The sequence below is a fragment of the Coregonus clupeaformis genome, chromosome 11 (genome assembly GCF_020615455.1).
Source record: "Coregonus clupeaformis isolate EN_2021a chromosome 11, ASM2061545v1, whole genome shotgun sequence".
NCBI classification, from domain to species: Eukaryota; Metazoa; Chordata; class Actinopteri; order Salmoniformes; family Salmonidae; genus Coregonus; species Coregonus clupeaformis.
Window position 1 is genome coordinate 51,092,112 of NC_059202.1, and position 72,089 is coordinate 51,164,200.

Here is a 72,089-nt window from a genome sequence, read left to right on the forward strand (position 1 = left end):
TGCTCTACCAGCACTTACATAGCCTTTGGTGGAAAAAGGATCTCTTAACGAAGGAAAGAGGGTCACAATTCCAAGAGCATAACGTTCTCTCTGTTGATGAGTGGGAAGCCTCCTGCTCAACAACATTACAGCATACACGCCAAATATGTTTAACCAACGTTTTGTTGATGAAGGTACTATATCTTTCTACAGTCTAAATGATGCCAAATAACATGAATGTATAGTTTGATTGTTTTGATCCATTGTTTGTGGCCAGATTGGCTAATGACAAGCTTACTCTTTCATGTGGCTGACTAAGACTGCAATCATCTCTCTCCTGGTTCTGTGGTCCAATGTTTTGGTTGTCTGGTACTCTAATACGTCTTGCCCACCAGGTCTACTAGTCAGGGCATCTCGGACCATCTATTAAGACAAGAGAAAAGTTCAATAATTTAGGGTTGGTTTATGCTGCCAACACAGAAATGGGATTACAAACATCCAATATCAGTTATCATTATACCTCTTTTGCTGCTGCAGAGTCGATGGCCTCATCTCCTAAGGTTGTGTTGGCCTTTTTAGACGGTCTTTCTGGAGATCTCAGGTCTAAATCGCTTGACGAAAGGGATAATGTGTCTGTGCACGAACTAGGTGTCGAACAGCCTGCAGGAGAAAATTCTGAGCACAAACAATGGAACAAAGTAATCAATCTATACAGTCATGTTATTTGATATGTGAGACTGTAGAAAGATACCTTCATCAAGATCTTTGATTGTGAGGCACAGGTCTAGATTGGCCTCAATCAGGTCCAGCAGGACATCCTCCTCCACCTCAGTTTGGGACTCATCACAAATTTGTATTTGTGCTGCTGAGGGCAGTCCAAACCTTTTTTGGACTACAGAAAGAGAGACTAATCAGAATACAGGGAGATAAGCCACCTAGGGGGCAACAGAATGGGTCTGACCCAAATCAAGCCCAAGGGTTCAATTAAGAAAATACATCAGACCTTGATTTATGAAATCTCTGTTAGAGCACCCAGGCTGCAACTTCATGAACTTCTTGCATTTTTGGTATTGGACCTTCACCAACATGTTACACTGCACTCCTGCAAAACGCAATTACACACAATGTCATATTTAAAATAAATTTGGTTGCAAACATTTTATGGTGTAGCTGTACATACAGAAACAATCACACACAATGCCCCATAATACCCTCTCCCTTTTGTCTTCCCTGCAGTGGATCAACCATTGCCACTTTAATGATGTAACGTGTCTGCCTGCGGATCCCGGATCGGTGGCTTGGCAAGGCAATATTCCAGTGAAATCAACCATACTAACTAGCTATCTAACTAGCTACAAACAGTTACCACCACCACTCAAATCTATAGGAAAGAAACTGGCCAATACATTTCAAGCCATATTGGCTTGAACACAATGTCTGCTCTGTGATTAACAACAAGCACACACCATAGACATGTTAATCTAAATGACCAAGGACAACCCTATCACCTCTGGCCACGTGCTCTAGCTATCTAACCTTAGCGCTAAGTTACAAGATGTTGAGGTCGGTGTCATAGCTAGCTACCTATCTAACCATTTTTGGGCAGACAAACATTCTTAGATATGCATTTCGAAGAACAAATTAGTAGATATTAGCCATGTTGTTACATTAACCTCCTGGCTAGCTACATGCTGCACCAAACGAGGCTCAAATTGATCACACCCCAATTAACACCATGCACCTGCTGCGCCACAAATTTTAGTTGGCCTCCTGAACTCAACACGCACATGTTTGAAATCACCTAGCGGTACAGCCTTTCTCTGATCCTTTTGGATTTTGATTCATTTTCTCAAATCGAATAGTTTGCTAACTTTAGCAAACGCATGAAGTTGAGACAAAGTTCCAGCCAACATGTAGCTAGATAGCTAATTAATCTATCGCTAATGTTAACTAACCACGTTTGCTAGCTAGCAACCTTTAAATCTAAACTTTGCAGATGTAGCTATATCTACAAACAAAGATCTCGACCATTCACTTAGCCGATATAACAAGTTTGGCCACCAGCTAACTTATTAAACAATGAACATATTACTTACCTTTCAATGCTGCACAATTCCAGCTGCCCTTGCACCGTCGGCAATTAGATGAAAAGGAAGTTTCAAGTTAAAACCGGAAGCACAATCAACACTGCTCAGTGCCACCGCCCAACCTCTGTACAGGAACTCTCACCTGGGAGTTATATTAGCACAGAGGGTGTAAAAACAACTTGATTAAACTGGCCAATTTGAAAAGCATGAAAAGCAACACTTGTTAAAACTGGCCAATTTGCTGTGTATAAGGTTGGGAAAGAGCAATACAGTCCTTGGGAAAGACTACTAAATGGCGGGGGCGGGGCTTCAACTTTTCCATATTTAAAATGTCTTATTGTCCCAGAAAAACACATGGACTTATTTCAAACAGTGAAAGACACTAATTGCCCTGCGATGGTGGCGCATACCTAAAGCCTACATTTTATGCAACAGTGATTACTGACATAAACGATATTGGATAGGTAGCACATACCGTTTATGATCGACAGTGAATGTTATATTATCGATGAGACGGTGGACTTTACTTGTGATTCCTCTTTGTGCGTTTCCTCTTTTGGCTGATAAGTAAAGCGTTATAAAGTATGTTGCTTTGAAATGTTTGTTGGCTGTCTAATGCATTCTATCTAGAAAAGTATTTCATGTCTGTCCTGCTGATTTTATATTTGGTAACCAGGTAATCAAATCTGTAAAAATGCGTTTTAGTTGGAGAATATGGATTTCATGTTTAATGCCAATCCATTCTAAACCCATGTTTCTGTTTCTCTCAATTCAGTTCTCTCTCTCTCTCTCTCTCTCTCTCTCTCTCTCTCTCTCTCTCTCTCTCTCTCTCTCTCTCTCTCTCTCTCTCTCTCTCTCTCTCTCTCTCTCTCTCTCTCTCTCTCTCTCTCTCTCTCTCTCTCTCTCTCTCTCTCTCTCTCTCTCTCTCTCTCTCTCCAGCTCCTTCCAGAAGTGGAGAGCCAGAGGCGCTGTGCTGGCAGGACCTGTAACCCTTGCATGGGGAACCTAGCCTTGGGTCGAGGACTACTCACCCAGTCTGTGTGTGGATCTAACTCCACAGAGTCCTACTGCTCCTACCAGCAGACTTCTAGTTCTCCACACAAGGAGTCTTACTGCCCAGCAGCACCCAAATGCAGCAAGTGCAATGCAGCCCTCCCCTACCAGGCCCACCTAGCCACTGCCATGACCAACCCATCCTTTGAATACCCAGATACCTGGTGGCAGTCTGCAGAGGGGGTGGCGACCGAGACCCTCCATCTAGACCTGGAGACAGAGTTCTACTTCACCGACCTGATCCTGGTGTTCCGTTCCCCCCGCCCTGCTGCCATGCTGCTGGTGCTTTCCCAGGACCACGAACAGACCTGGAAGACACTCAGGTACCATCGAGGACCACTTTGGAAATAAGTGTTTTAATTAATGATTTGATGTGCTATCCTCTGGGATCAAATACACATTTTGTTGATGTATGTATTATTTTTAAACCCAGGTACTTTGCCAGGGACTGTGAGGGCACCTTCGGCCTGGCAGAGGAGGCTCCTGTGGGGGAGAGCGTGGCAGCCTGTACCTCCAAGTACTCAGGAGCGTTCGCCTGTGCCCTAGGAGAGGTGAGTGTTGTGGGTTCTGTGGGATCTCTGGTTGGTTTCAATGGGAGAAGTCTGTTGTAATGTACACCAGTGGTTGGCGTACATTACAGGACGCATACTCAGCTACACAAAGCCCATGATAACATCATGCATAAATAGAATATTAATTTTCCCTTTATTCTTCTGATGTTTCTCCCTGAGACGATTTTGGATGTGGCATTGTTAGAGAGAGAGAGAGAGAATGAAAGGTGAACCAGATGAAGGCCTGGTTCCTATTTTCCCTGTGGCACTCCTGACCAACCCTTCCACTCTGCCCCTTTCCTTAGGTGCCCTCTCCCCTGAGTAACTCTGACCAACCCCTCCACTGCCACCTGTCTGACCAACTCCCCTGTCTGTCTCTAGGTGATCTAACGTGCCAAACTCTGAGCAACCTCTACACTCTGTCCCTGTCTGTAGGTGCCCACCCCGAGCCTAACTGACCGACCCCTCCATCCTTCACCTGTGTCTGACCATCTCCAATCTGCCCCTATCCTCAGGTAATCTACCGTGCCTTGTCCCCCGGGCACTCCCTGGACCCCTACGGGCCGATTGCCAAGACCCAGTTGATGGTCACCAACCTGCAGGTGCGTCTGCTCCAGAACCAGCCTTGCCCCTGCCAGGCTAAAGACCCAGATGCCCTGCCCATGGCCCATTATGCCATCTATGACTTCATCGTTAAGGGCAGCTGCCTCTGCAATGGGCATGCCGAGGACTGTGTACCAGCCGGCGGGTACCTCCCCACCAGGCAGAGGACCAATCATGTGGTGAGTAAGTGTGACATGCACCACCAATAACAAATCACAACCGACCACTTATCTCTCTTTGTCATATTAGCAATGCGCCAAAACACTGTGATCGTTAAGCACAATTTGTTCTGTTACACAATGTCCCTGACTGTTTTCGTATGTGTGTTTGTGCTGCCAAGTGTTTGTGTGTATGAGGCTGCTTGTGTTTAGGCCTCATTTTGTGTGTATGTTGGTGTGTGTGTATCCTTTATGTTTGTTTTATTGTGTGTGTATTTGGTCAATGTGCGTGTGTCAGGGTCTGTGTTCAGGTGTAAGTCTCTGTCACTCTTTGTGTTCCCACCCCTCCTTGTTCTAAATCTGTGTTGTGGTGTTTTGATGCGGCGGCTGTGGGCTTTACTGAAGACTAAATATCTAGCCACAGCTTTACCTCCGATTACAGGAAACCTGTTTATATTAACCTAATTATGGTGTAGTAAAACCCCATTGCTTAAACAGCATCCCACATGTTTTTCACTGTAAATGGAGGAACACCAGTGTACTAACAGTGTTGTAAAATGGCTCATCATGTAAACATTGGCAGGTAACAGTGGTTTGGAAGTCAATCAATGAGGGGTAGGAAGATGATTAGGGATTAAGTGTGTGTGTGTGTGTGTGTGTGAACACTGTTTTCTGTCTCCCTCTTGTACTCATGTGTGTATCTGTCTGTAACAGTAATCCAGTAATACATATGTAATACACTGCTCCCTCTCTCCCCTGCGGCAGGTCCATGGGAGGTGAACACAAAACAGCCGGCGACCACTGTGAGCACTGTGCTCCCCTCTACAACGACCAGCCTTGGCAAGCTGCCAACGGCATCATAGGAGCACCGCATGAATGCAAGAGTGAGTCTTACAGGGCCAGGAAGGTCAATAGGCAAAACAACGTACATTACATAATATACACAGCTACAGACAGATGTCTTCACTAGTAGTTGTATGATTCAATAGGTACAGGATGCCATTGCTCTCAAGGTGATCTGTCTTTTATAGAAACATTCTCATCATGATAATTTTGTACCCTTTTCAAAATTACATCGATGCAAATATGAGTGAAACCTACTATCTGTACCTTTGAGAAAACAGATGCACCTGAAACATTGGATTAGAACGCTGTCAAATATCTTGTTCTTTTTCACTTTGACCGGGGTGTGTGGCTGGCATCAGGATGCCGTGGTGGGGGTGTGTGTGACTCCTGCCGCCACAATACAGAGGGCAGACACTGCCAGAGCTGTAAGAGAGGGTTCTACAGGCACCTCAACAGACCCAGCTCTGCCCCCGACTCCTGCACACGTAAGAGAACATACTTCTGCCTGCCTCTCTCGGTCCCTGTTATATCTGCTTTGTTACTATGTTGTTACACCAGCTCTGCCCCGTCTCCTGCACATGTAAGAGAACACACTTATCCCTCTGTCTGTCCTTGTTATGATTTGTTTTTTAACCCGAACCCTCAGCCTCTGACTCCTGCACAAGTAAGAGAGAAATTGAATGATTTGTACCTGTTATCTGAATGATTTGTTACAATGTTATTACTCTGGCCTGACATGGGTTGCCATGGGCAACTATCTCCATGTTGATGATGGTGTCCATTGTGATGGTATCCACATCTCCCTCCCTCTTATGTCTGAATTATTATTATTATATATATTTTTTTGTCATTTAGCAGACGCTCTTATCCAGAGCGACTTACAGTTAGTGAATACATATATATATATAAAAAAAATATATATATATACTGGTCCCCCATGGGAAATGAACCCACAACCCTGGCGTTGCAAACGCCATGCTCTATCAACTGAGCTACATCCCTGCCGGCCATTCCCTCCCCTACCCTGGACAACGCTAGGCCAATTGTGCGCTGCCCATGAGTCTCCCGGTCGCGGCCGGCTGCGACAGAGCCTGGATTCGAACCAGGATCTCAAGTGGCACAGCTAGCACTGCGATGCAGTGCCTTAGACCACTGCGCCACTCAATTGTTGTTACTATGTTGTTACTATTGCCTGGTATGCGTTGCCATGGTCTACATAACAGCAGTGATTGTCAATCATGGTCTTGAGTAGTTTATTTTGTGTGTAAGTTCATTTCTTTCTCCAGCTCAGCAATGAAACACCTGATTTAGCTCATCAAGGTGTTAAATGTCAGTTGATTAGTTGAATCAGGTGTGATGAAGGCACTAAGCCCTAACAAAAACATTCGGTAGTGGAAGGTTAGTTATGCCCACTGTCAGCTCTGACATTATGTTCAGACATATAGGACCTTTTCGAACCACTTCGATCGCAATGCCAACTACGGTATTGCCAACTTAAACAATACTGATTCCTTTAGTCCTTTTCAGTAGAAGATCAACAATGTCTTTGGGGAATCTGACAGTAATTGCAAACAATGGAGGAATCTCCCCTGCTCCATGCGAGGCACATTTCCCCAGGCATGCCTGCTCGCTCCAGCTGCTTAAAGAACAAAAAAACTGTTTTGGGGAACAAACTGGGTTTGAGAGAAAGGGAAAACACACACATGCACACGCAGGCACATACACACACAGACACGGACACGGACACACACACTAAAAGCCGGTCATTCACGAGGGGAGTCCATCAACCAGTGAAAATGACAGTGTGAAGGGAGAATGATTTACTGTTTGTTTTTACAGTAATGTGTGTGGGGTGTGTATGTGGAGTATCCTCAGGGTTAAATGCATACTCCCGCCCATCTTGTCCTGTTGCCGTGCTGCTTATGGAAGCCTGATTTCTAGTGTATCGGGAATGTACAGTATGTTTGTGTGGGTGTGTTTGTTTGTGTCTGCTTCTGTTTTGCCTGGGACGTATGGTTTGGAATGGACTTGGTGCATATTTTCAGAATAAGTCAACAAACCTATTCTGAAAGGGAAACGATAAAGAAATTAATTAGTTACGTATGTTGGATAAAATGCTAGTAATGTGCTAATACTACCTCCCTGTTCTGTTCTGTTTGTCCCTCCTCTCACCTTGTACCTACAGCGTGCGACTGCCACCCTGTAGGTTCAGTGCCCTCGCTTTCAGGTTGCGATGATGCCTTCTGTAACCGTAGCAACGGGGCGTGCACCTGCAGACCGGGTGTGGGCGGTCCTATCTGTGACAAATGCATTGTGGGATTCTGGGGGTTCCATGGTTACGGGTGCAGGCTGTGTGACATGGACATCTAATGTGTATGTGTAATGTACATTCTCTCTTTCTTTCCAGAAAATGTGAGTGTAAGGAGATGACTATTGGCGACCCCAAACTATTCTGTGCCAAGGAGTATGAGTATGGTAGATGGGAATAAGAAAGATACGTGTGGGAAAAGTGGGAAAAAGTTCCTGGGAAAAGCCTTCACAACTACATAATCTTAGCATTAGCCATGAATGCTAATGTCATAAATTGTCTCCTGTGGCTCCACCTGTCATTGTACTCCTCTTTCTCAGAGAATTTACTGTAAAAAGAGATGATAATAATCTCAGACATATGTAAAGATAACCCTGCAGACTAAAATTGAAATCTAATACATTGCACGTTTGAGGTTAGCCCACTACTATTTTAGCCAACTCCAATGGCTGTTGGTATGCATAACAACAACCATAGGAGTTGGCTATAGAGTACAAACAGATCTGGGACCTGTCAGCTTCCTGCTTCCCCTGTTTGTCTCCTGGCCTCTAGAGGTCAGCTGTGTTCCCCTTTTGCCTTAGTTTTTCCTCATGTGTCCTAATTAGCTTATCTATGTCACCTGTGCCTTGTTTCCCCTTGAGTATTTTAGCTGTGTGTTTTCCCCTTGTTTCTCACTTGGTTATTGCGTCCTGACTGTGTGTCTCCTGCTTTGTCTCACCGTGTCTGTCCTAGTAAGTTGTTGAAGTTATCTTTAGTTTGTTTTTCTCCCCTCGTGGAGTTGTTTTGTTTTGCCTCCTGTTTTGGAATATTAAATCTACTTGCCTGGAGTATTGCCTTGGGTGTTTCATTTGGGTCCTACAACATTTCCTCTGTGGCTAAGGGGTAGTACCCCCAGCTCTACACATCTGAGACCGGAGTTCTAACCCGGCTTGTGACAGAATAACCAAGTCAATCATGGACCCAGAAACACTCAGTTCCCAGGACCTGTTGGCGGTGATCATTCGACATGAGAGGCTTCTTTCCAGCGCCATGAAGCCGTTCTCAGCCGACAAGAGGAGCTGATGGCTAGACATTCTCAACTCCTGGCCGAAATGATGAGTTCCCTTCACCAGCTCTTTGAACGCCTCCTTGGTTCTCCCCCCTTCCCCCGGTCACCTCCCAGTGACGACAGGCCTTCTCGGTTGGCGGAGCCCCGACTACCACCTCCCAAGCCCTTTTCTGGGGATCCAAGCTCTTGTCAGGGTTTCCTCACCCAATGCTCCCTCACCTTCGAGCTCCAACCCTCAAGTTTTCCCACAGACCGTTCCAAGATTGCCTACCTCATTACCCTTCTTTCAGACAAGGCGCTCGCCTGGGCCTCTGCGGTGTGGCAGTCCCAGGAGGCCTGTTGTGACTCCCACGCTGCATTTGTAGAAGAATTCAAGCGGGTGTTCGATCATCCTGTCAGTGGGCGGGAGGCTTCCAAGCGCCTACTGTCTCTCCGTCAGGGCCCCGAGCACGGCAGATTTTGCCATTGAGTTCCGAACCATAGCAGCAAGGAGCGGATGGAATGATGAAGCGCTGAGGGTCTGCTTTCAGGGAGGGTTATCTGAGCCCCTTCAAGATGAGTTAGCCACCCGTGAACCAGCTGAAGATCTCGAGTCCCTCATAGCCTTGGCCATCCGCCTGGACAATCGTCTAAGAGAGCGGAGAACGGCTCGCCGTCAGGTGTCTCTGTCCCAAGTTCCTCTGAGCAGCTCTGTTTCTCCTGTTTGGACTCCGTCATTCAGAGCTGCCCCGGCTCCTGAACTGCCCCAAGATTCCCCGGAGAGCATGCAGTTAGGCCGTTCCAGGCTTTCTTCCAACGAAAGGGAACGTCGCATGAGGGAGCGTCGGTGCCTCTACTGCGGGGTTGCCGGCCACTTCCGGCTCCACTTGCCCCGAGCTTCGGGAAACGCCTGTCCCCGCCCAGCTACAGGAGGGTTGTGATGGGGAAAATTAGAGCTCCTCCTACTAACGCGGTCCTAGCTATTCCAGCCACTCTGTCCTGGGAGGGCCACCAGCATCGGGTCCAGGCTATGATCGATTCCGGTGCCGCAGGTGATTTTATGGATGTAACCTTGGCTAAGGAACTTAAGATCCCTACCCAACTACTTCCTCAACCCCAGGCAGTTACAGCCTTAGATGGCCGACCTCTGGAACCAGGAAAAGTTACTGAGGCGACTCAGTCCCTGCGACTTACCATCTCTCAACACCAGCAGGAGGAGACCTTCTATCTCATTGACTCTCCCGAGTATCCTATTATCCTGGGTCACCCTTGGCTATGCAGACATAATCCCCAGATCGACTGGCCTACTGGCACCATTCTTAGCTGGGGTCCCACTTGCCAACTCACCTGCATGCTTCAGAGTTCCTCAGTCCCTAGTACCCAGTTTCAAGAGTCTGTTGACGTCTCCCGAGTCCCCAGTGTTTACCATCGGTTCAAAACAGTGTTCAGCAAGGCCCGGGCTACTGCCTTACCGCCTCATCGCACTTATGACTGTGCCATTGATCTACTCCCTGGGTGCTGCCCTCCTAGAGGTCGGATCTTTCCTTGTCCTCCCCCGAGCACGCAGCTATGGACACTTACATTAAGGAGTCCTTGGCAGCCGGCCTCATCTATGCCTCTACTTCCCCGGCTGGGGCGGGCTTCTTTTTTGTTGAAAAGAAAGACGGGGGTCTGAGGCCTTGTATTGATTACCGGGGACTCAACAAGATCACGGTTCGGAATCGATATCCTCTTCCTCTCATGGCCACTGCTTTTGAGCTGCTTCAAGGGGCTTCCATTTTTACTAAGCTGGATCTCCGCAATGCTTACCATCTCGTGCGGATCCGGCCAGGAGACGAATGGAAGACGGCGTTCCAACACGCCCACGGGACACTATGAATATCGGGTGATGCCGTTCGGGCTCACCAATGCCCCCCGCAGTATTCCAAGCCCTGATTAATGATGTTCTCCGGGATATGCTTAATCTGTTCGTCTTCGTGTACCTGGACGATATCCTCATCTTCTCGAGGTCACTGAAGGAGCATGAGGGGCATGTTAGCCGGGTTCTCCAGAGGCTCCTTGACAATCACCTCTACGTTAAGCCTGAGAAGTGTGAATTTCATGTTTCTCAGACTCAGTTTCTCGGGTTTATTGTTACTCCCGGGCACCTAGAGATGGATCCCAAGAAGGTCAAGGCGGTCCACGATTGGCCCACACCTGCCACGGTCAAGGAGGTTCAACGGTTCATTGGCTTTTCTAACTTCTATCGGAAGTTCATCAAGAATTTCAGCTCGGTGGTAGCCCCCTTGACGACGCTTACCAAGGGAGGAGGGACCAAGATTCACTGGGGTCCGGAAGCAGCAGGGGCCTTCGAGGATCTCAAGCGCCGCTTCACTTCTGCTCCGATTCTGGTGACCCCTGACCCAGAGAGACCTTTCGTGGTGGAGGTGGACGCCTCAGAGGTGGGGGTGGGAGCCGTCCTGTCACAGAGGGGTGCGGATGGGAGATTACACCCTTGTGCCTTCATGTCTCGCCGCCTGTCTGAGGCCGAGCGCAACTACCACGTGGGGGATCTAGAGTTGCTTGCGGTTAAACTGGCCTTGGAAGAGTGGCGCCATTGGCTTGAGGGGGCTCAGCACCCTTTCCAGGTTCTCACAGACCACAAGAACCTGGAATATCTCCAACAGGCTAAGCGGATGAACCCTCGGCAAGCACGATGGTCCCTTTTCTTTAATCGATTCCAGTTCATCCTGACTTACCGACCTGGCACCAAGAACGTCAAGCCGGATGCTCTGTCTCGAGTCTATTCTCCCGAGGTACAAGAGAAGCCCTTGGCATCGATTATTCCGAGGTCTAGGATCGTCGCACCTCTTCAGTGGGAACTAGAAAGAGGGGTACGAAGCTCTTGCCCATGAGCCCGATCCAGGCGGTGGTCCTGCCGGTCGCCTGTACGTTCCTCTCTCGGTTCGGGCCCGCGTCTTGCAGTGGGGTCATGAGTCGCCCTTGACATGCCATCCTGGCAGTGCTCGCACACTGGAGTTCCTCCGACGGCGGTTTTGGTGGCCGTCCATCAAGAAGGACGTGCAGGTCTACGTTGAGGCCTGCCCTGTGTGCAACCAGGGAAAGTCGACACGCCAGCGACCCCAGGGACTGCTCCATCCCTTACCTGTTCCTCGAAGGCCATGGTCACACCTTTCGCTGGACTTTGTTACGGGACTTCCTCTATCCCAGGGCTACACCGTCATCCTTGTGGTGGTAGACCGTTTCTCTAAGGCTGCCCGGTTTATTCCCCTGCCCAAGCTGCCCTCGGCTAAGGAGACTGCTGAGCTCCTCATGAACCATGTCTTCCGGATATTTGGCATTCCCCTGGACGTGGTCTCTGACCGAGGTCCCCAATTCTCGTCCCGGTTTTGGGGGGCCTTCTGCAGGCTTATTGGGGCCACAGCCAGCCTATCGTCAGGATTCCATCCAGAGTCTAATGGCCAAACGGAACGGATTAATCAGGATCTGGAGACCACCCTGCGGTGTATGGCGGCCAGTAATCCCACGTCTTGGGCCACCTATATCATTTGGGCTGAATATGCCCACAACACCCTCCAGTCCTCAGCCACCGGATTGTCCCCCTTCGAATGCCAGTTCGGTTACAACCCTCCTTTGTTTCCAGAGGAAGAGGCGCAAGTTGGTGTTCCCTCGGCCCAGCGCTTTGTCCAACGCTGTAGGCGGACCTGGAAGAAGGCCAGGTGTACCCTCCTTCGGACCTCCCAGAGATACCAAAGTCAGGCTAATCGCCACCGCCGGACGCCCCTAGTTTCCGAGCTGGTCAGAGAGTTTGGTTGGCCACTAAGAACTTGCCCCTCCGGGTCGAATCCAAGAAGCTTTCCCAGAGATACATCGGCCCTTTCCGCATTTCTAGAAAGGTTAACCCTGTGTCGTATCGTTTAGTTCTGCCTCGCTCCCTTAGAGTTAACCCCACTTTCCATGTTTCACTCCTTAAACCTGTCTTGTCTTCTCCTTTTGCCCCCCCCCACAGACCCCCGCCACCTCCCAGGATCATAGACGGCCAGCCAGCCTACACAGTCCGCCGGATACTGGACTCCCGGAGGGTCCAGAACTCTCTGCAGTATCTGGTGGACTGGGAGGGCTACGGGCCAGAGGAGCGCTCCTGGGTTCCAGCCAGGGACATCCTGGACCCAGGGTTGATCCGAGATTTTCGCACCCTGGGGCCAGGGTGTTCTGGAAGGAACGTCAGGAGTCGTTCCTAGAGGAGGGGGTCCTGTCAGCTTCCTGCTTCCCCTGTTTGTCTCCTGGCCTCTAGAGGTCAGCTGTGTTCCCCCTTTTTGCCTTAGTTTTTCCTCATGTGTCCTAATTAGCTTATCTATGTCACCTGTGCCTTGTTTCCCCTTGAGTATTTTAGCTGTGTGTTTTCCCCTTGTTTCTCACTTGGTTATTGCGTCCTGACTGTGTGTCTCCTGCTTTGTCTCACCGTGTCTGTCCTAGTAAGTTGTTGAAGTTATCTTTAGTTTGTTTTTCTCCCCTCGTGGAGTTGTTTTGTTTTGCCTCCTGTTTTGGAATATTAAATCTACTTGCCTGGAGTATTGCCTTGGGTGTTTCATTTGGGTCCTACAACATTTCCTCTGTGGCTAAGGGGTAGTACCCCCAGCTCTACACATCTGAGACCGGAGTTCTAACCCGGCTTGTGACAGGACCAGGCTGTAGTGAATGATGCCAACTGAATTGAAAAGGAAATGCTAATACACTGCATGTTTGAGGCAGTAGTAGATGGTGCCAGCAGAATTTAATGGGGATTATGCCAACAGTACTGAACAGAGATTGATTTATCTCTTCTCTATAATGCTGATGCTGAGGATTGTGGCGGCCCATGATCAGGGCTCCCATGCTGAGGTGGAGGTCAAGGTAAAGAAGGTCCTATACCACAGCAGCCAGGTGAGGATCCAGAGAGGTCACATCACCCTCTTCCCAGAGTCCTGGACCACCCGGTATTTGATCACCTACCAACCAGTAAGAATTCCGGCTCTCACAGACCTGTTAGTTTTTCTTTAAGAAGCCCTCCTGTTCTCCACTCATTACCTGTATTAACTGCACCTGTTTGAACTCGTTACCTGTATAAAACACACCTGTCCACACACTCAATCAAACAGACTCCAACCTCTCCACAATGGCCAAGACCAGAGAGCTGTGTAAGGACATCAGGGATAAAATTGTAGACCTGCACAAGGCTAGGATGGGCTACAGGACAATAGGCAAGCAGCTTGGTGAGAAGGCAACAACTGTTGGTGCAATTATTAGAAAAGAAGTTCAAGATGACGGTCAATCACCCTCGGTCTGGGGCTCCATGCAAGATCTCACCTCGTGGGGCATCAATGATCATGAGGAAGGTGAGGGATCAGCCCAGAACTACACGGCAGGACCTGGTCAATGACCTGAAGAGAGCTGGGACCACAGTCTCAAATAAAACCATAAGTAACACACTACGCCGTCATGGATTAAAATCCTGCAGCGCACGCAAGGTCCCCCTGCTCAAGCCAGCGCATGTCCAGGCCCATCTGAAGTTTGCCAATGACCATCTGGATGATCCAGAGGAGGAATGGGAGAAGGTCATGTGGTCTGATGAGACAAAAATAGAGCATTTTGGTCTAAACTCCACTCGCCGTGTTTGGAGGAAGAAGAAGGATGAGTACAACCCCAAGAACACCATCCCAACCGTGAAGCATGGAGGTGGAAACATCATTCTTTGGGGATGCTTTTCTGCAAAGGGGACAGGACGACTGCACCGTATTGAGGGGAGGATGGATGGGGCCATGTATTGCGAGATCTTGGCCAACAACCTCCTTCCCTCAGCAAGAGCATTGAAGATGGGTCGTGGCTGGGTCTTCCAGCATGACAACGACCCGAAACACACAGCCAGGGCAACTAATGAGTGGCTCCGTAAGAAGCATCTCAAGGTCCTGGAGTGGCCTAGCCAGTCTCCAGACCTGAACCCAATAGAAAATCTTTGGAGGGAGCTGAAAGTCCGTATTGCCCAGCGACAGCCCCGAAACATGAAGGATCTGGAGAAGGTCTGGATGGAGGAGTGGGCCAAAATCCCTGCTGCAGTGTGTGCAAACCTGGTCAAGACCTACAGGAAACGTATGATCTCTGTAATTGCAAACAAAGGTTTCTGTACCAAATATTAAGTTCTGCTTTTCTGATGTATCAAATACTTATGTCATGCAATAAAATGCAAATTAATTACTTAAAAATCATACAATGTCATTTTCTGGATTTTTGTTTTAGATTCCGTCTCTCAAAGTTGAAGTGTACATATGATAAAAATTACAGACCTCTACATGCTTTGTAAGTAGGAAAACCTGAAAAATCGGCAGTGCATCAAATACTTGTTCTCCCCACTGTATATATACAGTACCAGTCAAAAGATTGGACACACCTACTCATTCCAGGATTTTTCTTTATTTTTACTATTTTCTACATTGTAGAATAATAGTGAAGACATCAAAACTATGAAATAACACATGGAATCATGTAGTAACCAAAAAAGTGTTAAACAAATAAAAATATATTTTTTATTTGAGATTCTTCAAATAGCCACCCTTTGCCTTGATGACAACTTTGCACACTCTTGGCATTCTCTCAACCAGCTTCATCTGGAATGTTTTTCCAACAGTCTTGAAGGAGTTCCCACATATGCTGAGCACTTGTTGGCTGCTTTTCCTTCACCATCTCAATTGGGTTGAGGTCAGTGGATTGTGGAGGCCAGGTCATCTGATGCAGCACTCCATCACTCTCCTTCTTGGTAAAATAGCCCTTACACAGCCTGGAGGTGTGTTGGGTCATTGTCCTGTTGAAAAACAAATGATAGTCCCACTAAGCTCAAACCAGATGGGATGGCGTATTGCTGCAGAATGCTGTGGTATCCATGCTGGTTAAGTGTGCCTTGAATTCTAAGTAAATCACAGGCAGTGTCACCAGCAAAGCACCCCGACACCATAACACCTCCTCCTCTATGCTTTACGGTGGGAAATACACATGCGGAGATCATCCGTTCACACACACCGCGTCTCACAAAGACACGGCGGTTGGAACCAAAAATCTCCAATTTGGACTCCAGACCAAAGGGCAAATTTCCACCGGTCTAATGTCCATTGCTCGTGTTTCTTGGCCCAAGCAAGTCTCTTTTTCTTATTGGTGTCCTTTAGTAGTGGTTTCTTTGCAGCAATTCGACCATAGAGACCTGATTCACACAGTCTCCTCTGACCAGTTGATGTTGAGATGTGTCTGTTACTTGAACTCTGTGAAGCATTTATTTAGGCTACAAGTTCTGAGGCTGGTAACTATAATGAACTTATCCTCTGCAGCAGAGGTAACTCTGGGTCTTCCTTTCCTGTGGCGGTCCTCACGAGAGCCAGTTTCATAATAGTGCTTGATGGTTTTTGCGACTGTACTTGAAGAAACTTTCAAAGTTCTTGAAATGTTCTGTATTGACTGACCGTATGGACTGTTGTTTCTCTTTGCTTATTTGAGCTGTTCTTGCCATAATATGGACTTGGTCTTTTACCAAATCCTTTACAAAGTCTGCTGCCTCAGTTTTGATGATGGGAATTTGCATATACTCCAGAATGTCATGAAGAGTGATCAGATGAATTGCAATTAATTGCAAAGTCCCACTTTGCCGTGAAAATTAACTTAATCCCCCCCAAAAAACATTTCCACTGCATTTCAGCCCTGACACAAAAGGACCAGCTGCCATCATGTCTATGATTAACACAGGTGAGAGTGTTGACAAGGACAAGGCTGGAGATCACTCTGTCATGCTGATTGAGTTAGAATAACAGACTGGAAGCTTTAAAAGGAGGGTGGTGCTTGAAATCATTGTTCTTCCTCTGTTAATCATGGTTACCTGCAAGGAAACACGTGCTGTCATCATTGCTTTGCACAAAAAGGGCTTCACAGGCAAGGATATTGCTGCTAGTAAGATTGCACCTAAATCAACCATTTATCGGATCATCAAGAACTTCAAGGAGAGAGGTTCAATTGTTCTGAAGAAGGCGTCAGGGCGCCCAAGAAAGTCCAGCAAGCGCCAGGACCGTCTCCTAAAGTTGATTCAGCTGCGGGATCGGGGCACAACCAGTGCAGAGCTTGCTCAGGAATGGCAGCAGGCAGGTGTGAGTGCATCTGCACACACAGTGAGGCGAAGACTTTTGGAGGATGGCCTGGTGTCAAGAAGGGCTGCAAAGAAGCCACTTCTCTCCAGGAAAAACATCAGGGACAGACTGATATTCTGCAAAAGGTACAGGGATTAGACTGCTGAGGACTGGGGTAAAGTCGTTTTCTCTGATGAATCCCGTTTATGATTGTTTGGGGCATCCGGAAAACACCTTGTCCAGAGAAGACATAGTGAGCGCTACCATCAGTCCTGTGTCATGCCAACAGTAAAGCATCCTGAGACCAATCATGTGTGGGGTTGCTTCTCAGCCAAGGGAGTGGGCTCACTCACAATTTTGCCTAAGAACACAGCCATGAATAAAGAATGGTAACAACACATCCTCCGAGAGCAACTTCTCCCAACCACCCAAGAACAGTTTGGTGACGACCAATGCCTTTTCCAGCATGATGGAGCACCTTGCCATAAGGAAAAAGTGATAACTAAGTGGCTCGGGGAACAAAACATCGACATTTTGGGTCCACGGCCAGGAAACTCCCCAGGCCTTAATCCCATTGAGAACTTGTGGTCGATCTTCAAGAGGCAGGTGGACAAACAAAACCCCACAAATTCTGACAAACTCCAAGCATTGATTATGCAATAATGGGCTGCCATCAGTCAGGATGTGGCCCAGAAGTTAATTGACAGCATGCCAGGGCGGATTGCAGAGGTCTTGGAAAAGTAGGGTCAACACTGCAAATATTGACTCTTTGCATAAACTTAATGTAATTTTCAATAATGCTTGTAATTATACTTCAGTATACCATAGTAACATCTGACAAAAATATCTCATAACACTGAAGCAGCGAACTTTGTGAAGACCAATACTTGTGTCATTCTCAAAACTTTTGACCACGACTGTACATACATACACACACACAGAAAGCTCTTTACCCTCTCTGACCTGTTATTGTAAAAGAGAATGTCTTTATTTAACAAATGTATCTAAACCCTTGTTATGTGGCAATTCGGTAGAACTCCAACCAGTCATCCAGGATATTGCATACTCTCCTCTGAAGACTCAAATCAAATCAAATCAACTTTTATTTGTCACATGCGCCGAATACAACAGGTGTAGACCTTACCGTGAAATGCTTACTTACAAGCCCTTAACCAACAATGCAGTTTTAAGAAAAAGACGAGTTAATACAAATATTTACTAAATCAATTAAAGTAAAAAATAAATAAGCAACAATAAAATAACAATAACGAGGCTATATACAGGGGTTACTGGTACCGAGTCAATGTGCGGGGGTACAGGTTAGTTGAGGTAATTGAGGTAATATATACAGTACCAGTCAAAAGTTTGGACACACCTACACATTCCAGGGTTTTTCTGTATTCTTACTATTTTCTACATTTTAGAATAATAGTGAAGACATCAAAACTATGAAATAACACATATGGAATCATGTAGTAACCAAAAAAGTGTTAAACAAATCAACATGTAATTTCAAATAGCCACCCTTTGCCTTGATGACAGCTTTGCACACTCTTGGCATTATCTCAACCAGCTTCATGAGGTAGTCACCTGGAATGCATTTCAATTAACAGGTGTGCCTTCTTAAAAGTTAATTTGTGGAATTTCTTTCCTTCTTAATGCGTTTGAGCCAATCAATTGTGTTGTGACAAGGTGGTATACAGAATATACCCCTATTTGGTAAAATATCAAGTCCATATTATGGCAAGAACAGCTCAAATAAGCAAAGAGAAATGACAGTCCATCATTACTTTAAAACATGAAGGTCAGTCAATACAGAACATTTCAAGAACTTTGAAAGTTTCTTTAAGTGCAGTCGCAAAAATATCAAGCGCTATAATGAAACTGGCTCTCATGAGGACCGCCACAGCAATGGAAGACCCAGAGTTACCTCTGCTGCAGAGGATACGTTCATTAGAGTTACCAGCCTCAGAAATTGCAGCCCAAATAAATGCTTCACAGAGTTCAAGCCACAGACACATCTCAACATCAACTGTTCAGAGGGGACTGTGTGAATCAGGCCTTCACGGTCGAATTGCTGCAAAGAAACCACTACTAAAGGACACCAATAATAGGAAGAGACCTGCTTGGGAAACACGAGCAATGGACATTAGATCGGTGAAAATGTGTCCAAATTTGAGATTTTTGGTTCCAACCGCCTTATCTTTGTGAGACGCGGTGTGGCTGAACGGATTATCTCTGCATGTGTAGTTCCCACCGTAAAGCATGGAGGAGGAGGTGTTATGGTGTGGGGGTGCTTTGCTGATGACACTGTCTGTGATTTATTTAGAGTTCAAGGCACACTTAACCAGCATGGCTACCACAGCATTCTGCAGCGATACGCCATCCCATCTGGGTTGGGCTTAGTGGGACTATCATTTGTTTTTCAACAGGTCAATGACCCAACACACCTCCAGGCTGTGTAAGGGCTATTTGACCAAGAAGGAGAGTGATGGAGTGCTGCATCAGATGACCAGGCCTCCACAATCCCCCGACCTCAACCCAATTGAGATGGTTTTGAATGAGTTGGACCGCAGAGTGAAGGAAAAGCAGCCAAAAAGTGCTCAGCATAAGTGGGAAGTCCTTCAAGACTGTTGGAAAAGCATTCCAGGTGAAGCTGGTTGAGAGAATGCCAAGAGTGTGCAAAGCTGTCATCAAGGCAAAGGGTGGCTATTTGAAGAATCCCAAATATAAAACATATTTTGATTTGTTTAACACTTTTTTAGTTTGTACTTGATTCTATATGTGTTATTTCATTGTTTTGATGTCTTCACTATTATTCTACAATGTAGAAAATAGTAAAAATAAAGAAAAACTCTTGAATGAGTAGTGTGTCTATTTGAATGGAATTGATGGAGAGAGACTGCTCGCGCATGCTCTGATTTAAAGCAACAATATTTGAGTGACAGGCTGTTTTCTACGTTCATAGGTCTACGTTCATTGTGAACTGCACTCCATACTGAGATGGGCTGTCTGTCCCCACCATGAGCGTTCATTGATCATACAGAGAGCAGAGAGAAGGCCTTAGAGAAGGCAGATTTTATTAATAATTTAACAGTTCCATTTCACGTCATGCTGTTGATATAAATAATTTATTATAATTTATTGGTTTCTCGCAGTTATTTATCCCGGGAAAAGGGAGTGGTTTTGGGCGGTAGACCGAGTTCCCGCCATTCAACCATAGACTGGAACTCAGTAGGCCCAAACAGGTAGAAGAGAGAGAACAGAAGAGAGAATTTTAAAAAACATTAAAGGGATAAATCGGCTAATCTCTTCAGTTCCCTGAGCTCCCCCTCTTGCCTGTGTGTGTGTGTGTGCTCCCCCACTCCCCTGTCTGTCTGACAGAGGGAATACTCTAGAGCACCGAACTGACCAAGACACTCTCAGTTTAGAAATGAACTGACTCCACGCATGTCCTCTCTCAACCATTATATCTGATGTAATTGGATCTTTGTCAGGTTTAAGGTCGAAATATGACATAACGAGGTCTGCCTACTGTCATGGTGGTGTGTCTTCATAAGGCCTACTTCTATTTCATTCAGGGATGTAGTGGTAGAAAAACTGGTGGGTAAACCCTGAGTGCCTTGGGTAAAAAGAGGTGATACCCTAATGCAATATATTTATTTTATTGGGTGCAATTGTGGTCAAATCATATGGTTCACTGCAGCGGAAGAACTCTGGCGAAGTTAAGAGATTAATATGTACTCAGCATTTGAAAGGTGAACTGAGTTTACCCTCCGCTACAACACCGATTCCACTCCATATCAGGTTGTTGTGGGAGACTTAAGTTAGCTAACAGAAACTAACCCCCATGCGTTTCTCTCATTAGTAAACAACCCAACAACCCCTTATTAATCCCCAAATAAACATTGAGCTACTTAAAGTAAGGGATGAATTGACTTCACTGTGTGTCTGATCTAGATCTTGAAGGGCTGACAATACATACAGTATTTGACCCAGACTCAACAGGCATAAGAAGTCCTGTGTTGCTGTCTCTAAGGAGTAGCTAGGTCAGTAACTGCTGGCCTGGTCTGGCTGGAGAGACATGATGTATTCCTTTACTATGACATAATCAGTTAGACTATGTCCTTGTACCAAAGACTATTAACGGGAGGGAGTTTGGACATAAATGGAATGGAATTTGCATGTGGCGGATAATGTTGTGATGGGATACATGAATGAACTCTGACTTTAAAGGAATTTGTCACAATCATATCATCTGTATCTTGTATATAAAATGTGATGCCTTATACTGTAACTGTATGCATTAAGAGTCACGCCCATGGCCTATGTCCTATATTTTTGTATTAAATGGACATAAATGGGTTGGAATTTGCATGCTGTGAATAGTGCACAGGTAGCCGTATGGGATCCAATGGTTATGCATGTCATTATCATAGCATTAGTTTTTTCCACATACCCTATGATGCCTTACGTACTACTGTATATGCATAAGGTTTCATAGACATGCCTATGGAGTATGTCTGACATTTGTAAGAATATGGTCTTGATTTGACTTGTTACTATCTTAAGGTTAGTAACAAGTCTATCTTTGAAGCACAATTGTGTAATGTGGAATTCTGTTAGTTGTCTTGCCTGTGAACTAACTGAAGAGTACATGTAATAATATCGCCCTCCTTTGGTTAAAAATGAAAATACAATATTATAAACCCTTGTCTTTCACTGAATACAGTGGCTATCTGATGATGCAGTCAAATATGAAGACCATAGAAACAAAGACAGATGTAAGATTTGTAACAATACCATTTCTTTATTTTAAAAGAAATGCCTCAAAATAAAATACAGCGGACAAACAAAATATAGAAATATAAATATTTTCATAGCAGGTATATATATTTTCCACAGGTTCTTTCCAAGTCATTGAAGCTTTTCACTATTAAGTAACATATTGATGTGTTCACCCAAAACATAGGGAGCAATTTTGCATATTTCATTTTATTCTAAATAAGCAATACAGCAATCAATTAAATATGATAAACAAAATGACAAGATTCTTCTTCTTGCTTTTTAGATGCCCTTAGTTATTGGCTTGATCCTTTGAAATAATACATGTAATAAGTAAGCTACTGCCTTGACACCAGTCTCATACTCTTGCTACTGAAGGTTTGGATTCAGGCAACATCAAATTATGTCACAACAACGTTGAATAAATGTTATGTGTCTAGTGAGGATTCCTGTCTGTTTTTTTACTGGGTTGTGTTCATTCGGCACCAAACGGAAGAAGAAAAAAACTAACACAGAGGGACTAACTGGACTTGTCCAATAAGAAACACTCAATCTCATTTTCTGTTGCAAAATATTTTAAAGGTTTGTGCCCTAATGAACAGGACCCTGATTTATCTTCTCTCATTCTTTCTCTTCCTGTTCTTCTTGGTTTGAGGTCAGCCGGCCTACGGCGCATGCTCAGTAGTCATCCCCGCGGCTCACCACTTCCTTACAGGTGGGCCTGAGTAGGATGGTGTGTTCATACTGGGCGGTGTAGGAGCCCTTTGTGTCACAGAGCGGCGGGTACGGGTCTATGATGCCCAGGTCACACAGGTTCTTCAGGGCCATCAGGTACTTGCTCTCTCCCTGCCGGTCCAACCAGCGGCGGCAGAATGCCAACGTCCCAAAGTTCTCATTGATCACGTTGAGCAGATGCTTGGCCCTGGGGAGTCTGACGCAGAACAGGGAGAGAGGAGGAGAGGGAACACACAGGAAAGGAGTGACAGTCACCCTTCAGCAGTGCTTGAAGTGGAATGAAAAAGGTGCCAGTACTCATTTTAATTTAGCACCGGTATTCATACTTTAGAGTGAATATTCCGGTACTCAAGCAGTAGAAAATGTGAGGCGTGCACCAATGCCCTTCAGTGATAAGTATGGTTTTTGGAATAACAGGTGAGTACAGTCCTAATACCCTGACTACACCGGCCATGTTCTGTGCGTGAGTGTTGCAAAAATAAATGTACACATACATGTTATTCAATCATTTCATCCACACTACTCGCACGTGTCAACAAGCTTCTGCTATGCCAAACGCTAAAATTGTACTTGGTTCTGTTAAAGACCATCCTCAGCGAGGACGATACAAACCGGAAACATCCGGCTTTCAGGGATACAGTATCTCCAACCTAGCTTTCTTTTCCCCTGAAAACTGGATGTGGGTAAGCCGCTCAGGCGTTTCTTTTATGCCTGCTACGTTAGGTTAATTTGAGACGCTTGACGCGCTGCAAGTCCTGCCTCTCCCATCTCCTTATTGGTTTTCACAAAGATACAACCTCACGTGGTTGCTTGAAAGACGAACAAGGAGATGTTAATCAACCCTTTTTATTGGTGGAATAATCGTTGGGAGTAGATAAACACATGATTTTTGTATGATCCGGGTCAAAATTCTACAAAGAACCAGATAAAAAGGGGAACGTGCATGATCAGGTAAAATAACAACCCAATGTTCATCTCACAGAACAAAGTGCTAGCAACAGCTATCTACCTAAATGTTCATGAATGTTTCATGTGTGTTTCGACCTGTCCCCAAATTAATATAGTTGGTTCACAGTTTGTTTTGGTATTTTAACCTGCGTGTCAAGATCGTATCTGGTGGGGATAGACAAAATCAACATGCTCTCGATGGCGCACGTGCGGGTCCGGTGTAGCCATAGTGTAAGAATAATTCACAAATCTTTATCACATAATGAGTAGTTATTTGGGAAGCAAGATCATTTGTAAAGCAGTCATTCTGCACAGTGTTGATGCCCTTGTGTGCCATGAGTGTCTCTGATGTCTTTAACAGAGTCAAGACAAAATTTCATCTACAGAGTGTACAAAACATTAGGAATACCTTCCTAATATTGAGTTGCACCCCCCTTTGCCCTCAAAACAGCCTCAATTCGTTGGGGCATGGACTCTACAAGGTGTCGAAAGCATTCCACAGGGATGCCGGCCCATGTTGACTCCAATGCTATCTACATTTGTGTCAAGTTGGCTGGATGTCCTTTGGGTGGTGGACCATTCTTGATACACATGGGAAACTGTTGAGTGTGAAAAACCCAGCAGCGTTGCAGTTCTTAACACTCAACTGGTGCGCCTGGCACCTACTACCATACCCCGTTCAAAGGCACTTAAATGTTTTGTCTTGCCCATTCACCCTCTGAATGGCACACATAAAAATAATTATTTAACCTGTCTCCTCCCCTTCATCTACACTGATTGAAGTGGATTTAACAAGTGACATCAATAAGGGATCATAGCTTTCACCTGGATTCACCTGGTCAGTCTATGTCATGTAAAGAGCAGGTGTTCCTAATGTTTTGTACACTCAGTGTAGAATTCTACTTAGCATTGATGTTCAGTATCATCATTCAGCATTCAAATCAGGTAAGGCTCGCACTCAGCGAGCACCGATCGAACCGAGTGACCAACCGTATTGGCACGTGTCCAACGTTGAAGTTTTTCATGTAATGCGAGCATTCCATGTCATCGTGAACCGCTCCCCTCCCAGTGCTGCCAAATGTCTCGATTGCATACACCTCACCTTCCTGTGGAGCAGAAGGGTAGAGGAGGACACAGTAAACTCAGCAGATCCTAGAAACAACTGCTTGACCGTAATCCATCTGCAACTCACATAAGACCAAAGTCCTTCAAACTGAAAGCCACTATTGGCAATTGGGAACAGCCACAAGGAAACAAGGAGAGAAACCCACAGCACTTTTTATAGGAAATGTCATTGACAACCTTCTGGTAACGAATGCAAATCTTTACATTTACATTTACATTTTACGTCATTTAGCAGACGCTCTTATCCAGAGCGACTTACAGTTAGTGCATACATTATTCTTTTTTATTTTCATACTGGCCCCCCGTGGGAATCGAACCCACAACGCCATGCTCTACCAACTGAGCTACCTCCCTAGAGATTAAATGTATTTTTTTTTACAAGAATCAACATCATAGATGAGCAAACATTTTTGTTAATGTCATTACAGTTACTCCATCATCTCTTATAGTGTTCTTACACACACAATCTGGGTGTGATCTATTGAAGAGGTCTTTATCACACACACACACACACCACACACCAATCCCTCCTTCCCCGCACACATACACACAGAGCTCATCAGCTCTCTATCGGGTCGTTGTGGTTGTTCAAGGCCCTGGGGTATTAACTGATAACACTGTGACACCCTCCCTCTCTGTCTGCTCAGATAATCCCTCAAAGTGAGAGCAGCCCCGCGGGCACGCCCCGCTGACACCACTACACTCCACATAGAGAGAGACAAGCACACACCAGCAAGCAAGCACACCACACACACACTCACACAAAGAGGGTAACGGCCCTAACGCACCAACACTCACTCCAGCTAAAAATATAACCCTCAAAGATGCCACATCAGCAACTCATTGCCTCTCTCCCTGGCTTCGCTGGAAACATCAGCAAAACGCACCACTCAGCAGCTTGCCAATTAAAAAGGGCCAATTCTGTCCAAACTGAGTTAAGCATTGCAGCTGTCTGTGTGAGCGAGGGTGGTGAATAGGCTATGGACCTCTGTGACATCACCCAACGTGGTTCCTATCTGCCTCAGATCAATCTCAGACCCGGTAGCCTGATCCCAGATCTGTTTGTGCTGTCTTCCCAAATCCTTTGATCATGTTGCGTTGGGTTGGCAAGACAGAACAAACTGATTTGTGACCCCAGGCTAGTGGACCTCAACCTCACCCAACATGTCAATCCTCAACCTACTCAGATCCAGTAGCCTCGTCCCAGATCTGTTTGTGCTGTCCTGCCAACAATGACCACAGGGATACAAGACAGCACAAACAGATCTGGGACCAAGGTACACATCCTGGGGCAGGTATCTATGCGATATCTTCTCCTTTAGTGAGGTAAATGGTCATTCATTGACTTTGAGTGGTGAGAACTCGATGCGCTTCGAGATGCAATAAGGAGATGGCGTTTCAACAAGTGGTGCTACTCACTCCTTGATGCTTCTGGCTGGTAATGTGATTAAAGGTGTAATTAAAGCACCGAAGAGGGTGACTAAGAAGGTGTTGGAGTGTGTGTGTGTGTGTGTGAGAGAGCGAGAGAGATGTGGATCTGAGCTCATCTCGACACTGTGTTGTAACTCTACACAGCCTAGAGATATTCTTTCAATAACACTTAATCAAGGGTTTTAATGATATGCTACTTCAAGATAAACTTTTTTAAAAGATAGAAATTCTGAACTGATTAAACTTGCATGAGAGGAGATGTGTACCATGAGTTTGTTGTTGCAGACATGTTGGGAAAATATGAAGAAGAAGAAGAAGAAGAAGAAGAAGAAGAAGAAGAAGAAGAAGAAGAAGAAGAAGAAGAAGAAGAAGAAGAAGAAGAAGAAGAAGAAGAAGAAGAAGAAGAAGAAGAAGAAGAAGAAGAAGAAGAAGAAGAAGAAGAAGAAGAAGTTTTACTAAATTGTATCCAAAGTAACATCTCAAAAAACCTTCTGTTCAAATGAATAAGAGACAAGTTCAACGAGTTCAGCTGCTTTAACATCCAGTCCCTATTACATTTGGTGGCCTTCTGTACAAATGAGCATAAGAAGATAAGGGTTACCTCCATCCTGGTAGCTTCTCCTCCCTTGACGATGGGAACAGTCTTGCCTGCGTGTATCCTGTACTGTCCGATGGAGTGGCCATTGAGGTTCCTGATTGGCTTCACTACATAGGGAAAAATAAATATATATATATATATATATATATATATATATATAGATACAATTTTTTTTATTTATCTATATTTATTAATATATCTGCAGTATATCTATAGTTGTAATATTTATATATCTTTATAAAGTGCATTCGGAAAGTATTCAGACCCCTTCACTTTTTCCACATTTTGTTACATTACAGCCTTATTCTAAAATTGATTAAATTGTGTTTTTTCCCCTCATCAAACTACACACAGTACCCGATAATGACGAAGCAAAAACAGGTTTTTAGAAATGTTTCAAAAGAACTGAAATATCACATTTACATAAGTATTCAGACACTTTACTCAGTACTTTGTTGTTTGGCAGTGATTACAGCCTCAAGTCTTCTTGGGTATGACGCTACAAGCTTGGCACACTTGTATTTGGGGAGTTTCTCCCATTCTTCTCTGCATTTCCCCTCAAGCGCTGTCAGGTTGGAAGGGGAGCGTTGCTGCACAGCTATTTTCAGGTCTCTCCAGAGATGTTTGATCGGGTTGAAGTCCGGGCTCTGGCTGGGCCACTCAACGACATTCAGAGACTTGTCCCGAAGCCACTCCTGCGTTGTCTTGGCTGTGCGCTTAGGGTGATTGTCCTGTTGGAAGGTGAACCTTCGCCCGAGTCTGAGTTCCTGAGCGCTCTGGAGCAGGTTTTCATCAAGGATCTTTCTGTACTTTGCTCCGTTCATCTTTCCCTCGATCCTGACTAGTCTCCCAGTCCCTGCCGCTGAAAAACATCCCCACAGCATGATACTGCCACCACCACGCTTCACCGTAGGGATGGTGCCAGGTTTCCTCCAGACGTGACGCTTGGCATTCAGGCCAAAGAGTTCAATCTTGGTTTCATCAGACCAGATAATCTTGTTTCTCATGGTCTGAGAGTCTTTAGGTGCCTTTTGGCAAACTCCAAGTGGGCTGTCATGTGCCTTTTACTGAGGAGTGGCTTCTGTCTGGCCCCTCTACCATAAAGGCCTGATTGGTGGAGTGCTGCAGAGATGGTTGTCCTTCTGGAAGGTTCTCCCATCTCCACAGAGGACCTCTGGAGCTCGGTTTCTTGGTCACCTCCCTGAACAAGGCCCTTCTCCCCCGATTGCTCAGTTTGGCCAGGCGGCCAGCTCTAGGAAGAGTCTGGGTGGTTCTAAACTTCTTCCATTTATGAATGATGGAGGCCACTGTGTTCTTGGGGAACTTCAATGCTGCAGACATTTGTTGGTACCCTTCCCCAGATCTGTGCCTTGACACAATCCTGTCTCGGAGCTCTACGGACAATCCTTCAACCTCATGGCTTGGTTTTTGCTCTGACATGCGCTGTCAACTGTGGGACCTTATATAGACAGGTGTGAGCCTTTCCAAATCATATCCAATCAATTGAATTTACCACAGGTGGATTCCAAACAAGTTGTAGAAACATCTCAAGGATGATCAATGGAAACAGGATGCAGCTGAGCTCTATTTCGAGTCTCATAGCAAAGGGTCTGAATACTTATGTAAATAAGGTATTTCTGTTTTTAATTTGTCAAAATGTGCAAAAATGTATAAAAACCTGTTTTCGCTTTGTCATTATGGGGTATTGTGTGTAGATTGATGAGGAAAAAAATAATGTAATCCATTTTAGAATAAGGCTATAACGTAACAAAATGTGGAAAAAGGGAAGGGGTCTGAATACTTTCTGAATGCACTGTAGATAAATATATCTGCAATATATCTGTAATTGTAATTTCCCACATCAAACCAGCAAACATAAAGAGGCAAACAGTTTCCTAAATAAACAAACCAACAGACAGACAGACAGACAGACTGATACCTTGGTATGTTTTCCCATCTATCTCCACCTCATAAGACTCCATGACCTCCTGGATGGTTTCACCCACGTCACACAGACGCACATCTATCCCTGCACACTGGGAAAACACTTTAAACTTAAACATGCTCTCTCCACAGGGATCACAAACAGACAAGAGTTGACAGTTACACAAGCATTCATCAACCATCTCTACACAGCTCATTATCAGACGAGTGGTGAGTGAGAGTTACATCACATATCCTCTGATGTTAGCTGGCATCCAAGATATGGTCATTTATCCAAAGCGGCTTACAGACCTGTCGACATTAACATACAGTATATTCAGTGGCCCATGTGGGAATCAAACCCACAGCCCTAGTGTTGCCAGAATCATGCTATAACCGACTGAGCAATTGGAACCAAAGTAATAGTGCATGGATGAATGGGTTGAGTTACTTTGATGCCTGTGTTGGTAGCATCTCTCACAGCCTCCAGTAGTCTGTCATACTTTGGGTTGAAGGTCACGGTAAAGGCACAGTCAATGATTCGACCTAAAACACCAACAACATGAACATAAGGAGGTGATGCTTTATCTGACGTCTTGTTTCAGCTGGTATTGTAATATTCGAGGAGTGTAATTACTAGGTAATTATCATGTAACTACAGTACCATTTTACCATTTTATATTTAAACAAGTGTATCAGGTATGGCAAGACAGTAAAAGAGGGACACTCAATCCTGCTTTTGGAGAGACTGCAGTACTCCAGGTGTTTGTACCAGCTCAGCAGTAGAACACCTGATTCAGCTCATCAAGGTGTTGAAAATCAGTTGATTAGTTGAATCAGATGTGATGGGATTCAATTGCTGGAACAAAAACCTTCAGTATTGCGGATTGATCTATTATTGCTTTAAAATGCAAGTGCAACCAGATACAGACATAAGGCCGGGTATCTGTAAAGCCCTTTGTGACAACTGCTGATGCAGAAATGGCTTTATAAAATACATTTGATTGATTTGAGACATATATTACACAAAACAAAACCACAGACATAGACTTTAGGAGGTCAGGTTATTGTAGAGCACTTTGTGGCAACTGCTGATGTCTAACAAGGTTTAGAAATACATTTTATTGAGAGCTTGATTCAGTGCCATTTCTGACCATTTATGTTCGTGACAAAGTTTATTTATATAAATGTGATTGATTGATTGATTGAAGTATCACAAAACATAACTACAGACTGAACAGAAACAGAAACTGAGTGTCAGTGTGCTGACTGACCGTTTATGTGCGTGCCAAAGTCTATCTTGCAGACGTCGTCATACTGCAGTACTGTGGGGTCTCCAGCGTTGGGGGTGTAGTGGGCAGCAACGTGGTTGATGGAGCAGCCGGTGGGGAATGCCAGGCCAGCCTTCAGACCATTCTCCTTGATTAGCCTCCTACTGCAGTCCTCCAACCGCTCACTGTGACACACAGACAGCTGTCAGGTTTAACGTTCAGGATATGTTCACTTCAGCAACATACAGGTAACTGCCACAATAAAGGAAACGCCAACATAAAGTGTCTTAATAGGGCGTCGAGCCACCATGAGCCAGAACAGCTTCAATGCACCTTGCCATATATTCTACAAGTGTCGACACCATTGTTACATGAGTAATTCCATCATTTGGTGTTTTGTTGGTGGTGGTGGAAAACTGTCTCAGCACCACTCCAGAATCTCTCATAAGTGTTCAACTGGGTTGAGATCTGGTGACTGAGACGGCCATGGCATATGGTTTACATAGTATTCATGCTCATCAACCCATTCAGTGACCACTCGTGCCTTGTGGATGGGGGAATTGTCATCCTGTGGGGGCATAGCCATGGTAGCCAAAATAATGGCCAAAAGAATGGCCTGCCCAGCATTTGTATACATTACCCTAAGCATGATGGAATGTTAGTTGATTAATTAGCTCAGGAACCACACCTGTGTGGAAGCACCTGCTTTCAATATACTTTGTATCCCTCATTTCCTCAAGTGTTTCCATTATTTTGGCAGTTACCTGTAGGTTAACCGTACAATTTAATAAAGTCTCACTCATAGAGCAGTCCTCCAACCACTCACTGACAGGCAGGGACCACAGCAGACAGGGACAGGTGTCACATTCAGGATATTTTCACTTCAGCAACACAGGTTAACCATGCAGGTTAACAAAGTCTCACTCAATGATCCTCAATGCTGCTCCTATAGCACTCCAGTAATTAATCAAATCAGGTGTTTCACTGCTGAGCTAGGACAAAAACCTACAGTACTGCGACTCTCCAGGTGCAGGATTGAGAATCACTCAAATATCTCAAATACATCAATAAACAATATGACTGAAGTGAACAACAGCCAAGTACAGTACAGTGGTATCACATGACAGTTTGTACAGTACCAAGGCCTATATGATTTGTGAATGAACCTCACCAGATGTCAATCATGGTCATCCCAGGTTTGATCCAGGTATTCACGTAGTTTCGGACCTGTCTGTGGGCCTCGGCCGCCTGACGGAAGTCACTCCACATCTCCTCGTTAGCCTTGTCTAGGACCCTCTTCTCCTCATGGGTGGTCCTCCACGCTGCACTGCGCCTGGTGGGGAGGAACACACACACCCACCGGCGTGCGCGCACACACACGAAAACACACATGGAGTCACATGGAGACATACACACACAGACATGTATGGACACTCTCTCTCGCTCTCTCTCTCTCTCTCTCTCTCTCTCTCTCACACACACACACACACACACACACATGCACACATGCCACAGACCGCACATTCTTTATCGTCTCATTATGCAAATGTTTTCTAATGGGATTATGATGTCAAACAACAAGTTCAGGAAATGATGCAGCATTCACTGCAGTTTATAATGCAGGTATACTGTAGATTAACATACCGGTAGTGTGAGTACATTTTAATGCAGTGTATGCAGGTATAGATGAGTTTGTGTCTCTAATTCATTATTTTATTTAACCTTGATCTAACCAATAAAGTGAATAAAGACAGAATTGTTGTGAATACAATGTTATGTTATCTTGGGTGACTGAGGCACATCCAATATTTTTATTAGGTTTCAGAGTATGAAGTATGATGGACTATAAAAACCACAGAGGCCTCGATAAGATCTATGGCCACCACACTGCATAAGGCCAATGCACTTGGTAGAGGTGACATACCCATCTTTAGATGGGGGATATTCACACTCCTCTCCCTTTGGGAAGTCTCCACTGGGATACAGCTCACAAATAGGGATGGAGGGAGGGTCAGTCTGTCCCTTCACTGTGTCCCAGATAGGAGAGGGAAGGAGAGGAAGGAGAGAGGGGAGGACGAGAAGAGAGGAGGAGAGGTAGAGAGAGGTTAGCCTCTGCAGATGTGCAACACATTGTTGCTATTAGCAACACATGGTCACATATGGTCACAGCACATGCTACAGCAGGGTTCCCCAATAAGCGGCCCGAGGGTGATTTTATTTGGCCCCCCAAGTTTTCTGAGCAAAAAAAAATTATAATCATAATAATAATTTGAGTTATTGGACATAAAAGACTGTAAAATCACCAGGAAATGAGCTCAAAGTGATTTTAATTTAGGAAATCTGTTCCCCAATATTTCTACGCACAAATAAATAGGCATATGTGATTGCATCCCAATGTAATGAAGGTTTGAAATTATTCTGTATATGTCAAATATTATGTCTGTTTGGGATTCTTGCGGTCAATTTGCAGTGTACAAATTATTTATAACTATGTTCCGGCCCCCCGACAATCCGCTCAAGGGAAAATCGTCCCAAGGCTGAATGTAATTGGGGAACCCTGTGCTCCAGGGTGTATGACAATATATGCTTACACGGTAGCTACCGAATGTATAACGTTATGTGTATAACATTACAGGTGTACAAACAGTCTACTATGAGGCGATCTCTTCTCAAGAAACAAACCTCCTCAGGTCAGAAAATGCCAATATGTTTTGTATGCCATCTGTGAGCCATCAAAGGTTGTCCTGTATCCACTGATGTAACAAAGGGAACTCAAACCATGCAGTGGAGGAAGAAATGCCCACATCAAGAACAAACTCACCTCCTTTCTTCTTCTTCTTCTTCTTCTTCTTTTTCCCTGCTGAGTTCTCACCCTCTTCTCCATCTGTCCAAAACATTCATTGTTTATTCTCTTAACAAACATGACGTGTTCAGTCACAATTCACAGTGTTTGCGGTTAACTGTTAACACATAAGAAGTTACATTAACGCACCGCCACAGCAGATGCCAACTCATGTCAGGTCAAATTCTGAGTTTGTTGGATAAAAGGGCCAAATTGGGACTTCAAGATCCGCATGAGAACAATAATGACAATGATGAAGATAATGATGATGAAGTCAAAGAGGACTTTAGAAGTGGTTCAGTCACAATACCCAGTGCAGTTCTTGCAGTTAATGTAGTTCGTCAATGCACCAAGCCCATGTCACATGTTGAGTATGAGTATGACGATGGTGAATGATGATGAAGTTGAAGTCAAAGAGTCGTACCATCCACTCCATCCTCCTTCTCTTTGTCCTCCAGCAGAGCTTGCTGCTCCAACTGTTTCGTCACATCACCAACACCTCCTCCGGTATCTCCATCCCCCTCAGCCTCATTTGTCCCTGCTGCAAAGTCATTCACACACACACACACACACACACATGTGCACACACACACACACACTCAGTGAGTAAATTGTTCATGGTTCTGAGTCATTTTGAGAAAGTGCGTCTACTGTGATCAGAACTTGGCAGGAGCCATGCATAATTTCTATCTATCTATACCTTAGGAATCAATATCCCAAGGGCATATGTAGGTACCTTGCAGCATTATGCCATGCCATTTAGCCCTTCAGAAACGGGACTACTCTAGTCTATAGAGCAATAGTTAAACATGCTCCAGAAAATAAGATCAAGTCCACATGTGTTTTTACAAGATAAGATAGCCTATGCTTGTCACATAGTTTTGTCAGCAATTATTTTAATGCTAGAGCATGCTTTCTTTTTATCCCTAGTGGGCTCTTTTATAAGGCAAGGCAAGTGCTGAAAAGTACTGGAATATCACTGTCATGTACAGACAATTTATATGTTATCTGCCTATTCCTGTTTAAAGCAACATCCTTCAATATTCGAATTTGACAACATTCCATCAAACCAATAGAAGAAGAGACATTTCAAGCCTCGAGAGAGGTATTGTCCCGTTTCCAGATGTGCATCTGCCAGTCAGCCCTCATAACGGGACCGGGACCCGGTGTTCACTTACAGGTATGGGACAGCTGTGACTTTCCTGCTTTTTTACGCTATGGCACAAATGGGAGCCCTCAATAATTGGCTATTTCCAAAACGGCATTTATCCACAATGTCATGCGTCTTACCTGCGGCAGCAGTCTTATTATTTTTCTTTTTTCTTCTCTTTTTCTTCCCTGATTCCGAGGGCTCCTCGTCCTCTTTCTCTTCGTTCTCTCCGGCGTCCCCATTGAGAACTTCGGGCGCCTCCAGTTCAGGCTGCACTGTCTCGAGCTCCGCCATGATCGGCGGCAGGAATGAAGTGACGCATAAACTGCTGGGAGCCTCCAGTGGCCAGATTCTGAAACAGACATCAACTGCAGCATGTGTCTGTGCTCGAGGCAGAGCCTACCTGCCTGGGCAGAGGCAGCTGAGCCATTAAACAGCTATAAGGCACTTTGTGCAATTTCTTGACCTCAAAAGAGAAAACTAAGCCCGTCCTATCTTAATGACAAGATATGAGTGTAGGCTAGTGCATTAATACTGTTTGGAGTGTCTGAGTTTGCGATTCTATACTAACTTTGTTGATGTTTGTGTTCCAACATAGGTCCATTTCAAGGTTATAGTATGAAAAATTATGTATTATTAAAGTCAACTAGATTATCAAATGTACATACACATTATTACAATGACACTAGTCATTCAAATGAGTAAGAAATAAAGAATAAAAAGAGAGCCCTTGATCCAAAGTGTATTTAAAATGACATATAAAATTACTAAGTCTATGAAATGTTATCATCACTCAGTAGCCAACAGCTGGCATGGGACACTTCTGATGTCCTCAGTGAATGGCCCATAAGGGATGCAGGCCAGAATCAAATCACCACTTTATCATCGTGAACAATTATCATCCAATTATGTCCTAGCGCTTCCATCTCAAATTACTGGGCTCTCTTTGTGCACTGGGGGACGGGGACCGCTTTGTTTCGCATAACTTGTGTTTGCAAGTTATCAAGCGCTCGAGCCACATTCTATTTTTAGAATAGGAGTGATCCGGTGGTTTGTATTGTCGCTGTTATGCTTTCAGATAGTCTACAGGATTGGATCATTTCTGGTGCGTGAACACATTTTTAGACTGCCCGAGCGCATTGTATCCAAGCAACAAGCTTCCGCAAAATCAAACTAAAAGGATGAAGGTTACATTTACAGGAAATGAACAGGGAGGTTTGGCCAATGTTATTCTGACTGACACCTGTACTCGCTTCTCTTCTTCTACTGGGGTTCAAATGTGTGTCTTTGGCACCAGATCTAGACAATATGTTCAGTTTTTTAATACTGTTATGGAGTTTATAGTTGAGTGGAATGATTAATAATGATATATTTAAGACCCCGACCACTGTATTTCTTTGACCAGGTGAGGTAACCAATGGACATTATTATTCTATAATTATGGAATATAGAGGAAACATGGGATAATTAGGCGAATCATAACTTTACACCTCTCTTGCCAACTGTAACGATCCCGGCAGTCTGAGTCGGGTCCGGTCTGTGTACTAGTTTTTCTGCTCGTGATCTCCAGTTTCCCGAGGGTTCTGGAACGCTCCCTGCCTGGTTGCCGGGCAACGTTGCTAGGCGGGAGCTCTCTTGATTTCCGCACCTGCATCCCATCAGCAATCTGCACACCTGGTCCTGATCATCACCCTTCTTAGGCTCTGGCCTAACATCCATTCCCTGCCGGATCGTTAGCCATGAACATCACTCGTCCGGAACCTTCATCCAACCTCTGCCTGGTGGTCGGCGGCTGCCGAGCCATGATTGGATCAACCACTGCACCCCCAACAACTAATCAACGCCGCCCGCTCTGTTCCCTGGATTATTCAGCATCACTCTTGAAGTTGTAAATAAACACTCACCTTCGTTTCAACTTACCTTGTCCTGGTCTGCTTCTGGGTTCTGGCTTTGTAACTCGTGACACCAACAGGACAGGGATGCAGGGCGCCTTGAGAATGCACATGCATGGATCATTCCTTTGATTTGGCAAATGAACAGTGGTGTAAAGTACTTAAGTAAAAATACTTTAAAGTACTACTTAATAACCATTTACTGAAGTGGGCTAAATCAGGGTCACACAGAGTGTTTCTTGGTAGTCTTAAACAAATCTTTTTTTGAAACAAAAGTATTGTCACAAATTCAGGTGAGGCTGCTCCTCCTCCTTGCTCGGGCAGGCTTCGGCGTTTGTCGTCACCGGAGTACTAGCTGCCACCGATCTATGTTTCTGTTTTCTACTTGTTTTGTCTAATTTGCACACACCTGGTTCCAATCACGATAATTTGTTTCCCTATTTTACCCTCTGGTTCCCTCATGGTGTTGTGCGTGATTGTTCGTTGTTTTGTTGTCATTGACATGTTAGTCGGTATTTTCTTCCCTGTGTGGAAGATATGTTATTTACTCTTGACAAGTAAAGTACGTAGTTGACTAAGTTCTGTGTCCTGCGCCTGACTCCGTCCTACCGCTACACACTGACGCATGACAGAATCACGCACCATTATGGAGTCAGCAGGTACATCCATTCCTCCAGGATCAGTGGAGGAATGCATCCAGCAGCACTCGACCATGCTACAGACTCTTGGCACAGCCATGGATCGAGTGGTACAGACTATGGAGCGATGGGAGAGAGGGGGTTTTCTACACCTCCTTCCACTACAATTCACCCCAACACCTCAATTCACCCCACACCGTTGTCCACCCCTTCACCACCTGGATCCAGTGGGATTCGGCTCTCGCTCCCGAGGGCATATGATGGAACAGCTGCCGGGTGCCAGGGGTTTCTGCTCCAGGTGGAGCTCTACCTGGCAACCGTCCACCCGGCTCCCTCGGGATACGAGAGCGTGTCCGCCTTCATCTCCTGTCTGTCGGGGAAAGCGCTCGAGGGGCCAACGTTGAGTGGGGAGGAATAGACGCGGCATCGGTGCGCTATGAAGAGAGGGAGAGCGGCGGGGGAACGGTTGTTCCACTTCAGACAGGTGTTACGTTCTCCCCTCGGGTGTAGTTCGTCTGAGGAGGAGACGTAAATGCCTGTGCCTGCGCACACAAGGTAAACTAGATGGCTGGGGAAGAAATGTGGGGTGTAATGAACTAAAATAACCAGACAACAACCAGATCTCAAGGTTAGCCCTCGGGGGACGTTTAGTAATGTACTTAAACAAAATATACAACACCCATAAAGAAAATGTCCCTCCTCTTCTACACACCTAAACCTTCCTATCACACTCTAACCCTAACCCACTTTCCTGCCTGTTTACCAAAAAGTACAGGGGTGACACCCGCCCGGCTAACCTAGTGTGTAAAACAATGGGTTATCTACGTGGGAATGTACACCCATGGGAAGATCTACCTTTCCCTTCTCCAGGACCTAGGTAGGGTGGAGTACATCAGGAGGACAGGCTGGAACACAAACAAATACCCAAAAAGCCAAACAACAAGTTTTCTCTCCCCCTCTCTTCGAGCTCACACGGCAAACAGGTATACTCTCATCAATCAGCTACAGCTGCCAGGACTGCGGACCGAAGCCACGCCCACCATCGTCAGCCGCAACTCAGCACACCTGTAATGCCCAGAACACACAAACATACTACACAGGAAAATGGGGAGATAGAAAAACACGTCACACGTAACACAGGGGAAGAGGAGCGCACAGGACTTTGCACTGGACTTCAGGACCTTGGCAGCCAGCGCGGGATAGAATGAGAGGGCCCTGATCGACCATTACCGATGCAGCCTACGGGAGGACGTTCGTCGGGAGCTGGCCTGCAGGGACACCACCCTTAACCTGGACCAGCTGGTGGATTTATCGATACGACTGGATAACCTGTTGGCTACCCGCGGATGTCCGGATCAGGGTCCGTCCAGTCCATTCCCCAGCACTTCCGACCCTATACCGATGGAGCTCGGAGGTGCTGATCAAAGGGTGACCGGAAGGGGGGCTGTTTCCTGCACCAACTGTGGCCGCAGAGGACACACTGCTGGTCAGTGCTGGAAATGGTCTTCAGGGAGTCGAGGCAGCAGGCAGGGCACTGGTGGACCATCCCAGGGAGTAGGCACCCGACTCACCCAGAGCTCCCTGTTGCGCACATGTGTGTTTACGTAGAATTTCCTGAGTTTTCCCCAGCATAAGGCACTCGTAGATTCAGGCGCAGCTGGGAATTTTATGGACCGTCTATTTGCACATAGATTAGGGACCCCTATTGTGCCTGTTGATGTGCCCTTCCCTATACATGTTGTATTTTAGATAGTCGCCCTTTAGGGTCAGGCCTGATTAGGGAGGTCACAGCTCCACTCTGGATGAAAACGCAGGAGGGTCATGAGGAGAGAATTAGTCTCTTCCTGATCAATTCTCTTGCGTTTCCCGTGGTGTTGGGGCTTCCCTGGTTAGCCTCTCATGACCCCAATATTTTGTGGCAACAGAGGGCTCTCAAGGGATGGTCCCGTCAGTGCTCGGGGAGGTGTGTGTAGGTGTTTCCGTAGGTGCAACTACGGTGGAGAGTCCAAACCAGGTCTCCACTATGCACATTCCTCCCGAATATGCCGATTTGGTTCTCGCCTTCTGTAAAAGTAAGGCGACTCAAATGCACCATGGCATCAGAGCCAGATCGAGGCACTGCGGTGGATGAATGGTTTCGGCGCTCGGAGGAGACCTGGAACGCTGCCCATGTACGCCTGCAATGGGCTATCAGGAGACAGAAGGTGAGCGCCGACCGCCACCGCAGTGAGGCCCCGGTGTATGCACCGGGGGACCGGGTCTGGCTCTCGACTCGAAACCTGCCCCTTCGCCTGCCCTGCCGGAATCTTTTTTTGAAACAAAAGTATTGTCACAAATTCAGCCGAGGCTGCTCCTCCTCCTTGCTCGGGCAGGCTTCGGCGTTCGTCGTCACCGGAGTACTAGCTGCCACCGATCTATGTTTCTGTGTTCTACTTGTTTTGTCTAATTTGCACACACCTGGTTCCAATTACGATAATTTGTTTCCCTTTTTTACCCTCTGGTTCCCTCATGGTGTTGTGCGTGATTGTTCGTTGTTTTGTTGTCATTGACATGTTAGTCGGTATTTTCTTCCCTGCGTGGAAGATATGTTATTTACTCTTGACAAGTAAAGTACGTCGTTGACTAAGTTCTGTGTCCTGCGCCTGACTCCGTCCTACCGCTACACACTGATGCATGACAAATATACACCTCACACACATGGTTATGGGTTTAAAGAAAATAAGATACCTTTACCATGTCATATATAGAGTTCAAATGTATTCAATTTTGAGTTTGCATCCCAATACTACACTTTATATACATCACAGAAGACTGAAATATAGCAAAACCGTTTGACATAGAAACACTGGATTTTTGGCAGGTTTAAAATTTTTTTTTAAATTAATTATGAAATAAAGAAAAATATGAATAACAGTCCACCCATGAGGCGACTAGGTCATTTGACTGCATGGCTACATAGTTATTTTGGGGTATCTGTACTTTACGTTATTTACTGTTTATATTTTGGACAACTTTTACTTTTACTCCACTACATTCCTAAAGAAAAGTATGTACTTTCTACTCCATACATTTTCCCTGACACCTAAAAGTACTTGTTACATTTTGACCCTTACAAAAAAAGATTGCAGTTTTGAAACTACAGTAAAAGTGCAGTACCTGCAGTCGACTGTGATATTTTTGTCACGACTTCCTCCGAAGCTGCCTCCTCTCCTTGTTCGGGCAGGCTTTGGTGTTCGTCGTCACCGGCCTTCCCAGCCACTGCCGCTCCTCATCTCATCATTCAATTTGTTTTGTCTTGTTTATTACACACACCTGGTTCATATCCCCTCATCAGTTCATATCCCCTCATCAGTACCTGTATAAGTATTCCCTCTGCCCCCCTTGTCTTTGTGTGTGATTGTTTATTGTGGAGGTTACATTAGCTCAGTGGAGCTATATTGTTTTGTATTGCTGGGATAGTCGCCCGTGTGCCTTGTTTTCTCCAGTGCGCCGTATTTCCGCACTGGAGTGTTTTACGCATTGCTGCGTCCCGCTGTTCTGACGGAATAAACAATTTATTCTGTGATTTACCCTCCTGCGCCTGACTCCTTCTAAATCACCCGCCACAGAATCACACACCCAACAGCATGGAGTCAGCAGGAAACGGGAATATGCCTGGAGTCGTGGAGCAGGTCCGGGAGCATGCCAACATGCTAGCCATCTTGGGCGAAGCGATGGATCGGGTTCTCCAGGTCGTCCAACGCCTGGAGAGGAGAGGACCCAACCGGATCCCAGCACCCAGAGGGATTCACCTATCCCGACCGAGGGAGTACGACGGGACAGCGGCCCGCTGCCAGGGATTCCTCCTGCAGCTGGACCTCTATTTTTCCACCGGCTCCCTCGGAGCGGGAGAAGGTGTCCGCCCTCGTCTCCTGCCTCTCTGGGAAAGCCCTGGAGTGGGCCAACACAGTCTGGAGTGAAGGAGGAGATGCGTTGGACAACTACGGGGCGTTTGCTCGCCTCTTCCGGGCAGTCTTCGATCATCCTCCTGAAGGAAGAGAGGCCAGCGAGCGCCTGGTCCATCTGAGGCAGGGGAGGAAGACCGCGCAATACTTTTCCCTGGAGTTTAGAACTCTAGTGGCGGGGTCCGGGTGGAACGAGCGGGCCCTCATCGACCACTTCCGGTGCAGCCTGCGTGGTATCCAGCTGGTGGACAACCTGCTGGCTTCCAGAGGACATCTTGGAAGGGGCCTGCCCGTATCATCCCCCTGCAACCCGGATTACGTTCCGATGGAGCTGGGTGGTGCAGCGATCCGGGAGAACGGAGGATGACAGATCCAGTGTCACTCTTGTGGCAAGAGAGGACATTCTGCTGCACACTGTTGTCAGAGTTCTTCTGGGTCTGGAGGCGGAAGGCAGGGCACTCTCGCGTCACCCCAGGTAGTGCAAACCCACACTCGATCAGAGACCTCTGCTTCGCACTTCACCATACACGTCAACTTCCCTGAGCACACGGTAGTTCCCCAGTGTAAGGCGCTGGTCGAATCAGGCGCAGCTGGGAACTTTATGGACAGGTCTTTAGCTGATAGGTTATGTATTACATTGGTTCCCCTACCCATTCCATTGCCCATCAAAGCACTTGACAGTCGACCATTAGGGTCAGGTTTTGTTAGGGAGATTACAGCACCAGTCACAATGATTATGCAGGAGACCCATAGGATACTTTTTATATTATTGAGTCCCCTGATTTCCTGTTGTGTTGGGTCTTCCCTGGCTCGCACTACACGACCCCACCTTTTCATGGCCGCAGAGGGTTCTCACGGGGTGGTAGCGAGAGTGACAGGGTAGGTGTCTATCTATTTCCGTTGGTGCAACCACGGTGGAAAGTCCAGACCCTACCTCCACCGTGCGCATTCCCCCCGTATACCTTGACTTGGCGCAAGCGTAAAATAAAATAAACTAGAAAATCCTGCTGTCTGGTTTGCTTAATATAAGGAATTTGAAATGATTTATACTTTTACTTTATTTTTTATACTTAAGTATATTTTTGCAATTACATTTGGTTTTATACATAAGTATATTTAAAACCAAATACTTTTAGAATTTTACTCAAGTAGTATTTTACTGGATTACTTTTAATTTTACTTGAGTCATTTTCTATTAACATATCTTTACTTTTACTCAAGTATGAAAATTGGGCAGGCCTACTTTTTCCACCACTGCAAATGCTGGTGCACTTTTGGCAACAATCAAAAGGTATATCCTTTATCCAAAGTAGGTATTTATGGCTAATGCATTTAGAGTATTAAGTCTGTTTTTGTTGTTGTTGTTGCTCTATGGTTAATACAATTATTGTAATTTTTTTGCATTTCTATATTTTCTATTCTTTACATTTATTGATAGCCTTTGCTATGTGTGTGAGTGTGTTGAGGATAAGGATGAGGTATCAAAGTAAAAAAAATGACAAACTGACGAAAATGCACACAAAGTGCAAAATAAAACCTGATACCTCCCCGCTGTTAACGGAGCAATGAACATGGGTGGTGGGAGGAATCTGGAGGCCGCCACCATGCCAACCGTGCCAGCCGTGCCAGTGGACTGGCTGGATGACATGAACCCAATGGATACAAACAAGCATGTGGCGAGTTTGCTTCTACAGTACCAGAGGAACGAGGAGGTATGTATTCCACACAGGCTCGTTAACGTTCTGAATTACTCATGGAAGGAGTACGTCAAACCATCTTGCCAGTTAGGTGTTGGCGGTGGGAGTGATGATGGCGGGAAACCTCGCAAATCGAAGGGCTGCATGAACTTCTGATGACACTCTTCGGCAAATGACGGGAAAGAGAAAGACTAAAACAAAACCTTTCAAATATTCCAGGCTGGAAAATGGGTCTGCGAGACACCCTCAAGAATCGAATCTACCAAGAGAGCATCAGTTTCCCATTTACACAAAGGTTAGTAAACCCTCAACATGAACTCATCACTCACTGCATTATCTGACCTTTTAAGACCTTAACACAAGGCCTATTTGGTTACCAGGGTGAGGGAGGGGCTAGTTTTACGTTTTTCAAGTTTCAATTAGTCATATGTAGGCTACAGGATACAGACGGTACACACTGTCCAATGAAATGCTTACTTGCATTTCGTTCGGGCTAGGTTGGTTTACAGGAGAGATTGCTAGCACTACAGGCCACAGGTGTGTCTATAAAGTGTTAATCAGTTAATCAGTGCCCTGTGACTTTCTCTCTTCAATAATTCCGACACACACTCACCTGGGGTATTATGGTTATTACTCAGACAATGAATCAATGCTTAACTCAAAGGTCCCGGTTAGCCCTTTAAGTGATCATTTAGAAATACATGCATGGCCGGCGTTAGAAATACCATTTAGAATTCATGCAGGGCCTACTTTACCTCCTTGCATCTTAGGCCAGACAGCATCAGATACATGGGCTACATACTGTATAGCAGTGTTTCCCAACCCTGGTCATCGAGTACCCCCAACAGTACTTTTTTTTTTATTGTAACCCTGGACAAGCACACCTGATTCAACTAATCACCAAGCCCTCAATGAGCTGAATGAGGTGTGTTTGTCCAGGGCTACAACGAAAATGTGTACTGTTGGGGGCACTCAAGGACCAGGGTTGGGAAACACTGCTGTATTGAAAGACAGAGGGGTGCGGTTTCGCTCGCTCTGATAATTTATCTGAGATTGATGCGTCTTTCTGTCGTTGTGCGCCTCGGTCAAATACATTATCAATATTTAAATATTTTTATGAAGTACGTTAGGGCGGGCCAGGTCCCATAAGGCTCACCCAAAATGCCGGCCCTGCATCTATTTCTAAATGGTCACTTAGCCCTAGTGAGATAGTTTCAGTCACTGGCGAAATGGACGAAAGTTGGCGGGTGCACAATGAACTGTTCGGAAGCTGGAATTATTTTGGATGAACGTGCGAAGGTAACCTACTTTTTGAAGTGATTTGTATGACAATCAGATGAAAACATCATGACTGGTTGAGTTCACGTCCTATTAAAAGGTAATACATTTACAGTTAAATTACATGTTTTTACTATAAAAACCAATTTTTTAAAAATTGTGCAGGCGCTTCTGTGAAAAAAACGTGCCCCCCTATGGAAATCAAATGCCTGTCCAACTGATTTGTTGTGGCGCCAGGCCCTGAATACATTATCTGTTTTCTGTATCTAAGATACCATTCCCATAAAGCTGTCGTGTTTTTGAAGGATTTCCCTCCAGCTCATGCACCCAGTACGAGAAGTTTCTCCATCTCTTCAAAAACCAGTGAAGAACAAGGTATGACATTATCACACACCTTACACTGTATTACTCCTCGCTCTACGCAGTCAATGTTCCTAGTATAGACCATTAGCAGTGCTGCCCTAGCTGTATCCGCTGTACCAAACTGAGTCACAGCTGGAACCCAACCCCAAGGTCCCGGGTTCAATTCCTGCAGGGATCCCAAATGTATGCACTTACTGTACTGTAATTAACTTTGGATGAAAGCAATTTGCTAAGTGAAATATATGAATATATATTATAGCTGAGTGAGTGGTAGATGTACATGTATAGTACATGTAATGTACCCATGTTGTGCCCTTCAGCAAGCCACTTAACCTCACAACATGCTCTCTATCCAGGGGCGCTGCACTACAGCTTGACCTCTCAACTGTGTGTGTGTGATATCTACATTTCCGTTGTTTGCTGTAACGTGGACAATAAAGTTGTACTGTATTGTTTGTGCATGTTGTCCATGCAGGTTGGATTGTCCAGTCAAAGGAACCAACCTGTGAGGAGCCTCAGTGGACTAGCCTGTATCAGTGGGTGGTTGAGAGGCGACAGTTGGCTAGGATCCCCATGTATGGACTTATATTCTATTCTATTCAATTCTACTCTATTCTATCTATTTCTACACCTTTGCCTGCGACACAACATACCCACATTTCCCATAGTTGCTGTTTCAATTACTTTGAATGTGTCACTTTACATGTGTGTGACCTCTCACTTCACTCTGAGTCAGGTGGTGCTCTTTCTCATGAAGTTTGACTTCATTTAATACAGAAAATGGCAGACAACCAAGCAGAGAATGGCCTAAACAAACCACCCATCCTCCGCCACTATGGAGACATCAAATTAGGAGGAGAAGGAGGAGAAGGAAGGGGAGGAGGAGGAGGAGGAGGGGGAGGAGGAGCAGGAGGGATGGCCTGGCGTTCACTGTGGAATGGAATGCCTCAAATACCAGAGATGAACAAGGACCAGGAACCACCACAGCAGAAACTACCCTACAGGATCAACGATGGCTCCTCCTTCATATAAGATGCTTTCCCAACTAGGGCTGTGTTTCATTCCAGGATGTTTCCTAGCCACTGCCTTCATTCACTAACCTTCACAGATCTGACAGCACTGGGTATGTTAAACCAATATGACAGTTGTCTGAAGATCTGTGAAGACAATGAATCAGGGCAGTGGGGAGGGAACATCTTCCTGAAATTAAATGCAACCTTAATGTCTAAATCTCTGATATCTAAATCTAAATATGTTCACGTAGCCAGCTACCCGTCTGGTCATGTAGCAGTGTGCCAGAGCCACTCTGGTCTGCCCTGTGGAGGGTTCTATACCAAGGTGTTCAGTGGCCACCTCAGCCTTGTTATACTGGCCAGGATCACTGCAGTGGGAAGAGGCACCATCACACACCCACTCAGGTAACGACATGCTAAATGGTTAAAGACTTCACAGATTTTTCAAACTATAAAGTTTAAAAAAATAAAATGTCATTAAAGATACAGTAGGTTCACTAATAACAGCATACCGTAAACACTATATATACAAAAGTATGTGGACACCCCTTCAAATTAGTGGATAAGATTATTTCAGCAACACCTGTTGCTGATAGGTGTGTAAAATCGACCACACAGCTATGCCACCTTTTCAACAAGTTAAATCTCTGCCCTGCTAGAGCTGCCCCGGTCAACTGTAAGTGCTGTTATTATGAATTGGCAATGTCTAGAAGCATCAACGGCTCAGCTGTGAAGTGGTAGGCCACAGAAGCTCACAGAACGGGACCGCTGAGTGCTGAAGTGCGCAGCGCGTAAAAACCGTCTGTCCTCAGTTGCAACACTCACTACCGAGTTCCAAACTGCCTCTGGAAGCAACGTCAGCACAAGAGCTGTTCGTCAGGAGCTTCATGAAATGGGTTTCCATGGCCGAGCAGCCGCACACAAGCCTAAGATCACCATGTGCAATGCCAAGCATTGGCTGGAGTGGAGTAAAGTTCGCCGCCATTGGACTCTGGAGCAGTGGAAACGCGTTCTCTGGAGTGATGAATCACGCTTCACCATCTGGCAGTCTGACGGACGAATCTTGGTATGGTGGATGCCAGGAGAACGCTACCTGCCCGAATGCATAGTGCCAACTGTAAAGATTGGTGGAGGAGGAATAATGGTCTGGGGCTGTTTTTCATGGTTCGGCTAGGCCCCTTCGTTCCAGTGAAGGGAAATCTTAACGCTACAGCATATAATTACATTCTAGACGATTCTGTGCTTCCAACTTTGTGGCAACAGTTTGGAGAAGGCCCTTTCTTGTTTCAGCATGACAATGTGAGGTCCATACAGAAATGGTTTGTTCAGATCGGTGTGGAAGAACTTGACTGGACTGCACAGTGCCCTGACCTCAACCCCATCGAACACCTTTGGGATGAATTGGAATGCCGACTGCGAGCCAGATCTAATCGCCCAACATCAGTGCCCGACCTCACTAATGCTCTTGTGGCTGACTGGAAGCAAGTCCCCGCAGCAATGTTCCAACATCTAGTGGAAAGCCTTCCCAGAAGAGTGGAGGCTGTTATAGCAGCAAAGGGGGGACCAACTCTATATTAATGCCCATGATTTTGGAATGAGATGTTCGACGAGCAGGAGTCCATATACCTTTGGTCATGTATTGTATCTGGCTCGAAGGACCAGTTTGTAATAATGAATGAATAACGCTGAGCTACTCTCCCGGTTCAGGTAAGGTGGATCAGTGGATCACTAAAGTTTAGGGACAAAACATAGATAACTTGACAGGATCTTGAATGTCACCACAGCCTGATGTCAGTAGCCAGTAGGCATTGTATTGCTTATTGTGCCATTACTCGTGACAAAAAAATGCTGTGCCACTGAATGTCAAGGAACATAGAGTAAAGCAGAAATAAATGGAGCGTATTGTGACCTGCTATGACATCCCTACCTTTCTTTTTGTCCACAGTGGGACAGTTACTGCCATGTGGGATCAGAGTGGTGGGCTGATGTGTGAACAAGATGGAGCTGTCACTAAGGAATGGACCTGGCAGGCTGGAGTGAAGGAGAAGATGAGGAGCAGGGTTGGGGTCAATTTTAAAGTTCAGTCAATTCCGGAAGTAAACTGAAATTCCACAAATCTATGTAAATGTGCTACTTTTTGTCCTGTAGTCTCTTTAATCTGACCTCACCTAACCTAAAGGTAACCATAACAGAGAGTAAACCATCAGCCCAGTATAGTTGACATCTAATCTCTGTAATCCTTGGCTCTATAAGGCCCTTCACTGACAAGCCCAGTCAAAAAGAGTAAGTTGCTGGGCAGCCCAGTCATATGAGAGTCTCTGGGAGATCTGAGTGTGTGTGTGTGTGTGTGTGTGTGTGTGTGTGTGTGTGTGTGTGTGGACCAGAGAAGGGGATTGGAACAAAGCAGGGGATGTGGGGCTTGACGGGTGACCCACCGGTCCCAACCCGATACTCTGCCTCTGACAAACCTATGATACTCCAATTACATAATGGCTGATGTAAGGCCCATTTCAGTTCTAAAGTGGGTTATTGTCTCTATTGTAATAATAACTTTTAATAGAGAAATGAAAATCATGAAGTATTTATTGAATATTTCATCAGCTATCACAATTGAGAGGTGAGGAGTGTCAGTTAGGAATCTACCTACTGGACACAGACGACAGTCCAACATCTAGAGATTTACATTTGATCCAGTTGTCAACTAACGTGAATTCAATGTAAAATCAACAAGAATTTGAACCATGTCATTGGATTTAGGTTAAAAGGTAGGTGAAAAATACAAACATTTAAGAAATGCCTTTACGTTGATTACGTTTCTCAAATCCAATCAGTTTTCCACGTTGATTAAACATCATCCCATTGAATGTTTTTGTTGAAATTATATGGAAACAACATTGATTCAACCAGTTTGTGTCCGGTGGGTACCTTGTGGTTTAATTATGGTTAAGCTAGGGTTAAACGAAGAGGCAGTCCCCACTTTTGAGTATTTTTACTATGTGTCTTGCCAGGTGTCGGATCAGATCTCAGTGCGGCTATTGAGTGGTACCTGTGCCATCCTCAGCTTTAGGAGTCAGAATGAGTGTCCAGCTGCCACCGTCTCCCCTGCCATCCAACATCACCCCAACTAAAGTTTGAGAACACAACACATCTGTTAGATATACAGTAGAGCTCTTTTTAAATGTAATGTGTTAAATATGTCTGTTGATCTGATTGGTGAATGGTTGAAGATGGCCAAAACTGATTGTTGAATCATGTGGGTTATGGTTGTGTCGTAGGCCTGTCTGCCAACGGAGGGGATGCTATTGACCTCTCTGGCTGCTCAGGCGCTCTCCCTGGTTAAGAAACACCAGAAGACTCAGAGGCCCCAGGGTCAGATTGGAGATTGCAAGAAGGCACTCAAATTTGTAGGAGACTTTAACAATTAAAAGGGGGAAAAAATAGTTATTTCAGGTAAAGAAATTCACCCAATGTGAATCCTTCTGTGTAAGGTATCAGTGCGTTCCAGTGAGGTCCTACAGATGGCCCGGGAGGTGGAGAAGCTGGAAGAACCATGTCTGCTGCTGCTACTCGCTGTTTATTCTCAATTATCTATGCAGTCACTTTACCCCTACCTACATGTGCACTACCAGTCAAAAGTTTGGACATACCTACTCATTCAAGGGTTTTTCTTTATTTTTACTATTTTTTACATTGTAGAATAGTAGTGAAGACATCAAAACTATGAAATAACACATATGGAATCATGTAGTAAACAAAAAAGGGTTAAACAAATCAATAGCCACCCTTTACCTTGATGACAGCTTTACACACTCTTGGCATTCTCTCAACCACCTTCACCTGGAATGCTTTTCCAACAGTCTTGAAGGAGTTCCCACATATGCTGAGCACTTGTTGGCTGCTTTTCCTTCACTCTGCGGTCCGACTCATGCCAAACCATCTCAATTGGGTTGAGGTCAGGGGATTGTGGAAGCCAGGTCATCTGATGCAGCACTCCATCACGCTCCTTCTTGGTAAAATAGCCCTTACACAGCCTGGAGGTGTGTTGGGTCATTGTCCTGTTGAAAAACAAATGATAGTCCCACTAAGCCCAAACCAGATGGAATGGCGTATCGCTGTAGAATGCTGTGGTAGCCATGCTGGTTAAGTGTGCCTTGAATTCTAAATAAATCATAGACAGTGTCACCAGCAAAGCACCCCTGACCATAACACCTCCTCCTCCATGCTTTACGGTGGGAAATACACATGCGGAGATCATCCGTTCACCCACACCGCGTCTCACAAAGACACGGCAGTTGGAAGCCAAAATCTCAAATTTGGACTCCAAACCAAAGGACACATTTCAACCAGTCTAATGTCCATTGCGCATGTTTCTTGGCCCAAGCAGGTCTCTTCTTCTTATTGGTGTCCTTTAGTAGTGGTTTCTTTGCAGCAATTCGACCATGAAGGCCTGATTCACACAGTCTCCTCTGAACAGTTGATGTTGAGATGTGTCTGTTACTTGAACTCTGTGAAGCATTTATTTGGGCTGCAATTTCTGAGGCTGGTAACTCTAATGAACTTATCCTCTGCAGCAGAGTTAACTCGGGGTCTTCCATTCCTGTGGCGGTCCTCATGAGAGCCAGTTTCATCATAGCGCTTGATGGTTTTTGCGACTGCACTTGAAGAAACTTTCAAAGTTCTTGAAATGTTCCGTATTGACTGACCTTCATGTCTTAAAGTAATGATGGACTGTCGTTTCTCTTTGCTTATTTGAGCTGTCGTCTTTTTCTTAAAACTGCATTGTTGGTTAAGGGCTTGTAAGTAAGCATTTCACTGTTGTATTCGGCGCATGTGACAAATAAAAGTTGATTTGATTTGAGTCTTCAGAGGAGAGTATGCAATATCCTGGATGACTGGTTGGAGTTCTACCGAATTGCCACATAACAAGGGTTTAGTTACATTTGTTAAATAAAGACATTCTCTTTTACAATAACAGGTCAGAGAGGGTCAAGAGCTCTCTCACATGGTCCACTGCTTTTCTAAATCCTATATACTTACTTATATACTGCAGCAAGTCCTAGTGGACTGATATGGATTAGTACCAACTGAAGAGTTTCTAAAGTAAACCCAGAAAACATTCACACCCCTGCGCCAGACCCCTCCTGTCATTTCAAACTCCCTCACTGCCCAATGAGAGAGGAGGAACAAGAACAGGACCATGCCTCTCTCTCACTTGATAGGTTGATTTACCTACATTTACAATAAAATATATACATATAATTCCACTCTGTTGAGATTACCTGGCACTGACTTGCATGTGCGAATAAATTCATTAGAGTTAACTGCACCTCAGATTGCAGCCCAAATAAACTCAGCAAAAAAGGAAATGTCCCTTTTTCTGGACCCTGTCTTTCAAAGATAATTCGGAAAAATCCGAATAACTTCACAGATCTTCATTGTAAAGTGTTGAAACACTGTTTCCCATGCTTGTTCAATGAAATAAACAATTAATGAACATGCACCTGTGGAACGGTCGTTAAGACACTAACAGCTTACAGACGGTAGGCAATTAAGGTCACAGTTATGAAAACTTAGGACACTAAAGAGGCCTTTCTACTGACTCTGAAAAACACCAAAAGAAAGATGCCCAGGGTCCCTGCTCATCTGCGTGAACGTGCCTTAGGCATGCTGCAAGAAGTCATGAGGACTGCAGATGTGGCCAGGGCAATAAATTGCAATGTCCGTACTGTGAGACGCCTAAGACAGCGCTACAGGGAGGCAGGACGGACAGCTGATCATCCTCGCAGTGGCAGACCACGTGTAACAACACCTGCACAGGATCGGTACATCCGAACATCACACCTGCGGGACAGGTACAGGATGGCAACTACAACTGCCCGAGTTACACCAGGAACGCACAATCCCTCCATCAGTGCTCAGACTGTCCGAAATAGGCTGAGAGAGGCTGGACTGAGGGCTTGTAGGCCTGTTGTAAGGTAGACATCACCGGCAACAACGTCGCCTATGGGCACAAACCCACCGTCGCTGGACCAAAAAGTGCTATTCACTGACGAGTCGCGGTTTTGTTTCACCAGGGGTGATGGTCGGATTAGCATTTATCGTCAAAGGAATGAGCATTACACCGAGGCCTGTACTCTGGAGTGGGATCGATTTGGAGGTAGAGGGTCCGTCATGGTCTGGGGCGGTGTGTCACAGCATCATCGGACTGAGCTTGTTGTCATTGCAGGCAATCTCAACGCTGTGCGTTACAGGGAAGACATCCTCCTCCCTCATGTGGTACCCTTCCTGCAGGCTCATCCTGACATGACCCTCCAGCATGACAATGCCACCAGCCATACTACTCGTTCTGTGCGTGATTTCCTGCAAGATAGGAATGTCAGTGTTCTGCCATGTCCAGCGAAGAGCCCGGATCTCAATCCCATTGAGCACGTCTGGGACCTGTTGGATCGGAGGGTGAGGGCTAGGGCCATTCCCCCCAGAAATGTCTGGGAACTTGCAGGTGCCTTGGTGGAAGAGTGGGGTAACATCTCACAGCAAGAACTGGCAAATCTGGTGCAGTCCATGAGGAGGAGATGCACTGCAGTACTTAATGCAGCTGGTGGCCACACCAGATACTGACTGTTACTTTTGATTTTGACCCCCCTTTTGTTCAGGGACACAGTATTCAATTTCTGTTAGTCACACGTCTGTTGAACTTGTTCAGTTTATGTCTCAGTTGTGGAATCTTGTTATATTCATACAAATAATTACACATGTTAAGGTTTGCTGAAAATAAATGCAGTTGATAGTGAGAGGACGTTTCTTTTTTTGCTGAGTTTTAAATGCTTCACAGAGTTCAAGTAACAGACACATTTTTTATTAATTTTTATTTCACCTTTATTTAACCAGGTAAGCCAGTTGAGAACAAGTTCTCATTTACAACTGTGACCTGGCCAAGATAAAGCAAAGCAGTGCGATAAAAAAAACAAAAAACACAGAGTTACATATGGGGTAAACAAAACATCAAGTCAAAAATACAAACAGAACATATATATACAGTGTGTGCGAATGTAGTAAGTTATGGAGGTAAGGCAATAAATAGGCCATAGTGCAAAATGGTTACAATTTCGTATTAACACTGGAATGATAGATGTGCAAAAGATTATGTGCAAATAGAGATACTGGGGTGCAAATTAGCAAAATAAATAACAATAAGGGGATGAGGTAGTTGGGTGGGCTAATTTCAGATGGGCTATGTACAGGTGCAGTGATCGGTATGCTGCTCTGACAACTGACGCTTAAAGTTAGTGAGGGAGATAAGAGTCTCCAGCTTCAGAGATTTTTGCAGTTCGTTCCAGTCATTGGCAGCAGATAACTGGAAGGAATGGCGGCCAAAGGAGGTGTTGGCTTTGGGGATGACCAGTGAGATATACCTGCTGGAGCGCAGACTACTGGTGGGTGTTGCTATGGTGACCAGTGAGCTAAGATAAGATGGGGATTTGCTTAGCAGTGATTTATAGATGACCTGGAGCCGGTGGGTTTGGCGACAAATATGTAGTGAGGGCCAGCTAACAAGAGCGTACAGGTCACAATGGTGGGTAGTATATGGGGCTTTGGTGACAAAACGGATGGCACTGTGATAGACTACATCCAATTTGCTGAGTAGAGTGTTGGAGGCTAATTTGTAAATGACATCGCCGAAGTCAAGGATCGGTAGGATAGTCAGTTTTACGAGGGCATGTTTGGCAGCATGAGTGAAGGAGGCTTTGTTGCGAAATAGGAAGCCAATTCTAGATCTAACTTTTGATTGGAGATGCTTAATGTGAGTCTGGAAGGAGAGTTTACAGTCTAACCAGACACCTAGGTATTTGTAGTTGTCCACATACTCTAGGTCAGACCCGCCGAGAGTAGTGATTCTAGTCGGGTGGGCGGGTGCAAGCAGCGTTCGGTTGAAGAGCATGCATTTAGTTTTACTAGTGTTTAAGAGCAGTTGGAGGCTACGGAAGGAGTGTTGTATGGCATTGAAGCTCGTTTGGAGGTTTGTTAACACAGTGTCCAATGAAGGGCCAGATGTTTACAAAATGGTGTCGTCCGCATAAAGGTGGATCCGAGCATCACCAGCAGCAAGAGCGACATCATTGATATACACAGTGAATAGAGTCGGCCCGAGAATTGAACCCTGTGGCACCCCCATAGAGACGGCCAGAGGTCCAGACAACAGGCCCTCCGATTTGACACATTGAATTCTATCTGAGAAGTAGTTGGTGAACCAGGCAAGGCAGTCATTAGAGAAACCAAGGCTATTTAGTCTACCAATAAGAATGCGGTGGTTGACAGAGTCGAAAGCCTTGGCCAGGTCGATGAAGACGGCTGCGCAGTACTGTCTTTTATCGATCGCGTTTATAATATTGTTTAGGACCTTGAGCGTGGCTGAGGTGCACCCATGACCAGCTCGGAAACCGGATTGCATAGCGGAGAAGGTACGGTGGGATTCGAAATGGTCGGTGATCTGTTTGTTGACTTGGCTTTCAAAAACTTTCGAAAGGCAGGGCAGGATGGATATAGGTCTGTAACAGTTTGGATCTAGAGTGTCACCCCCTTTGAAGAGGGGGATGACCGTGGCAGCTTTCTAATCTCTGGGGATCTCAGACGTTACGAAAGAGAGGTTGAACAGGCTAGTAATAGGGGTTGCGACAATTTCGGCGGCTAATTTTAGAAAGAAAGGGTCCACATTGTCTAGCCCAGCTGATTTGTAGGGGTCCACATTTTTCAGCTCTTTCAGAACATCAGCTGTCTGAATTTGTGTGAAGGAGAAGCAGGGGGGGCATGGGCAAGTTGCAGCGGAGGGTGCCGAGCTGGTGGCCGGGGTAGTGGTAGCCAGGTGGAAAGCATGGCCAGCCGTAGCAAAATGCTTGTTGAAATTCTCGATTATTGGAGATTTATCGGTGGTGACAGTGTTTCCTAGACTCAGTGCAGTGGGCAGTTGGGAGGAGGTGCTCTTATTTTCCATGGACTTTACAGTGTCCCAAAACTTTTTGGAGTTAGTGCTACAGGTTGCAAATTTCTGTTTGAAAAAGCTAGCCTTTGCTTTCCTAACTGATTGTGTATATTGGTTCCTGACTTCCCTAAAAAGTTGCACATCGCGGGGGCTGTTCGATGCTAATGCAGTATGCCACAGGATGTTTTTGTGCTGGTCAAGGGCAGTCAAGTCTGAGGAGAACCAGGGGCTATATCTGTTCTTAGTTCTGAATTTTTTGAATTGGGCATGCTTATTTAAGATTGAGAGGAAAGCACTTTTAAAGAACAACCAGGCATCCTCTACTGATGGAATGAGGTCAATATCCATCCAGGATACCCGGGCCAGGTCAATTAGAATGGCCTGCTCGCTAAAGTGTTTTAGGGAGCGTTTGACAGTGATGAGGGGTGGTTGTTTGACCGCGGACCCATTACGGACGCAGGCAATAAGGCAGTGATCGCTGAGATCCTGGTTGAAGACAGCGGAGGTGTATTTAGAGGGTAAATTTGTCAGGATGATATCTATGAGGGTGCCCATGTTTATAGATTTAGGGTTGTTGTACCTGGTAGGTTCGTTGATAATTTGTGTGAGATTGAGGGCATCTAGTTTAGATTGTAGGTTGGCTGGGGTGTTAAGCATATCCCAGTTTAGGTCACCAAGCAGTACGAACTCTGAGGATAGAAGGGGGGCAATCAGTTCACATATGGTGTCCAGGGCACAGCTCTGGGCTGAGGGGGGTCTGTAGCAAGCGGCAACAGTGAGAGACTTATTTCTGGAAAGGTGGATTTTTAGAAGTAGGAGCTCAAACTGTTTGGGCACAGATTTGGATAGCCTGCAGAGCTCTATCGTACTATCTCTACAGTAGATTGCAACCCCACCCCCTTTGGCAGTTCTATCGAGACGGAAAATGTTGTAGTTGGGGATGGACATTTCTGAATTTTTGGTGGCCTTCCTAAGCCAGGATTCAGACACTGCTAGAACATCAGGGTTGGCGGAGTGTGCTAACGCAGTGAATAACTCAAACTTAAGAAGGAGGCTTCTGATATTAACGTGCAAGAAACCAAGGCTTTTACGATTACAGAAGTCAACAAATGATAACGCCTGGGGAGTAGGAGTGATACTGGGGGCTACAGGGCCTGGGTTAACCTCTACATCACCAGAGGAACAGAGGAGGAGTAGAATAAGGATACGGCTAAAGGCTTTAAGTACTGGTCTTCTAGTGCGTTGGGTACAGAGAAAAAGAGGGGCCGGTTTCCGGGCGTTGTAGAAAAGATTCAGGGCATTATGTACAGAAAAGGATACGGAAGGATATGAGTACAGTGGAGGTAAACCTAAGCGTTGGGTAACGATGAAAGAGATAGCATTACTGGAGGCACCGATTTAATCGGTCTCCGCATGTATGGGGGGTGGGACAAAGGAGCTATCGAAGGCAGGTTTAGCTGGGCTGGGGGATCTACAGTGAAATATTACAATAAGAAATAACCGAAACAGCAATAAGCAAGGCATATTGACATGGGAGAGAGGCATAAAGCAATCACAGGTGTTATTCAAGAGAGCTAAGACAACAGCTGGTAATGGCGACAAAGTTTGGGCTGAGGCTAAACATAAACAGGATGCGGTACCGTAAAAAGGAACAGTCCAACAGGCATCAGCTGTATAGCTGAGTTATCATAAGGTCCGGTGAGCAGCAATAGGATAGTTCGGAGGTAGTTCGGGGGTTGCTAAAGCACTAGCGAGCAAGAGGCCATGGCTAGCGTGTGCTAGCGGGCCGGGGCTAGCAGATGGATCTTCGTGGTTGACATCGTAACGGGAAGCCTGTTGTAACCACATCAGACCATTTCATCGGCAGACCAGTCGTGTTGGATCGGCGGGGCTCCGTGTCAAGACTAGGAGGTCCCGTCCGGTTGACAGAGAGGTAGATAGCCGGGAGATGGGCCTGGCTCAAGGCTAGCTCAGGGCTGATTAGCCAACCACGACATCTCAACATCAACTGTTCAGAAGAGACTGCGTGAATCAGGCCTTCATGGCCTTCTCAAATTGAACAGTAATCTGCACAGCTCAGTCATGTTGTCAATCTCTTTTCCATAAAATATAGGTTAACATTTTCAAACTAGTTTTCAGTGGGAAGGCAGATAAAGCCATTTTGTCAAAAGCAAAGACTTCTGCATGTAAAAATAATGAATTATACTCATTACTCGATGTGCTTAACCTACCTCACTTTTGTTTTGAGCCGACTTTGCTGTCGGCCAAAACTGGGCACCTGGCTCACGCCCGGGAGGCAGTCAGGTTCCAAAACGACATTTCTGGGTAACAGTTAAGTACCTTACTGTCATTTTCTTCTCAATTAAAATGGTCAAAAATAAACACAAATAGTTGTTAGCAAAGAGCAATTTCTCAAGCAAGAATTTTGCTAGTGGGGAGGGGAAAACTGAAAGCTAGCTGTTACTGGCAGAGAGGTTTGGAACTCTTTCTTATTGGTCTATTAACTAATTTACCCAGGCCAAAACTCCATCCCACTCAACAGGCTGAAATTTTACTAAAAGGGCATTATCATCATTATCACAATTTCACAGTATTATTTAAACCTCATAGTGTGGAAATATATATAAACACAAGAAAGTCACGTTTTTGACTGCACTGGGCCTTTAATCGAATCCCCTTAGGGACTGATATAGTGACCATAGGCACTGACAGTGTAGTAACAAGTGATGAGAGAGAGAGACAGAGAGAGGGATGGAGACAGATACTTCCTCACTGAGTGACTCACTGACTGATATAGTGACAATGTAGTGCAATGACAATCATTGTGTTGGGCAATAATGGTTTAGAATAGCCTATTCTGTGGAATGTTCACAGTGATAAAGATACTGATGATATGATTGAAGACTTTAGTTCCTTACCTACTTCCTCACACAAATCTCTTAACTTGCAAACTGAACTCCAACATATTCATTTTTCACAAAACTCAGTTGCTTAGTTACTGTTATTAGCACTGATGACGGAGTATTACATTCAATTTTAGCACACAATATGTGATGGTACATAAAATATTCAGCAAACAAATATGCAGTCCTATTATTACCATATTGAGCACAGGCAATTTTTTTGTGAACCATTTTTTATTAAACATATAAATAAATACTGGCATTGATACATACAATAGGCTTTACAGACATCCGATTGGAAATGTAAACACTGACAGCCATTGCATACAAATAAATAAAAAATAAAAAATAAAAACATGTAAATCAGTAAGGCATCCACAGCAACTCTCTGACCATATCAATAATGAATGTCCATAAAAATGTAATTTAGCAGACGCTCTTATCCAGAGCGACTTACAGTTAGTGAGTGCATACATTATTTTTTTATTTTTCATACTGGCCCCCCGTGGGAAGCGAACCCACAACCCTGGCGTTGCAAACGCCATGCTCTACCAACTGAGCTTCATCCCTGCCGGCCATTCCCTCCCCTTCCCTGGACGACGCTGGGTCTCCCGGTCGCGGCCAGCAACGACAGAGCCTGGATTCGAACCAGTCAGTAGAGGATGCCTGGTTGTTCTTTAAAAGTAATTTCCTCTCAATCTTAAATAAACATGCCCCATTCAAAAAATACAGAACTAAGAACAGATATAGCCCCTGCTTCTCCTCATACTTGACTGCCCTTGACCAGCACAAAAACATCCTGTGGCATACTGCATTAGCATCGAATAGCCCCCGCGATATGCAACTTTTCAGGGAAGTTAGGAACCAATATACACAAGCAGTTAGGAAAGCAAAGGCTAGCTTTTTCAAACAGAAATGTGCATCCTGTAGCACTAACTACAAAAAGTTTTGGGACACTGTAAAGTCCATGGAAAATAAGAGCACCTCCTCCCAGCTGCCCACTGCACTGTGGCTAGGAAACACTATCACCACCGATAAATCTACAATAATCGAGAATTTCAACAAGCATTTCACTACGGCTGGCCATGCTTTCCACCTGGCTACCACTACCCCGGCCACCAGCTCTGCACCCTCCGCTGCAACCAGCTCTTGCTGCTGGTGACTCTCAGATCCATCTCTACGCAGACGACACCATTTTGTATACATCTGGCCCTTCATTGGACACTGTGTTAACAAACCTCCAAACGAGCTTCAATGCCATACAACACTCCTTCTGTAGCCTCCAACTGCTCTTAAACACTAGTAAAACTAAATGCATGCTATTTAATCGAACGCTGCTGGCACCGCCCACCCGACTAGAATCACTACTCTCGATGGGTCTGACCTAGAGTATGTGGACAATTACAAATACCTAGGTGTCTGGTTAGACTGTAAACTCTCCTTCCAGACTCACATTAAGCATCTCCAATCCAAAGTTAAATCTAGAATCGGCTTCCTATTTCGCAACAAAGCCTCCTTCACTCATGCTGCCAAACATGCCCTCGTAAAACTGACTATCCTACCGATCCTTGACTTCGGCGATGTCATTTACAAAATAGCCTCCAACACTCTACTCAGCAAATTGGATGTAGTCTATCACAGTGCCATCTGTTTTGTCACCAAAGCCCCATATACTACCCACCACTGTGACCTGTACGGTCTTGTTGGCTGGTCCTCACTACATATTCGTCGCCAAACCCACTAGCTCCAGGCCATCTATAAATCACTGCTAGGCAAATCCCCACCTTACCTTAGCTCATTGGTCACCATAGCAACACCCACCCGTAGTATGCGCTCCAGCAGGTATATCTCACTGGCCATCCCCAAAGCCAACACCTCCTTTGGCCGCCATTCCTTCCAGTTCTCTGCTACCAATGACTGGAACGAATTGCAAAAATCTCTGAAGCTGGAGACTCTTATCTCCCTCACTAACTTTAAGCATCAGTTGTCAGAGCACCTTACCGATCACTGCACCTGTACACAGCCCATCTGAAATTAGCCCACCCAACTACCTCATCCACATATTATTTATTTTGCTCATTTGCACCCCAGTATCTCTATTTGCACATCATCTCTTTCATCTCTATCATTCCAGTGTTAATACTAATTGTAATTATTTTTGCACTATGGCCTATTTATTGCCTTACCTCCATAACTTGCTACATTTGCACACACTGTATATATATTTTCTGTTGTATTTTTGACTTTATGTTTTGTTTTACCCCATATGTAACTCTGTGTTGTTGTTTTTATCGCACTGCTTTGCTTTATCTTGGCCAGGTCGCAGTGATAAATGAGAACTTGTACTCAACTGGCTTACCTGGTTAAATAAAGGTGAAAAAAAAAAAAGTATTTGATTTGTGGAGTTGTGAGCCCCCTAGTGGACATGTTGCGAATGACCAGCAATAAGCAAATTTGTACATCGGCGGTCACAGCGTGGATTTCACAGGCAGAGTTGATAACATCGGAGCGGATCAGTGCAGCGCAACTGTTGCCTGTTCAGGATCAGAAGAAGAAACGTTACAAAATCTTTAAAGGGTGGATCGCAAGATTACTTACAAAGTTTTGACAACACACTTGAGTCTTGACAAATATCAGAAGGAAGTAAGCCGGCGGTTTCCCTTGGAAGAAAATGTTTGAGAAGCCAGCCGGAGGAGTGTGCGGCATTAATCATCATAATGAGCGCAGGTGAATTGACAGGCTGTAGTTGATGAGAAATATTAATTTATTTCGATTGGGTTAGGCCGAGCATTTGAAAAGCAAGCTTAATTTACCTGTGTAGAGAATAGACATTACACAAACCTTATTATAGTCGCCTATTGACTTAAACAATAATACATTTGGGATTATATATATATATATATATATATATATATATATATATATATATATATATATATATATATATATATATATTTTTTCACAGGTAAAAATAATAATCACCACATTGTTGGCGCGATTTGGTGGCCCTAGTGCATAGGCCTACAGTGTAGGTTAGTTTTGATTGTCGTTGTGCCTGCAGTATTGGGACAAAGTTGAATGCAAACAACTACAGAGCATGTATTTTAGGGGTTAACTCCCAAATGCCTGTGATGAGTAAAAATGCATCAACCAAGAGATTCTTAATATAATGTCCATCAATCACAGCATACTCTTATTTTGTTTTTGTGTTGCAATAAGAAAATGTAACTGTTCTCTTTGCTTTCAGTTGACTGTATAACATTGCATTGTTTTGTTTAGAAAAGTGGCACACTCAGATCAGGCCAAACTGAGTGGGAATAAATAATACAGAATAACAGTGTGGTTTTCAGACTGCTGATTTGCTCAAGGACAAGCCAAACCACCACCTCTCTCCCTTTGGATGCCTTTATCTCTATTTGTGCCAGCAGTTCAGTTCTATACTGAACAAAAATATAAATGCATCAATTTCAACGTTTTTACTGAGTTACAGTTCATATAAAGAAATAAGTCAATTGAAATAAATTCATTAGGCCCTAATCTATGGATTTCACATGACTGGGCAGGGGTGCAGCCATGGGTGGGCCTTGGAGGGCATAGGCCCACCGACTTGGGAGCCAGGCCCAGTAAATCAGAACGGGGACAGAATACTTCAGACAGAAATACTTCTCAGCTCACTAACAGGGACATAAACAAATTTGTGCACACAAGCTTTTTGTGCATATGGACAATCTCTGGGATTTTTTATTTCAGCTCATGAAACATGGGACCAATGCTTTACATGTTGCGTTTATATTTTTGTTCAGTGTACATGTTGCAGCTTTTGTCCTCAGCAGCTTGGGGACCTTGTTTGCAACACACACTTGTGTGTATCCCAGTGAGCACTCGCCTCGTGGACTCCTACACATATTTAAAAACACTGGATTGGCGTAACCATGGGATAGCGGGAGTTTCCACCATATTTCTTACACCAGTCCTTTCCTTTTAAATCCATGAGGAGAAGTGAACAAGTACAGAAGGGTGGACAATTGGAACGGAGCTACTCAGTCTACTTGACCACTCAGCAGCAGACTACTGTACTGCTGTGAAGTGTGTGGAGAAAACAATAGTATTGTGATATGCCTGGTATGTTTGAATCAATTTTGAATTCAATCACTTTTTGACAGCACCCCTTTTGATTTTAACGAAACCTTCCATAAATGTTTTCCCATTGTATTAGTGCTCAGAAATGGACTTTTTGGACCTGAATGCCAAAACATTCAAGAGATAAAGGTGCTAAAAGTTGACCCATTTTGCATACACCACCATACCATGAGACATCCATGTCTTCATCACTGGAAAATATAATCGGTTGAGATTGATATAATTTAAAAGCTTACAAACAGGATTGTCAAACTATTTATTTTTTATTTTTATAAAATGTGTTATCCTTCAACATAATTATCTAAAAACGAGCATATTTCGATTTGCATACGTTGTAGCAACTCAAAAAACTCAGATGTTAAACAGGGTCTAAGCTACAACATATGCAAACATGAAAAAACATCTGAGTGTGCGCTTTTAGATCATTGACGTTAAAGGATAAAAAATTTACAAACACTGTTTGTAAGCATTTAAATATCAAAGTCAATCGTTTATATTTTCCAGTGATGAAGACATGGATGTCTCATGGTATGGTGGGGTATGCAAAATGTGTAAGCTTTGAGACCCTTTATCTCCTGAATGTTTTGGCATTCAGGTCCAAAAAGTCACTTTCTGACCACTTCTTCCACGGCCAAATGTATGAAAAGTTTTGTTTAAATCAAAAGGGATGCTCTCAAAAAGTGATTGAATTCAAATAGATTTACCCGTATGCCAACCCCCTGAGTGGAAATGTGCACGCACACACACAGGAAAGGTCTCTGACCCCTTTCTCCTTGTTAGCCCAGCATCTGTCAGCTTTTACAGAGCATTTCAATGTCATTTGTATTCTACAGTTCCTGGATTTTCAATTATTAATTCAATGTAATTTTTAGAGTTCTAACTTTTACTTTCAGTTAAGACTGTTTGACATGTAAGAGGGTGATGGTGTCACTTTTCCTTTGTTTTTAATGCCAGTTTCTCTCGCTCTCCAGGCATGCAGAAGCCACCGGTGGCCCCCAAACCAAAGATCACTCAGCCCCAGAAGCCAGGGCCCTCTCCCTCCTCGGCCCCCAAAAGAGATGGCCTCTATCTGGCTTCCCCCGGTACACCAAAGAAGGTTAAACCAGCTGTGGCCCCCAAACCACCATGCCTCACCACTGCAGTGGAGTCCAAACCGCTCTTATCAAAGACTGTACATCACAATCAGACCACAGTGAAAGATGGTCAGAGACCATCGGAAATGTCCAGAAGTATAGATCTTCTGAACTGCAGAAATGGAATACAGCAGCAACAGAACAAGAAACCAGATTGGGATTATATTATTCATATTTGTCTGTGTAGCCAGAAGAACTGTTTGTGTGTGGGGAACGGTAACATGCCAGATGTAGTGATTGACCAAATTGAAAAAGACTTGGAAACGTTGCATTACAAAGGCAAAATGGAGGAATCCAGAATAAAGCTTGTTCCCAGATCTCGATCTCGAGAGAACAAAGGAGACCACAACAAGAGCCAAGCAGTTAACAACACTTTACCAGACGTTTGTGTACAGGCTGTGTTGCTGTCCACCAATAACCACCTCTTAAACACAAATCAGAACGTCAACTCAGACATTGGGACGTCATCACGCCCCGACATAACATTTACATTTACATTTAAGTCATTTAGCAGACGCTCTTATCCAGAGCGACTTACAAATTGGTGCATTCACCCTATAGCCAGTGGGTTAACCACTTTACAACAATTATTTTTTTGGGGGGGGTCCTGGCGTCGTGAGGGAGCTTGTTCCACCATTGGGGTGCCAGAGCAGCGAACAGTTTTGACTGGGCTGAGCGGGAACTATGCTTCCGCAGAGGAAGGGGAGCCAGCAGGCCAGAGGTGGATGAACGCAATGCCCTCGTTTGGGTGTAGGGACTGATCAGAGCCTGAAGGTACGGAGGTGCCGTTCCCCTCACTGCTCCATAGGCAAGCACCATGGTCTTGTAACGGATGCGAGCTTCAACTGGAAGCCAGTGGAGTGTGCGGAGGAGAGGGGTGACGTGAGAGAACTTGGGAAGGTTGAACACCAGACAGGCTGCGGCATTCTGGATGAGTTGTAGGGGTTTAATGGCACAGGCAGGGAGCCCAGCCAACAGCGAGTTGCAGTAATCCAGACGGGGAGATGACAAGTGCCTGGATTAGGACCTGTGCCGCTTCCTGTGTAAGGCAGGGTCGTACTCTCCGAATGTTGTAGAGCATGAACCTGCAGGATCGGGTCACCGCCTTGATGTTAGCGGAGAACGACAGGGTGTTGTCCAGGGTCACGCCAAGGCTCTTCGCACTCTGGGAGGAGGACACAACGGAGTTGTCAACCGTGATGGCGAGATCATGGAACGGGCAGTCCTTCCCGGGAGGAAGAGCAGATCCGTCTTGCCAGGGTTCAGCTTGAGGTGGTGATCCGTCATCCATACTGATATGTCGGCCAGACATGCAGAGATGCGATTCGCCACCTGGTTATCAGAAGGGGGAAAGGAGAAGATTAGTTGTGTATCGTCAGCGTAGCAATGATAGGAGAGGCCATGTGAGGATATGACAGAGCCAAGTGACTTGGTGTATAGGGAGAAAAGGAGAGGGCCTAGAACTGAGCCCTGGGGGACACCAGTGGTGAGAGCACGTGGTGCAGAGACAGCTTCTCGCCACGCCACTTGGTAGGAGCGACCGGTCAGGTAGGACGCAATCCAGGAGTGAGCCGCGCCGGAGATGCCCAGCTCGGAGAGGGTGGCGAGGAGGATCTGATGGTTCACAGTATCAAAGGCAGCAGACAGGTCTAGAAGGACAAGAGCAGAGGAGAGAGAGTTAGCTTTAGCAGTGCGGAGAGCCTCCGTGACACAGAGAAGAGCAGTCTCAGTTGAATGACCAGTCCTGAAACCTGACTGGTTTGGATCAAGAAGGTCATTTTGAGAGAGATAGCAAGAGAGTTGGCTAAAGACGGCACGCTCAATAGTTTTGGAAAGAAAAGAAAGAAGGGATACTGGTCTGTAGTTGTTGACATCAGTGGGATCGAGTGTTGGTTTTTTGAGAAGGGGTGCAACTCTCGCTCTCTTGAAGACGGAGGGGACATGGCCAGCGGTCAAGGATGAGTTGATCAGCGAGGTGAGGTAGGGGAGAAGGTCACCGGAGATGGTCTGGAGAAGAGAGGAGGGGATGGGGTCAAGCGGGCAGGTTGTTGGGCGGCCTGCAGTCACTAGTCGCAAGATTTTATCTGGAGAGAGAGGGGAGAAAGAAGTCAAAGCATAGGGTAGGGCAGTGTGAGCAGGACCAGCAAAAAGTGCCCTCTTCCTCAGGAGAGCACCCAGAGCAATGAAGCCAACGGTGGTGGTGACACCATCACCTCCTGTTGTTCTATTGATAGAGACACTGGCAAGCCCAATCAAAACCCAGCTGTCCATAGGAAGCCTCTCCCCCTCCCTGTACCATGGAAACCCAGGAAGTCTGCCCTGGTTGGACAGGAAGACCCAGAGGAGGGGAGGGAAGGGAGAGAGACAATAGTCAGAAAGGTGAAGGGTCACTGGAGAGGAAGAGCAGCCCGTCTCTGTCTGTCAACGCACCTACTGCTCACGCACACAACATTCCTGTCAGCACCAGTGAAAGCTGGCAGGGTCTTTCATCGTCCAGGACACCCTGCCCTCCACCTGCACCTGCTCCCTCTTCCAGAAAGAAAGCCTTTCTGTCTGAACCTGAGAAGGGAGCACAGACCTCTGCCACCTCCTCCCATCCGCACCTCCCTAAGGATGTAGCGGAGGAGAATAAGGGATGGGTGGATGACTGTGTCTATGAAATGGAGTGTTCAGTAGACAAGGAGGTGATCCATGGTGTGATTACCTGTCATCCTTACTCGACCGGTCTGCCCAACCAGCTGGAGCTCAACTCCAACTGCCACTCGCCTCTCACCGTGGCAACCAGCTGGAGTTCCGAGGAAGATGGGGTGGCTCAAAGCAAGATGTCCGCCGTCCCCAAGAAACCACAGAGACACAGCTCCCCGGCAGCATTGGTACTGGAGAAGGAACTATCAGAAGAGGGAAAAGGGGAGAGAGGAAAGACCTCAGATAGTGATGATGATGGATGTGTACTCGCTAAGGGCGGTCAAGATGGCAGGGCTCTAAATGTGAAAGCTATGAGAGCACTCCCTGCAACCCCAGGGGAGCGACCAGGACCAGGAAGGAGCATCCTTCAGACGCTGGTATCACCTGTCTCTCGTAAGAACAGCATTGGTGAAACACTGACGCTGTCCAAGCTGCCTCGCTCCACCCTGGGGAAACAGAGAGCCAAGTCCTTCTCCTCTGCCGACTTCACCCGCTCCGAGGGACAGAAATTGAATTCCTTCCGGAGGCTCCTGGAGCTGAAGCTCTCTGTCAAGATGCTGCCCGAGCTGCTAGACAATGGAGGCCAGTCTGTAGACTGCACTGCAGCTGACGCAGAGGCTGAGCAGTGTGTGGATGGGGGTGGCCAAGATATGCGTTTTCAGGATCACCTGGACGTATCGGGCGCTCGCAAGTTCTCCTGTCCCCAGCTTGGGGTGATTGAGGTGGGGGTGGAGCAGAGCGTGGACGAGATCCATTACCCCGGAGCGGCGCAGGCTCCGGAGGTGGAGTATGAGAATGTGCCTTATTACGAGGAGTTACCTGAGTATATCATCCTACCTGTGGGACTGGGACTGGGAAGTGGGGGGCCGGTGGGTACACCTCCCGACCAGTCGGACTGGCACAACCACCTGTATTATGATGATGATGATCATATGTACGAGGAACCGGAGCCGTACCATCCCCTGGGGAAACACACTGAACATCAACAACAGAAGCATAGTGAGAGGTATTCTTGCTCTTTTTGTCGTCTTTCTCTCTTTTTCTTTCTTTTAAAGGGTTAAACATATTTTGTGTGTTTTATTGGAGAGAGGAGAGATACTGTAGTGGAAAAGATGGATGAAGAGTGAAAGTGTCACGAAGGCAGTGGGTCTGATTCGAACCCACAGTGATACAAAGTGACTCAAACTCTATTTGAGCGATTCCACGCCAGCGTGGACGGGAAATATTTTTGTTATCTCAGATTATTCTGGCAAAAATATTATTATGATAATTTCAAAACTGCCCTTTTTGATTTTGTTCATTTTTAGACATATTGTTTAAAAGCATATACTCTACAAGTTTCCAGATTTGGCTCTCTGGTACTTTTGAAAGTACCAGTGGTCTAAGGCACTGCATCGCAGTGCTAGCTGTGCCACTAGAGATCCTGGTTCGAATCCAGGCTCTGTCGTAGCCGGCCGCGACCGGGAGACCCATGGGGCGGCGCAAAATTGGCCCAGCGTCGTCCAGGGTAGGGGAGGGAATGGCCGGCAGGGATGTAGCTCAGTTGGTAGAGCATGGCATTTGCAATGCCAGGGTTGTGGGTTAGATTCCCACGGGGGGCCAGTATGAAAAAATAAAATAAAAATGTATTCACTAACTGTAAGTCGCTCTGGATAAGAGCGTCTGCTAAATGACAAAAAATTAATAAAATATATATATATTATAGGTCATTAACCAATCACAGCCTTCCTTTAGGATTGTACATTCAGCAAATCACCAGCAGAGAGTTCCCTTTAAATCCATTTTCCACTTCACTCTTTTGGTGGTGCTCCTATAATTGATCATTAGTATGTTGTGTTGGAAACTCTACTGAGGCTTGTTCTGTCTTAGTAGCACACCTTTCATAGGTTGGTGGTTATATTTGTAATGTATGTATGAAAAGTAGTTTCACTTACAGTACCAGTCAAAAGTTTGGACACACCTACTCATTCAATTTTTATTTTTTTTACATTTTAGAATAATAGTGAAGACATCAAAACTATGAAATAACACATATGGAATCATGTAGTAACCAAAAAAGTGTTAAATAAATCAACATATATTTTATATTTGAGATTCTTCAAATAGCCACCCTTTGCCTTGATGACAGCTTTGCACACTCTTGGCATTCTCTCAACCAGCTTCACCTGGAATTATTTTCCGACAGTCTTGAAGGAGTTCCCACATATGCTGAGCACTTGTTGGCTGCTTTTCCTTCCCTCTGCGGTCCGACTCATCCCAAACCATCTCAATTTGGTTGAGGTCGGGGGATTGTGGAGGCCAGGTCATAAATAATAAAAAGAATATGCCACTTAGCAGACGCTTTTATCCAAAGCGACTTACAGTCATGCGTGCATACATTTTTGTGTATGGGTGGTCCCAGGGATCGAACCCACTACCCTGGCGTTACAAGCGCCGTGCTCTACCAGCTGAGCTACAGAGGACCACATCTGATGCAGCACTCCATCACTCTCCTTCTTGGTAAAATAGCCCTTACACAGCCTGGAGGTGTGTTGGGTCATTGTCCTGTTGAAAAACAAATGATAGTCCCATTAAGCCCAAACCCGATGGGATGGCGTATCACTGCAGAATGCTGTTTTCTAAAAACCTGTTTTCGCTTTGTCATTATGTGGTATTGTGTGTAAATTGATGAGGAAACATTTTTATTTAATCCCTTTTAGAATAAGGCTTTAATGTAACAAAATGTGGAAAAAGTCAAAGGGTCTGAATACTTCCCGAATGAACTGTATCTATCTACAGTCCAGTGGGATTTATGTTGTGTGTGTGTGTGACCCTTCCCTCAGAAACATCCAACATTTACAGTTGTGTCCTCTAGCAGTTAGCCTTATCCAGAGTGATGATTACATGGACTATCATTTTCACGTAACACTGTCTGTCACTCTTTTAGTGGTTTGTCATTACCATTTTAGCATCGAGGCCTATTCTTGTCAGACTTTTAAGGTATGGATCAGTATTATCGGTACTTGAACAACTGGCATTAAGCGCAGCACAGTTGGCGTTTGAAAATGTAAAGCAGCTCAGGATTACAGTTTGTGTAACAGTGTTTAGGGTTCTGTGCCTTGAACCAACAGCTTAGTGTGTTAGTCAGGCCACTTTGTTTCGGAGTGCAACAATCACATGCATCTAACACACGTTGAGCCTCTCAAAAATACAGCCATAGCATAGAATCTCTACTGTAAACAGGGCTTGGCCTCAGTATGCACAGAGGAGACTACTTGAGGTAGCCACTCACCATGGCCCAGTTCTAAACCAATACCTAACAACAATAGTTCTGCTACGCCTTTTGCTTGGCTAGGTGGTGTTTTCGTCATATTATAGCTTGTTGGAGTCAAGTGCCTAGGATTAGGGTAGAGATACCTGTTTGGAACCAGGCCTTTCTTATGTTTGGGTTGGCCTGTGACACCTATCCAAACCTTTCCTCAAGATCAAGTCAACAAGCAGCTAGGAGTAGAGAGGAGTGACCAGTTTGGAGCCGAGCTTTCTGTAATGTTTGGGTTGGCGATAGTGTGGACATCCAGCCAAACCACTCTGACCCAAGGCAATAGTTTTTCTCTGTCTGTCATACATCTATTTCCTTTGTGTTCTCTGTGGTCACTCCAGGAAATGTTGGAATACTGCTGGACTGATGATTTTTCTTGTTCTGTAAGAAAGACACCTCCCTGATGTGATATGCTTACTCAGGCGTTTTATACCAACAAACCTCTCCTTCCTCTCTCCCTCTTTCACTGTCCTACTTTTATTTCACACTCTCCTCCACCCTTTCTCTCTCCTAGGTGTGTGTTTAGTGTGTGTTTGCGTATGTGCATTACTGACTAATCTACTGTCCTCCCAACAGGAGCTCTATAGATGAGGATATTGGCCAGATGGATGATGCACAGTCTAATAAGGATGAGGACATCATGGTTCACAGCTTAGATGAGGACGATGACAGTTCCTCCTCTAGCAAAGGAGAACCTGAGCAGCATGGGGAGAGGGGGGTGAGCTGCTAGAAAATAGATAGAAAATATGCCACTTAGCAGATGATTTGATGTAAAGTTACTTTCAGTACAGTGAGTGCATATCTAGTATATGATCCCTGCGAGAATGGAACCCACAATCTTGGTGAAAATGTAGTGATTGACTTAGTGTGTACCTGTGTTTGTACTAGGCTGACAGTGGTGCCAAGGAGAGCAAGATAGTTCACATTGCCAGGGAGATCATGAGCTCCGAGAATGTATTTGTCAATGTCCTGAAGCTTCTCCATATTGTAAGTATTTTGCCATCTTTGTGCTACATTTGATACAAAAAACAACGCGTTGAAAGACGTATCATACTCTACAGAACTGTGGCTTGTGTTTTACTGTACATATTATGAAATATCTAGTGAGAACTCCAGTATGTACTGTAAGTGAGACTCCTCCATGTGTGTTGATTATGCTAACTACTGGGGCACAGTCCACCATGAGGGACTTACATTGGGTTTCTGGACCGTACACTACTTTCCTAGTTCCTCTCATCCGCATGGCTTACATTTCTGTTGGTTTCCCTTTCAGTATCTATCAGTCCTTTTAACTTAAATGTATGGTGCTCCACTGACACATTGATATTTCATGAACGTGGGGGCGCTGATTTGTTATGGGGCGTCCCCCCCCCCAGTAATTTTAACCCTGGTCCCCCCCTCTCTTCTGTCAGCTGAGCAGTGCAGTATGACTGTGAGCAGATGTAAACCACAGGAGATCCCTGCTACAGGGCCTTGGCCCCTTAGAGCCTATCTGGTACTGTATGTGTTGTGCTCTGCCCTGTAAGCAGTTGCTGTGCTGTCCGAGTTGTCCCATAAACCACAAAACAGCATCAAACACCTCCACCACCATCATCAGAAAGAGAAGCAGAAACAGCTTTCCCTGAGAGCCCCAAGGCTTTCCTCCTCTCATCCCCTCTTACTCCCCTCCTCTCCTGCTCCACTCTGTGTGTGTGTGTAGGGGGAGGGGGGGCTTTTAAAGTAAGTATAGAGGTCAGAGGTTGAGGATGGCTCATTCTTATGGCTCAGATCTAAGTGCATTGAAATGTTCCAAACTTGGAACATTTGGTGTGGTGTGCTTGCAGCCTAACACTTTTTACTGTGAAAAAAAAAAGAAAGCTTTACAAAGACATTGTGTGTCCGTCTGTGTGTTGTGTGTCCTGTGTCTCTCTCTGTCTCTCCCATTGACCCGTCCATCCCTCCCCCTACAGGACTTCCGTGATGCGGTGGCAAAGACGTCTCATCAAAGTGGGAAGCCTATTATAGAGGAGCGTATTCTGAACCAGATCCTGTACTACCTTCCTCAGCTCTATGAACTGAACCATGACCTGCTCAGCGAGCTGGAGGAGAGGGTCACACAATGGTAGTAGAACTGTACAATTGGAATTTGTGTATTCTAGTTATTCTAATGCTATGGCCAGAAGCAATGGTACCTGAATTAGAATTAGAACCATATAATTAGAATTATAGAATTAGAATTATAGAATTAGAATTATAGAATGAGTCTATTTCTATGATCCGGGCTATTATTCTAAACTTTTCTCATAGGATTGCTAATCTAGGATCAGACCCCCCCCTTCCCATATTATCTTATTCATTATGATCAAAAAGACTAAACTCATCCTATATCAGCACTCCTACTCTGAGATGTCTGTGAATACGGGCCCGGAACCACCACTAGCACTCATATCCATCACCATCACCATAAATTACAACTATGACAAAAGAATAACGCCTACATACATCACTGACATCAAACACACATCTATCATTCCTGACACAGGCGGCCAGTGGCACCTTAATTGGGGAGGACAGGCTTACAGTAATGGCTGGGACGGAATAAATGGAATGGTATCAAACACACCAAACACATGGTTTCCATGGTTTCCATGTGTTTGATACCATTCCATTAACTCCATTCTGCCATTATTATGAGCCTGTCCTCCCCTCAGCAGCCTCCTGTGATTCCTGAGGTAAACCACAGATTAAGGTGTAACTGTCAACTAAAATGCCTGCTCCATCTTTTCCCAATACTGTGACAATTCTAACCCTGAAATAAAGGTTTTAAAGACATCTTGCTCTCTGTCTGACTGTGCTTTTTTGACCTGAGGGGTATACTACAAAGCAGGATCAATGAGTTAGCCAGCTAACTTTGATACACAACCATAAATAACCACACATTTTCAGATTAAGAAAGCTAAACTTAGATATGTGTTTTTGGTTGTTGATTCAACTATATCATGCCCATTTCAAGCTTAACTCCTTATTCTTAAGAAAAATATGTCAGAATATTTCGGTAAATTAGCTGGCAAACTCATTGATCCTACCTTGTAGTATACCCCTCAGGGACGAGCATGGTCGGCTAGCGGACATCTTCGTGAAGAAAGGGCCCTATCTGAAGATGTACTCGACATATATCAGAGAGTTTGAAAATAATGTGGCTCTACTGGACGAGCAGAACAGGAAGAACCCAGCCTTTGCTGCAGTAGTGCGGAAATTTGAGGTAAACGGACTCACTGGGGAAACCTATTTTCTGTGTGTGTGTGTGATTTGTTTAAAGTTAAAGGTGTGTGTGTCTTTGTTTGTTAGTCGATCTGTGAGTGTGTGTACTAAAGTGTTTATTCTTTGTCTCAGGCTAGTCCCTGCTGTGCCAGCCTGGCTCTGAAGCATTACCTACTGAAGCCTGTTCAGAGGATTCCCCAGTATCAGCTGCTGCTCACAGGTAACTAAGGTGTCTCTCTGGTTTCACAGACAAGCTTAGTCCTGAGTGGTGTACTACAAATAGGATAACTAGCACGGGTTCCATCCAATTGGCGACAGATTTTAATATGAATATTCTAGAATCCGCATAAAGAAAATATGTGCATTTTCCCACCAGTGGTATGTTTCCACCAAATGGACTTGTTGCGGATAAAAATCAGTGGGTGATGATGTAGTGCACAAAAAAAAAGTTCAATGTGTTTCCATCACATTTTCAACTCTACCGACAGTTCTGTCACAAAAATTGTTGCGTTTAATAGCAAATGTGCCTACTCTGGTCTTGGCACCTGCGCTCTAGGCTACAGTTCACAGATACAGTGCGGGTAGGCTGTGCAGGTTGTCTAGTCTACATGATCAGATTATTATGGATAAGAGCGAGAATATTTGTATTTGTCAAACGGCAGTCAAGCATCGATCATTATGTCACCAGAATAAGTACCTTGATATTTATTGGAAAGCAGCATTAAGCTCATCACCGTGCACTTTCACCCCCCTGTGAAGTTCATGATAAGTTATTTCATCTGTAGCCTAATAAACTGCATGGTTTCCTGAGTGATAGTGGGAGGACCACACAACATGTCATCGCGTGACTCCAAATTTAATTTGATATGATGGTTATTATGTCAATATTTGCGCATAGGCATTTCCACCGCCATTTCCCACATAATACATTTTACAGACACAAAAAGATCCCACCATGTCAAACGAACAAATTATCTGTCGGCATTTATAAAATTACACCCAAACTTCCTGTTTCTATCATAGCTGTCGTGATTTTTCTATATACGATATGACTACTCGCATAAAAACTGTGGATAGAAACGTGGTTAATGAGTTCGCCAGCTAACTTGGATAAATAACCGGAAATAACTATTGATTTTCTAGTTTATTAAGAATGCTAAACGTATGTGTTTTTGGTTCTTGAGTCAATCAGACCATGCCCATTTCAAGCTTATCTATAAAAAAATAAAATAAAGGCATTTCAGAATATTTAGGCAATTTAGCTGGCTAATTCATTGATACTGCTTGGTAGTGTATACCCCTCTGGACTAAAAGGCATACTCAATGGAAA

At 45.1% G+C, this 72,089-nt stretch overlaps 2 protein-coding genes across 2 annotated transcripts; one reads left to right on the forward strand and one right to left on the reverse strand.

Annotated features, from left to right (window-relative positions):
• The first annotated feature begins 3,056 nt into the window (after positions 1-3,056).
• On the forward strand, positions 3,057-20,253 carry LOC121577185 (netrin-4-like). Its single transcript, XM_041890951.1, is given in 10 exon segments — positions 3,057-3,442; positions 3,553-3,670; positions 3,976-4,101; positions 4,186-4,418; positions 5,197-5,338; positions 5,579-5,762; positions 7,463-7,648; positions 7,651-7,752; positions 13,444-13,610; positions 20,248-20,253. Coding segments are annotated over 10 exon segments (1,644 nt in total). The 5' UTR covers positions 3,057-3,062.
• A 1,282-nt stretch (positions 20,254-21,535) lies between these two features.
• Positions 21,536-33,883, reverse strand: LOC121577084 (methionine aminopeptidase 2). The gene is made up of 11 exons (XM_041890847.2): positions 33,699-33,883; positions 32,833-32,949; positions 32,388-32,450; positions 31,491-31,593; positions 30,738-30,899; positions 29,570-29,751; positions 28,747-28,841; positions 28,312-28,408; positions 26,376-26,479; positions 24,209-24,324; positions 21,536-22,466 (listed from the first exon to the last, which is right to left on the reverse strand). Exons 1-11 carry the CDS (start codon positions 33,850-33,852, stop codon positions 22,214-22,216), a joined length of 1,446 nt encoding a protein of 481 aa, XP_041746781.1. The 5' UTR covers positions 33,853-33,883; the 3' UTR covers positions 21,536-22,213.
• Positions 33,884-72,089: the final 38,206 nt, after the last annotated feature.

What these genes read in the sequence shown, in the direction of transcription:
- LOC121577084 (XM_041890847.2), bottom strand. Translation starts at nt 33,852, where the DNA reads ATGGCGGAGCTCGAGACAGTGCAGCCTGAACTGGAGGCGCCCGAAGTT. An exon ending in TATCCCCCATCTAAAGATGG is followed by an intron (nt 30,900 to 31,490) that starts GTATGTCACCTC and finishes CCTCCCCACCAG; the next exon opens with GCGCAGTGCAGCGTGGAGGA. An exon ending in ATGACCATGATTGACATCTG is followed by an intron (nt 29,752 to 30,737) that starts GTGAGGTTCATT and finishes TGTGTGTCACAG; the next exon opens with TGAGCGGTTGGAGGACTGCA.